Source organism: Lathyrus oleraceus, chromosome 2, assembly GCF_024323335.1.
Source record: "Lathyrus oleraceus cultivar Zhongwan6 chromosome 2, CAAS_Psat_ZW6_1.0, whole genome shotgun sequence".
NCBI classification, from domain to species: domain Eukaryota; kingdom Viridiplantae; phylum Streptophyta; class Magnoliopsida; order Fabales; family Fabaceae; genus Lathyrus; species Lathyrus oleraceus.
The window spans coordinates 273,777,380-273,849,468 of NC_066580.1; the positions used below are offsets into that span (position 1 = coordinate 273,777,380).

Genomic DNA, 72,089 nt, shown 5'->3' on the forward strand with positions numbered 1-72,089 from the left:
TACCATCCTCCTATCTTAATTGCACTCAAGTTCGGGTTAGAACATATCTCACCACTCAGAGATCACCAAGCACAACAGAAAAATTATATCATACAAACAAATATATAAACATCATATATACAAATATATACACATAAAAAAGTAGGCTAAACCTACTGAGGACTACTCCACAACAGAGTCGCCAGCTGAAGCTAGCGGAAATACACCCGAATGTATCGCACGCTGAAACATACAGAAGAGTCCCCATCGATCTTTATTTATCCCCAAAGGGAAGGGAAAATATCGATAAAACTCGGGGGGGAAGAGATATGTTAGGTAAGGAAGTCGGTCATGCAAGGGGAAAATATTAGCACCCCAAGCATTCATGGTACTCCATGGGAACCGTTTGGATTATTCTCTCTCGAATATGTGTGATATCTAAAGATTACTCGCAAAAGAATAGGGAAAGAAGAGAAATAGATAAAATGCTCGGTGAGGATTAGGGCCCTCATGCCTACGTATCCTTATAGTGCAATGAGGAATTCAGAGCTCCGTAGTTCGAAGAACTAATGGTGGGAGATGAAAAGAAGTTATGATCAAATATGGTCTGGACCGAATGATAATGTTCTTTGAGCTCCAACCAGGGTGAAAACTTGAACCTAAGAGTAAACAGGTATGAACCAACAAGTGAGGGCCTACGGCGCTTATATCACTGTATTGGAACAACCAAAAAAGAGAGGAATTATGTGTTTGGGGTTGTTTGCCCAAACAACTCTTGGTTCACAAGGAGGTACAAGATGGAGCAAAAAGGTATAGTGTATTTGGCTCAAATAGTAGGGTATATCACATGGAGTAAATGAAGGTAGAATAGAGTGAATCATGGAGATGAATGGAATGAAGTGACCGGAGTCACATAAATGAATATCTAGTATAAGTGACCGAAGAAGTATTGTTTGAAATCGAAAGGTGAAAGTATATTGGAATCCATAAGATAAATGAGGTTTCTACCATAGAGGGAAACAACTTTTAACCGCGACAGGGTGTTAGCTAAAAAGGAAGGAATTAAGTGTTTGGGATTGTTTGCCCAAACAACTCTAGGTATAAAGACGGACTACATTAGGTGTCCTAAAAGGGTATATATGGAATTCCAAGGAAAGTGTATTTCGATATCAAAGAGACAGTATGTCACTGGGTGAACGATTTATGACCGAAGATAGATAATGGATTCTGAAAGATATGAATGATGCCATAAGGAGAAGGAGGGATAATTAGAAGTATGCTCGCCAAGGATTCGCATCCTCGTTCCTATGTATTCTCATCGTGCAATGAGAAAGTCAGAGCAATCATAGTTTAGAACTACGAGAATAGAGAGAGAGAGGTATATTTGTCTAAGCAACAGGGACTCACAAGACCAACACATCTTCAAGGAAGGATGGTAGTACTGGAATGCAAGGAGTATTGTATCACTTTCTAGGGAATCGACAATTCGAGATCAAATCAAGATAGTATCTTGGATCCAAGAGAAGGATAGACTCTTAATTGAAGAGCAAAGTAGGAATTTACCAATACGTCGACTAGCAGGCCTCCACTATAAGGTAAAGCCAAAAAGAAAGACTGAATTAAGTGTTTGGGGTTGTTTGCCCAAACAACTCTAGAATGAAGAGATGGACTATCATTAGGACGTCCTAAAAGGATAGATAAATGGTCCAATGAGAAGTATGATTGATCTCAAAAAGATGGTAGAGATTGCATGAATGAAGAATGATCGATTGGATAGAGAAGGTAAGTTGATAAATAAGATAGCTCGCGAAGAAACTGAATTCTCCTGCCTACGTACCCTCACTGTGCAATGAGGAAATTAGAGCTTTCGTAGTTCAGCCCACTAGGGCTGAAAACAAATTGATTGGAGGCAAGAATAAATGGATGATTGAGATTGAAATGATTAGAAATGGAATGATTGAGAATTGAATAGAATGGATAGACTTGATAGTTACTGGACGAGAATCAAACTAAAGTCTATGGGTAAAGGTGGATACGATAAGCAACGAGCCAAATGTCTCGCACCCAAAGATATCCAGAATAAGTGTAGGAAAGCTCCAATATACTTCCTTATTTACCACTTAAGGCTCGTGGCATGTGACTCTCGTCTTAAACTTCAAGGGGAGAGATAAGAGTCTTCATAGTTGTTTCTTGTAGTTATGAAGACCTTATCAATCGTTAGATTCGAATTGCACTAAAGTCCATCAATAGCGGTGAATACGATGAGCGTTGGGTCATACGTCCCATACCCAAAGATACTCAGAATAGGGGTAGGAATACTCCAGTCCCACTCCTTCTCCATAACTTAAGGCTTGTATCGTACAACTTGATTCATGATTGATAAGTTATTGATTGTTGTCCTTCCTTTTGTTATTTTTGCTTTTGTTGTGAAGAGAGAGACTTGTCAATTATATGGTCAAAATTGTGCTAAAATCTATGAATAGAGGTGAATACGATGAGCGTTAGGTAATACGTTTCATACCCAAAGATACTCAGAATGGGGGTAGGAATACTCTAGTCTGACTCCTTCTCCACTGCTTAAGGCTCGTGTCACACTCTTCTAACTTTGACTTAACAAGTGTTGAAGATGCCACCTTTGATGTACTTGATTAATCCGCTGCTTGGTATGACTGGGGACGCCTTGATTGAAGATCTAATCTTGAGGCCTTGAGCTCTACAGCTTGGAAGAAAAGTCTTATTAAGTGACCAAGGGTCTTTTGGTCACTCAATTTGGATTGTGGGATTATATAAGTTCAAAGGATTTTAATCACTCAAAATTGCTTTTGATCAATTTAACCATGGGTTTTGTTTTGTTTTTTGGGGTATTAGGTCATTCTAATCAAAGTTAGTAATTATTAGAAACTATCGTAAGGGATCATGCATTAGAAACTGATTGAAAATTCTAAGTTAGAAGTCCTAAGGCAGCATGTACAAATTGGTCAAAATGTTGATTAAAGTTTTATGTTAGGTCCTACAATTTTAAGGAAGAAATTAAATTCTATGTCACACTCTAATCCTAAAGGGATCATGCCATTCTATCACAAAATTACCAAAATAAGCCCATAGGGGAAAAATGGTCAATTGCAAAATATGTTAAATTTTATTCATGACCTAAAGTTGATTCTAACATAATGTGGAAAATTACCCTAATGTTGAGAAATGGTATGATTCTAAATTCAACCAAAATTCTAATTATTCCTAACTAGAAAAATATAAATAAAACCCTAATTAAATTTCTATTTAAAAGTCCTAATTAATTCTAATGAAAATCCTAATTGAATCCTAATATGCTAATTAAATCCTAAAATCAAGATTTATTCCTAATTTTCAATTATCAACCTAATTATCCTAATTGAAATATAAAACAAAAGGGAAATAAAAGTAAATAAATAAAATGGAAAATGGGGTGTAATTGGTAAATGGGATGTGAATTGGAATTCAGGTCAATGGGCTTCCAATTGTGCCCATTGCTGGTTTTTTTGTTAAGCCAAAGCAACTCCAAAAACAAAGGGGTACACGCAGTAGAAACGGAAATGGGCCATCTGAGCCCAATACTCCCACAATCGTTCCAAACAGGGGGTACGAACTGAATGTGCACGGTGAGCTAGCGAAAACACTAATGGGCCTGGAGAAGCCCGTTTTCAATTCCTTTGCAAATAACTGGGGGTGTATTAGTGAAACGTGGTGTATGAAAGTAATTTAGTGGGCCTAAAAGTCTAAGCCTAATTATATCTCTCTGTTGACTTGTCCAAGTCAACAGGTTTGAATTGGTCATTTGCGCGCTCATACTCTCCTCCTCAGTCTCACCGTTCATTTGTCGTGGAACACTGCGCTGGCGGCTGTCACCGGCGACAGTGGTAGCTAAACCTAAGGTATTACCACCAATACATGCGCAAGGTCACGCTGATGATGAAAATGGGACCGGTTTTGGGGATTGATTCCTGGATTTGCCAAATCGAATGACATTTGGGAAGAACCCTATGTCTTTAAGTTCAAGTTAAATGGAATTTGGGATCAGTTAACCTCCTACACCATAGGGCTTTCATTCCCTAGCCTAGATACTACACTCTGGTACGCTAAATGCAAGAAAATATCACAGAAGAGAAATGGACTTACCGGAGAAGACGATCAGAAAGTTCAGCATGTGAGTTCTTGATCTCGTTTTGCACGCTTCTTCTTCCTCTTTCTTCTTCTTCTTCTTCTGAATTTAACAATGGTGAGCAGTGCAGTGGTTAAGCTCAACCGAGATTGAAGCTTCAATGGCTTTTTGGGAGAGAGATAGAGCATTGGTGAGGGTGAGGGAATAGATTGCAGAGTTAGTGAGCTTCAAGCAAAATTGTCCAAGGTCCAAATGATGATGATGGATTTGTTTAAATAGAGATAAGGTTTGGGATGTGGCTAGGCTAGGAATGAGGTTAGGAATCTGTTAGACTCAGGTTTGGAGTTAGTTAATCTTGGCTCATTGAGTTAGTGGTGAACTCAATTAGTTGAACCTTACTCAGTTAGTTATGATTTGGTTAGTTGATTAAGGTTAATGACTGGCTGTTGCAGGTTACACTTAAGTGGAATTGAACTCCAATATGTATGATGACCTGTTGAACAATTTTTTCTCTTATGAGTTGAAACCTTGTGACTTAGTTTGGGAAGTGTCATGTGTGGGTTATTGGTTAATACTACTGCATTGCTTCATTGGTTTCTCATGATGCAATGATGTTCATTGATGTAGTGTGTTGGGTTGTGACTATGGTGAATCCATGTTTTGGCAATGCTGCAAGTCCATTGTGTTGGTTGGTAAGGATTTGATGCAAGATACCGTCCATGATGAATGCACTTGTTGCTACCATATTGTGAATGATGATGAACTGAGCTCATGTCAACCATTTTCCTGCTGTTGATTGTTGCTATTCTATTTTATAGGTTTGCTACAATAAAATGGACTTGGTGATGGATGTAAGATGAATCATGATGAATTGCATGACTACTCTAAGTTTCTCCTGCTGGGATGTCTTCATGGTGTATTGAAACAGTTTGGACTGTTACAAGGTCTGTCTTGGTAAGAGCTCCAAGACCTTGCATTTGTTTAGTTGCTTGTAGAGGCTTGTTTGTAATGTCCATGGTGGACTTGCTCATGGCTCTTGTTGCCTCTTGACTTGTAGCATAATCTTGCTGGTGAAGGAGAGAAAAACAAGAAAGGGGGGTTTGAATTGTTTTGGAAAATAAAACTTTTTCAATAACTTAGACACACGCAGAATAAAAGGTTTGACATTGAATTTTATACTGTTTTGCTTGAAATTCAAAGTTATTTCAGTCCACCCGGCCAAGGTGATTTCTCCTTCAAAACGGTCTAAATCCACTAATCTTGAAAGATTACACAAACAACTGTCTAAGAGAATTAATCCCTTAACCCTCTCAAGTATCCAGACTTCGCATAGTCACTTGAGGAAATATCTTAGTAATAAAATGATTGGTAATGCACAGTGCTTCTAACAATAAGCAAATATTACAAAAATAATAACCAAAGTTTTTCACGTAAGAGCAGTAGCTCGTGAGAGAGTGAAAAGAAGATGATGGCGAGTTTTGTATTCTTGTTTCTCTCAGGTATTTTTCTATAGCGGCATTCCATCCTTTATATAGGAGTTTGAGAGGACCGATGGGTGATGATAGAATCTTGGACATTGAAGAATGATTAATGTCATTACTTTACTTATTTCTTTCCAAAACAGTTTTGGGTGCGCCATAACTTCCTTCTAGAAATAGTTTCTTTTTAAATGCAGATTTCTTCACGGTTATGCTTTCTGAGTCAACGAATCCTCTATCCAGAGTCTTGTTTAGCAATGTTCGTCTTCAGAGGGTACTTCTATCTGATTGAATCAAAGTTTCTCTTTAATCTTGACTTCTTCAAATCGTGTGTCTTCAGAGTCTGGATTCATTCTTCTTTATTAGAGTTTCTGACTTCTTTTGTTTTGCTGGTGCCTGCGTTTGATCAGAGTCAAAACCTTCTGGTTGTGTATCCTCTGAGTAGCATCTAATCGTTGGATTTTGTATCTGATAATTTATTTATCTGGTTGTTTGATCAGAGTCCTGCACACTTAAGAAAATTTTTGTTAGGGTGCCATTTTTGTTTCATCCTTTGTTATCATCAAAATCTTAGAGATACATTGTAGAACCAACTTTGTTCTTACAATCTCCCCCTTTTTGATGATGACAAAACAAGACAGACTAGAGGTGAAACAGTACGAAAAAATCTCAGAGCAGATAAAGAAGGGGACTCCCCCTGAGTTATATCATTAAATTTAACAGAAGTTCTTACCGGACCTTCCTTGGTTTAGTGCCTTAGCTATTTTCCTGCATATCTTTAGTCATTATTTTATTAATATTTATTAATGTTTGCAGTGCCTTGAGAGGTTTTAGTTATGTTTCCATCAGAGTTGTTTTTAGTTCTCCCCCTTTTTGTCAGAATCAAAAAGACATAGCAAAAACGGATATTTATATAGTAGAGAAAAACAGGTACGGATAGGCAGCACAGAAGGCATAGATCAGAAAGTAAGAAAAAACATCAGAAGGAAAAGCAACAAACAAATAGCCTAGGTGCCTAAGGGTTTGGGGGCGGAGGCATCCGTTGGAGTAGCTGAGTCAACATGTTCTGAATGTTGATATTGACGGAATCCTGTTGATCCAGTCTAGCTCGAACCACTTGTTGTTCCTTTTGCAATTCCTCCAGAGTCTTTAAGACCAGAGGGGAAAAACCAGAGTTAGATTTCTCCCCCTGAATCAAAGCATCAGCCTTGGCCTTGACAGCTTCCTCTGCAGCAATACGTGTTGCTTCTTCTGCTTCGACTTTAGCTTTTGCTTCAGCCTCAGAAGCAGTAACAACAGCTTTAGCAATAGCCTTTTCTTCAGCTTCTCTGATCCTCTGTTCTTCTTCCAGGCAAGCTTTCTCTTCTGCCTCCTTCTTGGCCTTTCCTCAGCCTCTCTGGCCAAGCGACCTTGGAGCCTTATACCAGAAACTCTGATGAAGTCGTTACGGACTTGTTCAGAGAGGCCTTTCAGTTTTAAGGCTTTAGAGGTCATCTAACTTATCACTCTGTTCTAGTGGATCTTTACTGTAGAGGGATCATCTCTAATGCCAGAGTTTATAGTCAAAGACTTGATCTTCTCTACTGAAGACTCTACAAAAACTTTTATTGCTTCTTCTAGGGTAGGGAAGGCAGTTTCTGGTTCAATGGCAGAGGCTGGTGAGGATGGAGAAGGTGGATTGGTGTCATCAAGATTTAGAGTGGGAGTGATGGTGGCAACGGATGTTGGTGGTGTGAGAATGGCAAAGGGGGAAAGTGTTGTTTGTTCAGGTTGTGAATTTGGTTGAGGTTAAAATGGTGAGTGGATTGGTTGTTCGGGAGGTGGATTTGGTTGTTGTGCAGGTGGTGGTGTTTGAGGTTGTTCAGATGTAGTTGGATTTTGTTGTTCAGGGGGTAAGGAAGTGACTTCTGGTTCAGGTTCAGTGTGTGATGGTTGTTGAGAGGCCAAAGCATTTGAATTAAGAATTGGATGATGGATTTATTGATGCTGGAGTTTGTTGTATTAAGATCTGGTTCAGGGCAGACTAAGGCCAAGATTTGATGAGCCAACATGTCAAACAAGGCATGGTATGCATGAGGTAGAACCAAGGCCATTTACTTGGAAATGAAGCAACCAAAAGATAACACAACCAAACATGGAAATTGGATGAAGAATCAAGGAAAAAGGCTAGATTAGGTTTTGGATGATAAAAAAAAGGGGTGGTTGACTTTGGTCAAAGTTGACCAAAAAGTCAATTATTGACCAAAGTCAACAATTTGTCAAAATTCAATTTTTTTGTGTGTTTTTCTTGTAAATGGATAATGGATTGATGATTATGGTGAAATTTAGGGCATTAGGGTATTGGGTTGACTTTGGTCAAAGTTGACCAAAAAATTAACTGTTGACCAAAGTCAACAATTGGTCAAAAATATCAAATTTTGTATTTTCTTATGTAGAATCATATGTAATGGTTTAAAATGACATGGAATGAATTGAAATGGTTTGAAAAGTGATTGAAATTGTTTTACAATTGGTTTAATCATGACTTGAATGTTTGACTTTTGGAAAGAAAATAACTTGACTGATAATGTACATGAACAAAGCCATGAGATGAGACCAATAGGTTAGGGCTTGACATAACATCCATGAACCAATAGCATGACTAACAAGTGGCTTGAAACACAGGGGGTTTGGTTGTTCAGATAACCAGGATCAAAGATGTGTCCACAACCAAATGAATAACACCATTGACTTTGAACCAAGACCAATGTTCCAAGAAAGGTTAGGTCAAGCAAATTGACAATGGATGAAGATTGAGGGGTCATGAATGCATAATCAAGCCACCAAGTTCATCTGATTACCATCTCCTGATTAGGGCTTTGGATACCAAGATGAGGCCTGGGGAAGCTGCAAGAGATCCTTCTTTGAGAAATTAGGGTTTTGAAGGCCCTAGGTTATTTGGTCACAACTTTGTTGAATTCAAGCCTCCACCACCATCATTAGGGTTTCACATCCCCCATGCTGATGGTATGATTAGACCATGCCTTTGAGCTTTGATATTCACATAAACCCTAGCTTCATAAGCCCAAGTTTCTTCTGAATCCATGATGAATGATGCATGTAGATGAATTATGAATGTATGTAAGTGATCTCCTGATCAAGTGGTTTGATGAATAGGTGAGAAAGGGGAGGGAAAACTTTAGGGTACAACACATGAGGATCCATATATGATGTCTAGAACCAATGTAAACCATATCTTAATTGATCTCCTTGCATTGAGGGTCTTAAAACCTAGATATGAGCTTGATGGAGCATGGGTGAACACACACATCACCTACAAAAGTAACAAACTATACATAGACATATTTTTGGCATTTTGGTTAGTAAATAACGAAAAAACAAAGTATGATACAATCAAATGTGCTTGGTGACCTCTCCCAAGGCAAACCCAATGAATGAGGAGTAAGGAGGATGCCAAGGTGTGATCCCAAAGCCAATGCATATGATGAGATAGCATGAGGGATCTTAGGGTCAAAATTGGGGTCTTACAGCTGCCCCTATTTAAGGACATTCTGACTAAGGATGTGAAGGTTAAAATCTTCGTATCAACTCAGTAGAATGGACTTAGATAACAACATAGAAACAAATTTTGGTCCCTAAGATACCTCATGATGCATATGATATGAATGTTAACACTAATTTCTGTGGGGAAAATATGGCCACAAAGAAAAAGAATCTGGAGAGACTGAAAGTCCACAAGAGCATAAGGAAAAACTCACTAGGGAGACAAAGATTATGTGGCATAAATGGTTATGTTTAGGCCAGGCTACTGTAAGGCCCCAATTTTGATCCTAAGATCTCTCATGTAATTCCATCATAAGAATTAGCATTGGGATCATACCTTGGCATCCTCCCTACCCCTCCTTCATTGGGTTTGTTTTGGGAGAGATCACCAAGCAATTTGTGATTGTATCATACTTGTATTTTATCATTTCACTAACCAAAATACCAAAAATATGTCTTTTCATTTGTCTAACTCTTTTGTAGGAAGGGCATGATTCCATTGATTCATCAAGATCACATCTAGGGTTTGAGACCCTCATGAACAAAGAGCAAAACCAAGAATTGATTCAAGAATGGTTATTAACATCATATATGAGTCCCAATCTTCTCTACATGTTATATTGATCAAGTTTTCTCCAAGAGTTTGAGGGTGATTTGCCTTGGAAACCCTAGTTTGACTGGGTATCTTGAGTAACTTCTCACACAAGCTATCTCACCAATTGATCAAATTTCTCAAGGGACACTTCAAAATTCATCATCTTATGCATATATGATCTACCATAAGCCAATAAAGTCAAGAGAATTGGAAGTTAGCAAGTTGGTTGGCCAAATGAATTTATCTGATCAAAACTGGGTCTCCATAGATCCTATCTTCTACAATTTTCACCATATGAAAATGATTCCAAGAGAAACGTTACTCTAAATGATATTCCAAACAACTTTCATGTTGATACCTAGATCTAGTTTTGCTTGGAAATTCATTTTCTATGTTGAAACATTATAGGTCATTTTGTCTAAACCCTAATTTGAAAGTCAACTTCCCAAGGCCATAACTTGCTCAATTTTTTTGAGATGAAAGATTTCCAAGTTTCACAATCAAATTCAATGTGTCTAATTCAACGTTAATGTTTGGAGTGGAAGCTAATTCAACTTTTTTGAGCATGTGATATAAGGTTACATTATAGGTCACTTTTGACCTATACCATTGATCAAGTGATTTTTCCAAACTTTAAAAATGCATAACTGTATCATTTAAAATCCAAATAACATGAAAATAGTGACCATTTTGAAGGTCTTTGAAAGAGCTACAACTTTTATGAAGACACATTTCTCATTTGAAGCTCATATAAAAAGTTAAGAAAGGTGGAATGTTGAGACATATGGCTTGACACTTAGAAAAATCTTGATATGTCAAAAATTTCCAAACTTCCACCTCAAATTTCTTCAAGCTCCAAGCTCCAAATGAAAAAGTGTTGAACATGAAAGTTGTGCCTCTTGATCTCACCTTTCCAAAGATCTCAAATTCATTCATTTTGGACAAGGAATGCATAGGTTGCCCATGTCATGAACATGGTGTCATCACTTGGCAAAGATCAAACTTCAAATCCAAATGCACACTTGCCTTGCAATCCAAGTTGAATTCAGACTATCTAACATTCATTTGTGGACTTATGGCAATGATTTTATGGGCCTATGCGCGCCCATGCACCCATGCATCCTCAATGACCAAATTTGGAAAGTGATTTCAAGTGTGTAAATATCAATGACTTCAGCTATAAATAGAGCCTCATATGCTCAGCAATGAACACCCCTTGGTGCCAGCTTTGATCCCCCATCTCTAACCCTCACTTTGCAAAGGATAAACCTGAGAAATTCATTTGAATTTGAGGTTGAATTTCCACTGTTTTGAAATTCAAATCTCCAGGAATCCACAGCCTTGTAAGCATCAAATCCTTCTTCTGCAAGTAAGTGGAGTGAGATCAAGCATAAGCAATATTAAGATTAGTTAAATCTAGACCTCCACCGAACGTATTTTCCAGAAATTTTGATCTCTTCGATAATCTCAAATTCTTGCTCAATTCTATTGATTCTTTGGTCGTCTGAAGTCCTACCAATGTAGGCAAGAAGATTGAGTTTCTTTGAGGCCAAATCGAAGCAAATCAGTTCATGTACCTCAAATTTCAACTCCATGTATCTCTCAATATACTTGGAGTTAGCGTGAATTGAGGTCAGATTCGAGCTCAGTGCCATTTTTACTTTGAAATCATGTCATTGTTTTTAATTTTGGTGATGGTTGATGGTGGACCAGTCTGGTAAGGTCCACTGGAGAAGACGACCGGAGCTACAACTCCGGCGATGTGTTGGCATCTCTGACAGCCATAGGATCCATCTCATTTGTTTTAATCTGGTTCGTTCCTTTTGAATACCATACCTATTGCGTGCCGACTCATGTGCACGGTGGAACGCGTGTTTCTGGCCACTTGATCTGCCACTTCAATTAATGAGGGAGACCAAGTGGTCCACGTTTTTTTTTATATTTGAATTTTCATTTTAATTGCATTTTTTTCAATAATTCATATGAAATTTAATATTGATCCAAAAAAAATGGGACTTTCACCAAAAAAATTCAAATATTTTTCTATTTCATATTCTGAATTAAAATTATTTTTTGGATCATTATTAATTTTTTTCATGAATTAATTGATTTTGCATTTGTTTTTAATTGTTTAAAAATATTTTTAAATGTCCAAAAATTATGAAATTTTTTCTCCAAGGTCCTTCGACCTTGTTTGACCTGTGATAAATCTCATGGCCATTTATTTGGTGTTTTGATGAGATTTTAGGAATTGGACAAACCATATTTAATTTAAATACACTATTTTAGTATTTTAATTTGAATAAATGCCAAATATATTTGTTGACCAATTGTGATGACTTGTTTATGTTTAACTCTTGTTGTTGGGCCTTGGTCAAGCTTGATTTGACTTTGTCAGATTAATATCATTGGATTTAGGGGATTGATGGAATGCACATTCCATCTCCCAAAATGAATGGATGATATTAATTTGGTAAAAGTCCTCCATTTACCAATTTGTGTTTTGATCCATCCCCCTCCCTCATCATCTCATTCCTCTTCTTCATTCATTCATTCCATTTGGCATGTGACATCTCAAAGTCCTAAGGTGGTCATGGTGAGTCCATCAGGATAAATAGATAATGTCATTTCTCTCTCAGCTAAAACTTTGAAACATCTCCTCTGAGCTTCATTCCTAAAGACAACCTCCATGTCATTAACAGGCTGCATTCTCCTAAGTTAGTATTGAGTTATCCTAAACTACGTTAGCTTGAAAGTAGACGAAGATTATGTTAGTAGTTAATTGAACCGCATGTAGTGCTAAAAGAGATAATAATAGTAATAATAATAATAATAATAATAATAATAATAATAAAAATAATAATAAAAGTAAAATAAAAATAAAATAAAAATAAAATATAGAAGTAATAGTTATAATAAGTGAAAATAAAAACTTAAGATCGTGGGTTGCCTCCCACGTAGCGCTTCGTTTACTGTCGGGAGCTCGACATTAATTAAGAATGAGGTTATTATTTCGAAAAAATGGGTAGCTCTTCTAATTTGTAACTCATGCATAAATCCTTGTTTTCTACGCTTTGGTAATGCTTAAGTTGTTGCCCGTTTATGACGAATGTCTCATTGGATTTACCTCTTATTTCTACTGCTCCACTTTGGAAAACTCTTTTGACCTCAAAAGGGCCAGACCGTCTAGAATGAAGTTTTCTTGGAAATAATTTAAGTCGAGAATTAAAGAGAAGGATTGTGTCGCCTTCTTTGAATTATAGCCTTGTTATTCGTTTATCATGCCACTGTTTGGTTTTTTCCTTGTAAATTTGGGCATTTTCATAGGCATCTATTCTAAGTTCTTCTAGTTCATGAATACCTAAGATTATTTTCTCTCCTGTGGCTGTGTAATTCATGTTTAGGGTCTTAATTGCCCAATAAGCTTTATGCTCGAGTTCTACAGGCATGTGACATGGTTTACGATAAACTAGTTTAAATGGAGTGGTTCCTATCAGAGTTTTATAAGTTGTCCTATAAGCCCACAGAGCTTCATGAAGTTTTGCAGACCAACCATTCCTAGAAGTTGCAACATTTTTCTCTAATATTTGCTTAATTTCTCTATTGGAAACCTCAACTTGCCCACTTGTTTGAGGGTGGTAAGGCGTTGTTACTCGGTGTCGGACTCCATATTTGAGCAATAGCATTTCAAAGATGTTTGAAATGAAATGGGAGCCACTGTCGCTAATGACAATCCTTGGTACACCGAATCTAGGAAAACTTACATTCTTGAAAAGTTTGATGACTACTCGTGCATCATTAGTAGGAGAGGCTACTTCCTCAATCTATTTCAATACATAATCGACTGCAACGAGTATGTGCTTATTACCAAAAGAAGATGGGAAGGGCCCATGAAATCTATTCCCCAAACATCAAAGACTTCTACTTCTAAGATACCTTTCAGTGGAATCTCATCACGTCTAGAGATATTTCCAGTGCATTGACATCAGTCGCAATTTATAATTGCGGTGTGGACATCTTTCCAAAGATTAGGCCAAAAGAGACTGATTATAAGATCTTCGCACAAGTCTTTGAGGTGCTTGCATGCCCTCCATAGGGTGCAGAGTGGCAATGAGATATGATATCATTTACTTCCGATTCAGGGACACATCGATGGAAAATATCATCGGCGCCTCTCTTAAAGAGTAGGGGTTCATCCCAATAGTAATGTTTAAGGTCATGGAAGAATTGCTTCTTTTGCTGGTAAGTAAGTCTGGTGGAAGTACTTCAGCTGCTAAGTAGTTGACAAAGTCAGCATACCATGGCAGCGTGGTTTTGGTGCAAATTGATTCCACAACTTCATTAGTTTATGTGTCATTATACATCAAAGAACATTTGACTATTTTGCTTTCACTTTGTAACTAGTCTACAAGTCGATCGTAGGGGAAACGTCATTGATGGGCACTTGTTCGGGTTTTAGGTCCTCAATCCTAGAGAGATGATATGCTACCACATTTTTATTGCTTTTATTATCCTTGATCTCTAAATCAAATTCTTATAAAAGCATAATCAATCTTAAAAGTCTCAGTTTAGCATCCTTCTTACTTAATAGATACCTAATTGTAGCGTGGTCGGTATAGACAATTATATTCGCTCATACTAAGTAGGAACAAAATTTATTCGAAGTGAACACAACATCTAGGAGTTCCTTTTTTGTGGTGGTGTAGTTCATCTGCACGTTGTCTAAGGTTCTACTTGCATAATAAATCGTATGAAGCTTTTTATCCTTTCTTTGTCCCAAGACAGTGCCAACGACATAATCATTAGCGTCACACATTATCTCAAATGGCTTACTCCAATCAGGTGGTTGCATAATGGGTGCGATAATAAGAGACATTTTTCAGATGTTCGAACACTTTTAAGCAGTCTTCATCAAATATGAATTCAACATCTTTCCTTAGTAGGCACGTTAGTGGTTTGATTATTTTAGAGAAATCTTTAATGAATCGTCGGAGGTTGAAAATTTTCTATAATTTCTATTTTTGCTTTATCTACTTCGATCCCTCGGTCGGATATAACATGTCCAAGTACGATTCCTTATCAGATCAGGAAATGACATTTTTCCCAATTTAATATGCGATTGACTTTAACGCGTCTTTCAAGTACCATTTCTAGGTTTGAAAGACATCCTTCAAAACTTTGCCCATAAACAGAGAATTTTTCCATAAACACTTCCATTATGTCATCTATAAAATCAACAAAGATTGACATCATACATCTTTGAAATGTTGTAGGAGCGTTACACAGTCCAAACGACATTCGTCGATAAGTGAACGTGCCAAAAGGACAAGTGAAGGTAGTCTTTTCTTGGTCATCATGATGAATAAGAATTCGGAAGAATTCTGAGTATCCATCTAAATAACAGAAATGAAAATGTTTAGCCATTCGTTGAAGCATTTGATCGATGAAAGGCCATGGAAAATGATCTTTACGAGTGGCTTTATTCAGTTTTCTATAGTCTATGCACATCCTCCATCTAGTTTGAATTTGTTTTGCTATGGATTCACCCTTTTCGTTACTGGAAAATGTAACACCTCCCTTCTTGGCACAACATGTATTGGACTGACCCAATTATTGTCGGATATCAGGTATATAATTCCTGCTTCTAATAGTTTGTGTACCTCCTTTTTGACTACATCACTCAAGATATGATTTATTCTTCTTTGATATTCTCTAGAGGTTTTACAGTCCTCCTCTAGCATAATGTGATACATACGTATAGAGGGACTTATTCCTTTTAGGTCCAAGATGTTATAGCCTAAAGTTGTTGGATACTTTCTTAAGACATGAAGTAATTTTTCGATGTCTAGGAATTCATACCTTAGGTCTTTGGGTAGTGTTTTAAGTTATATAGAAGGTTTCTTTAAGAATGGCATTGGATTGGGCGTTAGTGCTAGACATTCCCTCAGTCTGTCATCTACGTATCATCTTCGAATGTAGGAGGAGCTGGAACCTTTAGTAATTCAGTATACTTAGATGGTTCCCTCTCCATTTCTTTCACACATTCATCGATGACGTCTAAGAAACAACATGAATCTTCTATAGCTTGCGCCTTTAAGAATTGAGCTAAAATAAATTCGACTTTTTCTTCACCAACTTCAAAAGTTAGCTTTCCTTTCATGACATCTATGATGGCTCCAAGTGTGGCTAAAAAGGGTCTTCCTAAAATAATAGGGATGTTGGAATCATCCTTTATATCCATTATTACAAAGTCGGTGGGAATATAGAATTGACCTATACGAACGAGAACATTCTCTAGGCATTAAACTAACACTAGCTCCTAAGTCGCACATAGCTTTGTCTATGATAAACTTTCCGATCACACATGGTATGGAAAATATATCTGGGTCTCTCAGCTTGCTTAAGAGGTGTGTTATTTTGAATAATACCGCTACACTCAGCAGTAAGCATAACAATTTCATTATCCTCAAGATTTTTCTTATTAGATAAGATATCTTTAAGGAATTTAGCCTATGAAGGCATTTACGTAATGGCTTCTATGAATGGTATAGTGATATTAAGCACTTCAGAAGTTCTACAAATTACTTAAATTGTCCTTCATTTTTGGACTTAGCAAGTCTTTGAGGATAAGGTATAGGTGGTTTGTATGGTGGCGAAGGCACATAAGGTGTTTCTTTATCTTCTGACTCTCCATTTTTGTCTTCCTTTCCATCATGGGTTGGTTCGTTTACCTTTTTAGTTCCTTTAACAGAGTTTTGATTCATGGCTGGGTTTTGGAGTCTTGGGTCAAATGGTTCATCTAATTTTGTCCCACTTCGTAGTGTAATAGCATTAGCATGGCCTTTTGGGTTAGGTTGTGGTTGACCAAGAAATGTTCCAACTGGAACTGCTATTGTTACTTGTTGTTGGGCTACATGGAAAATTTGGGTTTCTAACATTTTATTATAGGTAGCCATAGCATCAAGTTTACTTGACAATTGTTTCATCGTTTCACTCGTATGAGCATTTTGATTTGCGAAATCTTTGTTTTTTGAGCTTGAGCAATCATAAAGTTTTCCATCATTATCTCTAGATTTGACTTTCTAGGTGCTTTTGGAACAACAGGGGATCCTTTCTGATAACCAGGTGGAATAGCAGGTGTTAGGTTTCAAGGAAACAAAGCGTTGTTATTTTTCTAAGAAAAGTTCAAATGATTTCTCCAACCAGGATTGTAGGTGTTAGAATATGGGTTTCCTTGAGTGTAATTTACTTGGTTGGTAGGAATACCAGCCAAAAACTGACAATCAGCATTAGTGTGTCCAGGGGTTCCACACAATTCACAACATGGTGTTACTGCATCTCCGATAGCTGCTGTTGTAATGGATAAACTTTTGATCTTTTGAGTAAGTGCATCTATTTTAACATTGATGCGGTCTATGCTATTAACTTCGTACATTCTTCCTTTCGGAGTTAGGTTTTCGGTAGCAGTGCATTCAACTCCCTATTATAAATGATTTTGATCCATGTTCTGTATGAGTTCATATGCTTCATCATATGGTTTTTCCATTAAAGCACCGCCAGCTGCAACACTCAAACTCATTTTAGTGTTATGCAAAAGACCATTGTAGAAAGTATGGATAATCAACCATTGCTTAAGTCCATGGTGTGGACAAAGTTGCATCATGTCCTTGTATCTTTCCCAAGCGTAGAAAAGAGATTTGTTGTCTTTTTACTTAAATCCGTTGATTTGAGCTCTTAGCATAGCCGTCATGCTTGTTGGGAAATATCGGGCTAAAAAGACTTTCTTCAACTCGTCCCATGTGGTTACAGAGTTCGAAGGTAAGACAAGCTCTAGTTCTATCTCTTAAGGAAAAAGGCAAAAGGATTAGTCTAATTGCTTCGGGACTGACACCATTAGCTTTCACTGTGTCTGTGTACTACACAAACGCTGATGAATGTAAGTTTGGATTGTCTATAGGACTACCTGAAAATTGGTTTTGTTGAACGACTGATAACAACGAAGCTTTTAATTCGAAATCGCTTCGGTTGATGGCAGGGGCAACAATATTGTTATATGGTTCCTCCTGTGAAGGAACAACATAATACTTAAGAGACGTATTATTTTGAATAATACCGCTACACTCAACAGTAAGCATAACAATTTCATTATCCTCAAGATTTTTCTTATTAGATAAGATATCTTCAAGGAATTTAGCATATGAAGCCATTTGCCTAATGGCTTCTGTGAATGGTATAGTGATATTAAGCTACTTCAGAAGTTGTATGAATTTCTTAAATTGTCCTTCATTTTTGGACTTAGCAAGTCTTTGAGGATAAGGTATAGGTGGTTTGTATGGTGGAGAAGGCACATAAGGTGTTTCTTTATCTTCTGACTCTCCATTTTTGTCTTCCTTTCCATCATGGGTTGGTTCGTTTACCTTTTCAGTTCCTTTACCAGAGTTTTGATTCATGGCTGGATTTTGGAGTCTTGGGTCAAATGGTTCATCTAATTTTGTCCCACTTCGTAGTGTAATAGCATTAGCATGGCCTTTTGGGTTAGGTTGTGGTTGACCAAGAAATGTTCCAACTGGAACTGCTATTGTTACTTGTTGTTGGGCTACATGGAAAATTTGGGTTTCTAACATTTTATTATGGGTAGCCATAGCATCAAGTTTACTTGACAATTGTTTCATCGTTTCACTCGTATGAGCATTTTGATTTGCGAAATCTTTGTTTTTTGAGCTTGAGCAATCATAAAGTTTTCCATCATTATCTCTAGATTTGACTTTCTAGGTGCTTTTGGAACAACAGGGGATCCTTTCTGATAACCAGGTGGAATAGCAGGTGTTAGGTTTCAAGGAAACAAAGCGTTGTTATTTTTCTAAGAAAAGTTCAGATGATTTCTCCAGCCAGGATTGTAAGTGTTAGAATATGGGTTTCCTTGAGTGTAATTTACTTGGTTGGTAGGAATACCAGCCAAAAACTGACAATCAGCATTAGTGTGTCCAGGGGTTCCACACAATTCACAACTTGGTGTTACTGCATCTCCGATAGCTGCTGGTGTAATGGCTAAACTTTTGAACTTTTGAGTAAGTGCATCTATTTTAAGATTGATGCGGTCTATGCTATTAACTTCGTACATTCTTCCTTTCGGAGTTAGGTTTTCGGTAGCAGTGCATTCAACTCCCTGTTATAAATGATTTTGATCCATGTTCTGTATGAGTTCATATGCTTCATCATATGGTTTTTCCATTAAAGCACCGCCAGCTGCAACACTCAAACTCATTTTAGTGTTATGCAAAAGACCATTGTAGAAAGTATGGATAATCAACCATTGCTTAAGTCCATGGTGTGGACAAAGTTGCATCATGTCCTTGTATCTTTCCCAAGCGTAGAAAAGAGATTTGTTGTCTTTTTACTTAAATCCGTTGATTTGAGCTCTTAGCATCGCCGTCATGCTTGTTGGGAAATATCGGGCTAAAAAGACTTTCTTCAACTCGTCCCATGTGGTTACAGAGTTCGAAGGTAAGACAAGCTCTAGTTCTATCTCTTAAGGAAAAAGGCAAAAGGATTAGTCTAATTGCTTCGGGACTGACACCATTAGCTTTCACTGTGTCTGTGTACTACACAAACGCTGATGAATGTAAGTTTGGATTGTCTATAGGACTACCTGAAAATTGGTTTTGTTGAACGACTGATAACAACGAAGCTTTTAATTCGAAATCGCTTCGGTTGATGGCAGGGGCAACAATATTGTTATATGGTTCCTCCTGTGAAGGAACAACATAATACTTAAGAGACGTATTATTTTGAATAATACCGCTACACTCAACAGTAAGCATAACAATTTCATTATCCTCAAGATTTTTCTTATTAGATAAGATATCTTCAAGGAATTTAGCATATGAAGCCATTTGCCTAATGGCTTCTGTGAATGGTATAGTGATATTAAGCTACTTCAGAAGTTGTATGAATTTCTTAAATTGTCCTTCATTTTTGGACTTAGCAAGTCTTTGAGGATAAGGTATAGGTGGTTTGTATGGTGGAGAAGGCACATAAGGTGTTTCTTTATCTTCTGACTCTCCATTTTTGTCTTCCTTTCCATCATGGGTTGGTTCGTTTACCTTTTCAGTTCCTTTACCAGAGTTTTGATTCATGGCTGGATTTTGGAGTCTTGGGTCAAATGGTTCATCTAATTTTGTCCCACTTCGTAGTGTAATAGCATTAGCATGGCCTTTTGGGTTAGGTTGTGGTTGACCAAGAAATGTTCCAACTGGAACTGCTATTGTTACTTGTTGTTGGGCTACATGGAAAATTTGGGTTTCTAACATTTTATTATGGGTAGCCATAGCATCAAGTTTACTTGACAATTGTTTCATCGTTTCACTCGTATGAGCATTTTGATTTGCGAAATCTTTGTTTTTTAAGCTTGAGCAATCATAAAGTTTTCCATCATTATCTCTAGATTTGACTTTCTAGGTGCTTTTGGAACAACAGGGGATCCTTTCTGATAACCAGGTGGAATAGCAGGTGTTAGGTTTCAAGGAAACAAAGCGTTGTTATTTTTCTAAGAAAAGTTCAGATGATTTCTCCAGCCAGGATTGTAAGTGTTAGAATATGGGTTTCCTTGAGTGTAATTTACTTGGTTGGTAGGAATACCAGCCAAAAACTGACAATCAGCATTAGTGTGTCCAGGGGTTCCACACAATTCACAACTTGGTGTTACTGCATCTCCGATAGCTGCTGGTGTAATGGCTAAACTTTTGATCTTTTGAGTAAGTGCATCTATTTTAACATTGATGCGGTCTATGCTATTAACTTCGTACATTCTTCCTTTCGGAGTTAGGTTTTCGGTAGCAGTGCATTCAACTCCCTGTTATAAATGATTTTGATCCATGTTCTGTATGAGTTCATATGCTTCATCATATGGTTTTTCCATTAAAGCACCGCCAGCTGCAACACTCAAACTCATTTTAGTGTTATGCAAAAGACCATTGTAGAAAGTATGGATAATCAACCATTGCTTAAGTCCTTGGTGTGGACAAAGTTGCATCATGTCCTTGTATCTTTCCCAAGCGTAGAAAAGAGATTTGTTGTCTTTTTACTTAAATCCGTTGATTTGAGCTCTTAGCATAGCCGTCATGCTTGTTGGGAAATATCGGGCTAAAAAGACTTTCTTCAACTCGTCCCATGTGGTTACAGAGTTCGAAGGTAAGACAAGCTCTAGTTCTATCTCTTAAGGAAAAAGGCAAAAGGATTAGTCTAATTGCTTCGGGACTGACACCATTAGCTTTCACTGTGTCTGTGTACTACACAAACGCTGATGAATGTAAGTTTGGATTGTCTATAGGACTACCTGAAAATTGGTTTTGTTGAACGACTGATAACAACGAAGCTTTTAATTCGAAATCGCTTCGGTTGATGGCAGGGGCAACAATATTGTTATATGGTTCCTCCTGTGAAGGAACAACATAATACTTAAGAGACGTATTATTTTGAATAATACCGCTACACTCAACAGTAAGCATAACAATTTCATTATCCTCAAGATTTTTCTTATTAGATAAGATATCTTCAAGGAATTTAGCATATGAAGCCATTTGCCTAATGGCTTCTGTGAATGGTATAGTGATATTAAGCTACTTCAGAAGTTGTATGAATTTCTTAAATTGTCCTTCATTTTTGGACTTAGCAAGTCTTTGAGGATAAGGTATAGGTGGTTTGTATGGTGGAGAAGGCACATAAGGTGTTTCTTTATCTTCTGACTCTCCATTTTTGTCTTCCTTTCCATCATGGGTTGGTTCGTTTACCTTTTCAGTTCCTTTACCAGAGTTTTGATTCATGGCTGGATTTTGGAGTCTTGGGTCAAATGGTTCATCTAATTTTGTCCCACTTCGTAGTGTAATAGCATTAGCATGGCCTTTTGGGTTAGGTTGTGGTTGACCAAGAAATGTTCCAACTGGAACTGCTATTGTTACTTGTTGTTGGGCTACATGGAAAATTTGGGTTTCTAACATTTTATTATGGGTAGCCATAGCATCAAGTTTACTTGACAATTGTTTCATCGTTTCACTCGTATGAGCATTTTGATTTGCGAAATCTTTGTTTTTTGAGCTTGAGCAATCATAAAGTTTTCCATCATTATCTCTAGATTTGACTTTCTAGGTGCTTTTGGAACAACAGGGGATCCTTTCTGATAACCAGGTGGAATAGCAGGTGTTAGGTTTCAAGGAAACAAAGCGTTGTTATTTTTCTAAGAAAAGTTCAGATGATTTCTCCAGCCAGGATTGTAAGTGTTAGAATATGGGTTTCCTTGAGTGTAATTTACTTGGTTGGTAGGAATACCAGCCAAAAACTGACAATCAGCATTAGTGTGTCCAGGGGTTCCACACAATTCACAACTTGGTGTTACTGCATCTCCGATAGCTGCTGGTGTAATGGCTAAACTTTTGATCTTTTGAGTAAGTGCATCTATTTTAACATTGATGCGGTCTATGCTATTAACTTCGTACATTCTTCCTTTCGGAGTTAGGTTTTCGGTAGCAGTGCATTCAACTCCCTGTTATAAATGATTTTGATCCATGTTCTGTATGAGTTCATATGCTTCATCATATGGTTTTTCCATTAAAGCACCGCCAGCTGCAACACTCAAACTCATTTTAGTGTTATGCAAAAGACCATTGTAGAAAGTATGGATAATCAACCATTGCTTAAGTCCTTGGTGTGGACAAAGTTGCATCATGTCCTTGTATCTTTCCCAAGCGTAGAAAAGAGATTTGTTGTCTTTTTACTTAAATCCGTTGATTTGAGCTCTTAGCATAGCCGTCTTGCTTGTTGGGAAATATCGGGCTAAAAAGACTTTCTTCAACTCGTCCCATGTGGTTACAGAGTTCGAAGGTGAGAAAAGCTCTAGTTCTATCTCTTAAGGAAAAAGGCAAAAGGCTTAGTCTAATTGCTTCGGGACTGACACCATTTGCTTTCACTGTGTCTGTGTACTACACAAACGCTGGTGAATGTAAGTTTGGATTGTCTATAGGACTACCTGAAAATTCGTTTTGTTGAACGACTGATAACAGCGAAGCTTTTAATTAGAAATCGCTTCGGTTGATGGCAGGGGCAACAATATTGTTATATGGTTCCTCTTGTGAAGGAACAACATAGTACTTAAGAGACGTATTATTTTGAATAATACCGCTACACTCAACAGTAAGCATAACGATTTCATTATCCTCAAGATTTTTCTTATTAGATAAGATATCTTCAAGGAATTTAGCATATGAAGCCATTTGCCTAATGGCTTCTGTGAATGGTATAGTGATATTAAGCTACTTCAGAAGTTGTATGAATTTCTTAAATTGTCCTTCATTTTTGGACTTAGCAAGTCTTTGAGGATAAGGTATAGGTGGTTTGTATGGTGGAGAAGGCACATAAGGTGTTTCTTTATCTTCTGACTCTCCATTTTTGTCTTCCTTTCCATCATGGGTTGGTTCGTTTACCTTTTTAGTTCCTTTACCAGAGTTTTGATTCATGGCTGGATTTTGGAGTCTTGGGTCAAATGGTTCATCTAATTTTGTCCCACTTCGTAGTGTAATAGCATTAGCATGGCCTTTTGGGTTAGGTTGTGGTTGACCAAGAAATGTTCCAACTGGAACTGCTATTGTTACTTGTTGTTGGGCTACATGGAAAATTTGGGTTTCTAACATTTTATTATGGGTAGCCATAGCATCAAGTTTACTTGACAATTGTTTCAGCGTTTCACTCGTATGAGCATTTTGATTTGCGAAATCTTTGTTTTTTGAGCTTGAGCAATCATAAAGTTTTCCATCATTATCTCTAGATTTGACTTTCTAGGTGCTTTTGGAACAACAGGGGATCCTTTCTGATAACCAGGTGGAATAGCAGGTGTTAGGTTTCAAGGAATTAAAGCGTTGTTATTTTTCTAAGAAAAGTTCAGATGATTTCTCTAGCCAGGATTGTAAGTGTTAGAATATGGGTTTCCTTGAGTGTAATTTACTTGGTTGGTAGGAATACCAGCCAAAAACTGACAATCAACATTAGTGTGTTCAGGGGTTCCACACAATTCACAACTTGGTGTTACTGCATCTCCGATAGCTGCTGGTGTAATGGCTAAACTTTTGATCTTTTGAGTAAGTGCATCTATTTTAACATTGATGCGGTCTATGCTATTAACTTCGTACATTCTTCCTTTCGGAGTTAGGTTTTCGGTAGCAGTGCATTCAACTCCCTGTTATAAATGATTTTGATCCATGTTCTGTATGAGTTCATATGCTTCATCATATGGTTTTTCCATTAAAGCACCGCCAGCTGCAACACTCAAACTCATTTTAGTGTTATGCAAAAGACCATTGTAGAAAGTATGGATAATCAACCATTGCTTAAGTCCATGGTGTGGACAAAGTTGCATCATGTCCTTGTATCTTTCCCAAGCGTAGAAAAGAGATTTGTTGTCTTTTTACTTAAATCCGTTGATTTGAGCTCTTAGCATAGCCGTCTTGCTTGTTGGGAAATATCGGGCTAAAAAGACTTTCTTCAACTCGTCCCATGTGGTTACAGAGTTCGAAGGTGAGACAAGCTCTAGTTCTATATCTTAAGGAAAAAGGCAAAAGGCTTAGTCTAATTGCTTCGGGACTGACACCATTTGCTTTCACTGTGTCTGTGTACTACACAAACGCTGATGAATGTAAGTTTGGATTGTCTATAGGACTACCTGAAAATTGGTTTTGTTGAACGACTGATAACAACGAAGCTTTTAATTCGAAATCGCTTCGGTTGATGGCAGGGGCAACAATATTGTTATATGGTTCCTCCTGTGAAGGAACAACATAGTACTTAAGAGACGTATTATTTTGAATAATACCGCTACACTCAACAGTAAGCATAACGATTTCATTATCCTCAAGATTTTTCTTATTAGATAAGATATCTTCAAGGAATTTAGCATATGAAGCCATTTGCCTAATGGCTTCTGTGAATGGTATAGTGATATTAAGCTACTTCAGAAGTTGTATGAATTTCTTAAATTGTCCTTCATTTTTGGACTTAGCAAGTCTTTGAGGATAAGGTATAGGTGGTTTGTATGGTGGCGAAGGCACATAAGGTGTTTCTTTATCTTCTGACTCTCCATTTTTGTCTTCCTTTCCATCATGGGTTGGTTCGTTTACCATTTAATTCCTTTACCAGAGTTTTGATTCATGGTTGGATTTTGGAGTCTTGGGTCAAATGGTTCAGCTAATTTTGTCCCACTTCGTAGTGTAATAGCATTAGCATGGCCTTTTGGGTTAGGTTGTGGTTAACCAGGAAATGTTCCAACTGGGACTGCTATTGTTACTTGTTGTTGGGCTACATGGAAAATTTGGGTTTCTAACATTTTATTATGGGTAGCCATACCATCAAGTTTACTTGACAATTTTTTCATCGTTTCACTCGTATGAGCATTTTGATTTGCGAAATCTTTGTTTTTTGAGCTTGAGCAATCATAAAGTTTTCCATCATTATCTCTAGATTTGACTTTCTAGGTGCTTTTGGAGCAACAGGGGATCCTTTCTGATAACCAGGTGGAATAACACGTGTTGGGTTTCAAGGAAACAAAGCGTTGTTATTTTTATAAGAAAAGTTCGGATGATTTCTTCAGCCAGGATTGTAAGTGTTGGAATATGGGTTTCCTTGAGTGTAATTTACTTGGTTGGTTGGAATACCAGCCAATAACTGACAATCAGCATTAGTGTGTCCAGGGGTTCCACACAATTCATAACTTGGTGTTACTGCATCTCCGATAGTAGCTGGTGTAATGGCTAAACTTTTGATCTTTTGAGTAAGTGCATCTATTTTAACATTGATGCGGTCTATGCTATTAACTTCGCACATTCTTCCTTTCGGAGTTTGTTTTTCGGTAGCAGTGCATTCAACTCCCTATTATAAATGATTTTGATCCATGTTCTGTATGAGTTCATATGCTTCATCATATGGTTTGTCCATTAGAGCACCGCCAGTTGCAACACTCAAACTCATTTTAGTGTTATGCAATAGACCATTGTAGAAAGTATGGATAATCAACCATTGCTTAAGTCAATGGTGTGGACAAAGTTGCATCATGTTCTTGTATCTTTCCCAAGCGTAGAAAAGAGATTTGTTGTCTTTTCACTTAAATCCGTTGATTTGAGCTCTTAGCATAGCCGTCTTGCTTGGTGGGAAATATCGGGCTAAAAATACTTTCTTCAACTCGTCCCATGTGGTTACAGAGTTCGAAGGTAGAGACAAGCTCTAGTTCTATCTCTTAAGGAAAAAGGCAAAAGACGTAGTCTAATTGCTTCGGGACTGACACCATTTGCTTTCACTTTTTCTACGTACTGCACAAACACTGATGAATGTAAGTTTGGATTGCCTATAAGACTACCTGAAAATTGGTTTTGTTGAACGACTGATAACAGCGAAGGTTTTAATTCGAAATCGCTTCGGTTGATGGAAGGGGCAACAATGTTGTTATGTGGTTCCTCCTGTGAAGGAACAACATAATACTTAACAGACGTATTATTTTGAATAATACCGCTACACTCAGCAGTAATCATAACGATTTTATTATCCTCAAGATTTTTCTTATTAGATAAGATATCTTCAAGGAATTTAGCATATGAAGCCATTTGCCTAATGGCTTCTGTGAATGGTATAGTGATATTAAGCTACTTCAGAAGTTCTACAAATTTCTTAAATTATCCTTCATTTTTGGACTTAGCAAGTCTTTGAGGATAAGGTATAGGTGGTTTGTATGGTGGCGAAGGCACATAAGGTGTTTCTTTATCTTCTGACTCTCAATTTTTGTCTTCCTTTCCATCATGGGTAGGTTCGTTTACCTTTTTAGTTCCTTTACCAGAGTTTTGATACATGGCTGGATTTTGGAGTCTTGGGTCAACTGGTTCATCTAATTTTGTCCCACTTCGTAGTGTAATAGCATTAACATGGCCTTTTGGGTTAGGTTGTGGTTGACCAGGAAATGTTCCAACTGGGACTGCTATTGTTACTTGTTGTTGGGCTACATGGAAAATCTGGGTTTCAAACATTTTATTATGGTTAGCCATAACATCAAGTTTACTTGACAATTGTTTCATCATTTCACTCGTATGAGCATTTTGATTTGCAAAATATGTGTTTTGTTGAGCTTGAGTAGTCATAAAGTTTTCCATCATTATCTCTAGATTTGACTTTCTAGGTGCTTGTGGAGCAACAAGGGCTCCTATCTGATAACCAGGTGGAATAGCAAGTGTTAGGTTTGAAGGAAACAAAGCGTGGTTATTTTTATAAGAAAAGTTCAGATGATTTCTCCAGCCCGGATTGTAAGTGTTGGAATATGGGTTTTCTTGAGTGTAATTTACTTGGTTGGTAGGAATACCAGCCAATAACTGACATCAGCATTAGTGTGCCCAGGGGTTCCACACAATTCACAACTTGGTATTATTGCTGCTCCGATAGCTGTTGTTGTTATGGCTAAGCTTTTGATCTTTTGAGTAAGTGCATCTATTTTAGCATTGATGTGGTCTATGCTATTAACTTCGTAGATTCTTCCTTTCGGAGTTAGTTTTTCGGTAGCGGTGCATTCAAATCCCTATTATAAATGATTTTGATCCATGTTCTATATGAGTTCATATGCTTCATCATATGGTTTGTCCATTAAAGCACCGCCAGCTGCAGCGCTCAAACTCATTTTAGTGTTATGCAAAATACCATTGTAGAAAGTATGGATAATCAACCATTGCTTAAGTCCATGGTATGGACAAAGTCACATCATGTTCTTGTATCTTTCCCAAGCGTAGAAAAGAGATACGTTGTCTTTTTACTTAAATCCGTTGATTTGAGATGTTAGCATAGCCGTCTTGCTTGGTGGGAAATATCGGGCTAAAAAGACTTTCTTCAACTCGTCCCATGTGGTTATAGAGTTCGAAGGTAGATACTGGAGCCAACCTCTAGCTCAATCTCTTAAGGAAAAAGGAAAAAGACGTAGTCTAATTACTTCGGAACTGACACCATTTGCTTTCACTGTGTCTGCGTACTGCACAAACACTGATAAATGTAAGTTTGGATTGTCTATAGGGCTACCTGAAAATTGGTTTTGTTGAACGACTGATAACAGCGAAGGTTTAAATTCAAAATTGTTTCGTTTGATGGCAGGGGCAACAATGTTGTTATGTGGTTCCTCCTGTGAAGGAACAACATAATACTTAAGAGGCGTGTTATTTTGAATAATACCGCTACACTCAACAATAAGAATAACGATTTCATTATCCTCAAGATTTTTCTTTTTAGATAAAATATCTTTAAGGAATTTAGCCTTTGAAGGCATTTGCGTAATGGCTTCTATGAATGGTATAGTGATATTAAGCTACTTCAGAAGTACTACGAATTTCTTAAATTGTCCTTTATTTTTGGACTTAGCAAGTCTTTGAGGATAAGGTTTAGGTGGTTTGTATGGTGGCGAAGGCACATAAGGTGTTTCTTTATCTTTTGACTCTCCATTTTTGTCTACCTTTCCATCATGGGTTGGTTCGTTTACCTTTTTAGTTCCTTTACCAGAGTTTTGTTACATGGCTGGATTTCGGAGTCTTAGGTCAACTGGTTCATCTAATTTTGTCCCACTTCGTAGTGTAATAGCATTAGCATGGCCTTTTGGGTTAGGTTATGGTTGACCAGGAAATGTTCCAACTAGGACTGCTATTGTTACTTGTTGTTGGGCTACATGGAAAATCCGGGTTTCGAACATTTTATTATGGGTAGCCATAATATCATGTTTACTTGACAATAGTTTCATCATTTCACTCGTATGAGCATTTTGATTTGCGAAATATGTGTTTTGTTGAGCTTGAGCAGTCATCAAGTTTTCCATCATTATCTCTAGATTTGACTTTCTAGGTGCTTGTGGAGCAACAAGGGCTCCTTTCTAATAACCAGGTGGAATAGCAGGTGTTAGGTTTGAAGGAAACAAAGCGTGGTTATTTTTAGAAGAAAAGTTAGGATGATTTCTCCAGCCAGGATTGTAAATGTTGGAATATGGGTTTCCTTGAGTGTAATTTACTTGGTTGGTAGGAATACCAGCCAATAACTGACAATCAGCATTAGTGTGCCCAGGGGTTCCACACAATTCACAACTTGTTATTACTACGGCTCCGATAGCTGTTGGTGTTATGGCTAAGCTTTTGATCTTTTGAGTAAGTGCATCTATTTTAGCATTGATGCGGTCTATGCTATTAACTTCGTACATTCTCCCTTTCGGAGTTAGTTTTTGGGTAGCGGTGCATTCAACTCCCTATTATAAATGATTTTGATCCATGTTCTTTATGAGTTCATATGCTTCATCATATGGTTTGTCCATTAGAGCATCGCCAGCTGCAACGCTCACACTCATTTTAGTGTTATGCAAAATACCATTGTAGAAAGTATGGATAATCAACCATTCGTTAAGTCCATGGTGTGGACAAAGTCGCATCATGTCCTTGTATCTTTCCCAAGCGTAGAAAAGAGATTCGTTGTCTTTTTACAAAAATCTGTTGATTTGAGCTCTTAGCATAGCCGTCTTGCTTGGTGGGAAATATCGGGCTAAAAAGACTTTCTTGAACTCGTCCCACGTGGTTACAGAGTTCGAAGGTAGATACTGGAGCAAACCTCTAGCTCTATCTCTTAAGGAGAAAGGCAAAAGAAGTAGTCTAATTACTTCAGAACTGACACCAATTGCTTTCACTGTGTCTGTGTACTGCACAAACACTGATAAATGTAAGTTTGGATTGTCTATAGGACTACCTGGAAATTGGTTTTGTTGAACGACGGATAACAGCGAAGGTTTTTATTCAAAATCATTTCGGTTGATAACAACATAATACTTAAGAGGCGTGTTATTTTGAATAATACTGCTACACTCAGCAGTAAGAATAACGATTTCATTATTCTCAAGATTTTTCTTATTAAATAAGATATCTTTAAGGAATTTAGCATATGAAGGCATTTGCGTAATGTCTTTTGTAAATTGTATAGTGATATTAAGCTACTTCAGAAGTTCTACGAATTTCTTATATTGTCCTTCATTTTTGGACTTAGCAAGTCTTTGAGGATAAGGTATAGGTGGTTTGTATGGTGGCGAAGGCACATAAGGTGTTTCTTTCTCTTCTGACTCTCCATTTTTGTCTACCTTTCCATCATGGGTTGGTTCGTTTACCTTTTTAGTTCCTTCACTAGAGTTAGATACATGGCTGGATTTTGGAGTCTTGGGTCAACTGGTTCATCTAATTTTGTCCCACTTCGTAGTGTAATAGCATTAGCATGGCCTTTTGGGTTAGGTTATGGTTGACCAGGAAATGTTCCAACTGGGACTGCTATTGTTACTTGTTGTTGGGCTACATGGAAAATTTGGGTTTCTAACATTTTATTATGGGTAGCCATAGCATCAAGTTTACTTGACAATTGCTTCATCATTTCACTCGTATGAGCATTTTGATTTGCGAAATATGTGTTTTGTTGAGCTTGAGCAGTCATAAAGTTTTCCATCATTATCTCTAGATTTGACTTTCTAGGTGCTTGTGGAGCAACAAGAGCTCCTTTCTAATAACCAGGTGGAATAGCAGGTGTTAGGTTTGAAGGAAACAAAACGTGGTTATTTTTATAAGAAAAGTTCGGATGATTTCTCCAGCCAGGATTGTAAGTGTTTGAATATGGGTTTCCTTGAGTGTAATTTATTTGGTTCCACACAATAACTGACAATCAGCATTAGTGTGCTCAGGGGTTCCACATAATTCACAACTTGTTGTTACTACGGCTCCGATAGCTGTTGGTGTTATGGATAAGCTTTTGATCTTTTGAGTAAGTGCGTCTATTTTAGCATTGATGCGATCTATGCTATTAACTTTGTACATTCTGCATTTCATAGTTAGTTTTTCGGTAGCGGTGCATTCAACTCCCTATTATAAATGATTTTGTTCCATGTTCTTTATGAGTTCATATGCTTCATCACATGGTTTGTCCATTAGAGCATCGCCTGCTGCAACGCTCACACTCATTTTAGTGTTATGCAAAATACCATTGTAGAAAGTATGGATAATCAACCATTCGTTAAGTCCATGGTGTGGACAAAGTCGCATCATGTCCTTGTATCTTTCCCAAGCGTAGAAAAGAGATTTGTTGTCTTTTTACTAAAATCCGTTGATTTGAGCTCTTAGCATAGCCATCTTGCTTGGTGGGAAATATCGGGCTAAAAAGACTTTCTTCTACTCGTCCCATATGGTTACAAAGTTCGAAGGTAGATACTGGAGCCAACCTCTAGCTCTATCTCTTAAGGAAAAATGCAAAAGACGTAGTCTAATAGCTTCGGGACTGACACCATTTGCTTTCACTATGTTTTTGTACTGCACAAACACTGATAAATGAAAGTTTGGATTGTCTATAGGACTACCTGAAAATTGGTTTTGTTGAACGACTGATAACAACAAAGGTTTTAATTCGAAATCGTTTCGGTTGGTGGCAGGGGAATCAATGTTGTTTTGTGGTTCCTCCTGTGAAGGAACAACGTAATACTTAAGAGGCGTGTTATTTTGAATAACACCGCTACACTCAGAAGTAAGAATAAAGACTTCATTATTCTCAAGATATTTCTTATTAGATAAGATATCTTTAAGAAATTTAGCATGTGAAGGCATTTGCGTAATGGCTTCTGTGAATGGTATAGTGATATTAAGCTACTTCAGAAGTTCTACGAATTTCTTAAATTATCCTTCATTTTTGGACTTAGCAAGTCTTTGAGGATAAGGTATAGGTGGTTTGTATGGTGGCGAAGGCACATAAGGTGTTTCTTTATCTTCTGACTCTCCATTTTTGTCTACCTTTCCATCATGGGTTGGTTCGTTTACCTTTTTAGTTCCTTTACCAGAGTTTTGATACATGGCTGGATTTTGGAGTCTTGGGTCAATTGGTTCATCTAATTTTGTCCCACTTCGAAGTGTAATAGCATTAGCATGACCTTTTAGGTTAGGTTGTGGTTGACTAGGAAATGTTCCAACTGGGACTGCTATTGTTACTTGTTATTGGGCTACATGGAAAATCTGGGTTTCTAACATTTTATTATGGGTAGCCATAGCATCAAGTTTACTTGACAATTGTTTCATCATTTCACTCGTATGAGCATTTTGATTTGCGAAATCTTTGTTTTGTTGAGCTAGAGGAGTCATGAAGTTTTCCATCATTATCTCTAGATTTGACTTTCTAGGTGCTTGTGGAGCAACAGGGGCTCCATTCCGATAACTAGGTGGAATAGCAGGTGTTAGGTTTGAAGGAAACAAAGCGTTGTTATTTTTATAAGAAAAGTTCGGATGATTTCTCCAGCCAGGATTGTAAGTGTTGGAATATGGGTTCCCTTGAGTGTAATTTACTTGGTTGGTAGGAATACCAGCCAATAACTGACAATCAGCATTAGTGTGCCCAGGGGTTCCACACAATTCACAACTTGTTGTCACTACGGCTCCGATAGCTGTTGGTGTCTGGCTAAGCTTTTGATCTTTTGAGTAAGTGCATCTATTTTAGCATTGATGCGGTCTATGCTATTAACTTCGTACATTCTGCCTTTCGGAGTTAGTTTTTCGGTAGTGGTGCATTCAACTCCCTATTATAAATGATTTTGATCCATGTTCTTTATGAGTTCATATGCTTCATCATATGGTTTGTCCATTAGAGCATCGCCTGCTGCAACGCTCACACTCATTTTAGTGTTATGCAAAATACCATTGTAGAAAGTATGGATAATCAACCATTCGTTAAGTCCATGGTGTGGACAAAGTCGCATCATGTCCTTGTATCTTTCCCAAGCGTAGAAAAGAGATTTGTTGTCTTTTTACTAAAATCCGTTGATTTGAGCTCTTAGCATAGCCATCTTGCTTGGTGGGAAATATCGGGCTAAAAAGACTTTCTTCAACTCGTCCCATATGGTTACAAAGTTCGAAGGTAGACACTGGAGCCAACCTCTAGCTCTATCTCTTAAGGAAAAAGGAAAAAGACGTAGTCTAATAGCTTCGGGACTGACACCATTTGCTTTCACTATGTTTGTGTACTGCACAAACACTGATAAATGAAAGTTTGGATTGTCTATAGGACTACCTGAAAATTGGTTTTGTTGAACGACTAATAACAGCAAAGGTTTTAATTCGTAATCGTTTCGGCTGGTGGCAGGGGAATCAATGTTGTTTTGTGGTTCCTCCTGTGAAGGAACAACGTAATACTTAAGAGGCTTGTTATTTTGAATAACACCGCTACACTCAGAAGTAAGAATAACGACTTCATTATTCTCAAGATATTTCTTATTAGATAAGATATCTTTAAGAAATTTAGCATATGAAGGCATTTGCGTAATGGCTTCTGTGAATGGTATAGTGATATTAAGGTACTTCAGAAGTTCTACGAATTTCTTAAATTGTCCTTCATTTTTGGACTTAGCAAGTCTTTGAGGATAAGGTATAGGTGGTTTGTATGGTGGCGAAGGCACATAAGGTGTTTCTTTATCTTCTGACTCTCCATTTTTGTCTACCTTTCCATCATCGGTTGGTTCGTTTACCTTTTTAGTTCCTTTACCAGAGTTTTGATACATGGCATGATTTTGGAGTCTTGGGTCAACTGGTTCATCTAATTTTGTCCCACTTTGAAGTGTAATAGCATTAGCATGGCCTTTTAGGTTAGGTTGTGGTTGACTAGGAAATGTTCCAACTGGGACTGCTATTGTTACTTTTTATTGGGCTACATGGAAAATCTGGGTTTCTAACATTTTATTATGGGTAGCCATATCATCAAGTTTACTTGACAATTGTTTCATCATTTCGCTCGTATGAGCATTTTGATTTGCGAAATCTTTGTTTTGTTGAGCTAGAGCAGTCATGAAGTTTTCCATCATTATCTCTAGATTTGACTTTCTAGGTGCTTGTGGAGCAACAGGGGCTCCATTCCGATAACTAGGTGGAATAGCAGGTGTTAGGTTTGAAGGAAACAAAGCGTTGTTATTTTTATAAGAAAAGTTCGGATGATTTCTCCAGCCAGGATTGTAAGTGTTGGAATATGGGTTCCCTTGAGTGTAATTTACTTGGTTGGTAGGAATACCAGCCAATAACTGACAATCAGCATTAGTGTGCCCAGGGGTTCCACACAATTCACAACTTGTTGTCACTACGGCTCCGATAGCTGTTGGTGTTTGGCTAAGCTTTTGATCTTTTGAGTAAGTGCATCTATTTTAGCATTGATGCGGTCTATGCTATTAACTTCGTACATTCTGCCTTTCGGAGTTAGTTTTTCGGTAGCGGTGCATTCAACTCCCTATTATAAATGATTTTGATCCATGTTCTTTATGAGTTCATATGCTTCATCATATGGTTTGTCCATTAGAGCGTCGCCTGCTGCAACGCTCACACTTATTTTAGTGTTATGCAAAATACCATTGTAGAAAGTATGGATAATCAACCATTCGTTAAGTCCATGGTGTGGACAAAGTCGCATCATGTCCTTGTATCTTTCCCAAGCGTAGAAAAGAGATTCGTTGTCTTTTTACTTAAATCTGTTGATTTGAGCTCTTAGCATAGCCGTCTTGCTTGGTGGGAAATATCAGGCTAAAAAGTCTTTCTACAACTCGTCCCATGTGGTTACAAAGTTCGAAGGTAGATACTGGAGCCAACCTCTAGCTCTATCTCTTAAGGAAAAATGCAAAAGACGTAGTCTAATAGCTTCGGGACTGACACCATTTGCTTTCACTATGTTTGTGTACTGCACAAACACTGATAAATGAAAGTTTGGATTGTCTATAGGACTACCTGAAAATTGGTTTTGTTGAACGACTAATAACAGCGAAGGTTTTAATTCGAAATTGTTTCGGTTGGTGGCAGGGGCAACAATGTTGTTATGTGGTTCCTCCTGTGAAGGAACAACAGAATACTTAAGAGGCGTGTTATTTTGAATAATACCTCTACACTCAGCAGTAAGAATAACGATTTCATTATTCTCAAGATTTTTCTTATTAGATAAGATATCTTTAAGGAATTTAGAATATGAAGGCATTTGCGTAATGGCTTCTGTGAATGGTATAGTCGTATTAAGCAACTTCAGAAGTTCTACGAATTTCTTAAATTGTCCTTCATTTTTGGACTTAGCAAGTCTTTGAGGATAAGGTATAGGTGGTTTGTATGGTAGCGAAGGCACATAAGGTGTTTCTTTATTTTCTGACTCTCCATTTTTGTCTACCTTTCCATCATGGGTTGGTTCGCTTACCTTTTTAGTTCCTTTACGAGAGTTTTGATACATGGCTGGATTTTGGAGTCTTGGGTCAACTGGTTTATCTGAATTTTTCCCACTTCGTAGTGTATAAGCATTAGCATGGCCTTTTGGGTTAGGTTGTGGTTGACCAGGAAATGTTCCAACTGGGACTGCTATTGTTACTTGTTGTTGGGCTACATGGAAAATCTGGGTTTCTAACATTTTATTATGGGTAGCCATAGCATCAAGTTTACTTGACAATTGTTTCATCATTTCACTCGTATGAGCATTTTGATTTGCGAAATCTTTGTTTTGTTGAGCTTGATCAGTCATGAATTTTTCCATCATTATATCTAGATTTGACTTTCTAGGTGCTTGTCAAGCAACAGGGGCTCCATTCCGATGACTAGGTGGAGTAGCAGGTGTTAGGTTTGAAGGAAACAAAGCGTTGTTATTTTTATAAGAAAAGTTCGGATGATTTCTCCAGCCAGGATTGTAAGTGTTGGAATACGGGTTCCCTTGAGTGTAATATACTTGGTTGGTAGGAATACCAGCCAATAACTGACAATTAGCATTAGTGTGCCCAGGGTTTCCACATAATTCACAACTTGTTGTTACTACGGCTCCGATAGTTGTTGGTGTTATGGCTAAGATTTTGATCTTTTGAGTAAGTGCATCTATTTTACCATTGATGCGGTTTATGCCATTAACTTCGTACATTCTGCCTTTCGGAGTTAGTTTTTCGGTAGCGGTGCATTCAACTCCCTATTATAAATGATTTTGATCCATGTTCTTTATGAGTTCATATGCTTCATCACATGGTTTGTCCATTAGAGCATCGCCAGCTGCAACGCTCACACTCATTTTAAGGTTATGCAAAATACAATTGTAGAAAGTATGGATAATCAACCATTCGTTAAGTCCATGGTGTGGACAAACTCGCATCATGTCCTTGTATATTTCCCAAGCGTAGAAAAGAGATTCGTTGTCTTTTTACAAAAATCTGTTGATTTGAGCTCTTAGCATAGCCGTCTTGCTTGGTGGGAAATATCGGGCTAAAAAGACTTTCTTCAACTCGTCCCATGTGGTTACAAAGTTCTAAGGTAGATACTGGAGCTAACCTCTAGCTCTATCTCTTAAGGAAAAAGGCAAAAGACGTAGTCTAATAACTTCGGGACTGACACCATTTGCTTTCACTATGTTTATGTACTGCACAAACACTGATAAATGTATGTTTGGATTCTCTATAGGACTACCTGAAAATTGGTTTTGTTGAACGACTAATAACAGCGAAGGTTTTAATTCAAAATCGTTTCGGTTGGTGGCAGGGGCAACAATGTTGTTTTGTGGTTCCCCCTGTGGAGGAACAACATAATACTTAAGAGGCGTGTTATTTTGAATAATACCTCTACACTCAGCAGTAAGAATAACGATTTCATTATTCTCAAGATTTTTCTTATTAGATAAGATATCTTTAAGGAATTTAGAATATGAAGGCATTTGTGTAATGGCTTCTGTGAATGGTATAGTCGTATTAAGCAACTTCAGAAGTTCTACGAATTTCTTAAATTGTCCTTCATTTTTGGACTTAGCAAGTCTTTGAGGATAAGGTATAGGTGGTTTGTATGGTGGCGAAGGCACATAAGGTGTTTCTTTATCTTCTGACTCTCCATTTTTGTCTACCTTTCCATCATGGGTTGGTTCGCTTACCTTTTTAGTTCCTTTACCAGAGTTTTGATACATGGCTGGATTTTGGAGTCTTGGGTCAACTGGTTTATCTAATTTTTTCCCACTTCGTAGTGTATAAGCATTAGCATGGCCTTTTGGGTTAGGTTGTGGTTGACCAGGAAATGTTCCAACTGGGACTGCTATTGTTACTTGTTGTTGGGCTACATGGAAAATCTGGGTTTCTAACATTTTATTATGGGTAGCCATAGCATCAAGTTTACTTGACAATTGTTTCATCATTTCACTCGTATGAGCATTTTGATTTGCGAAATCTTTGTTTTGTTGAGCTTGATCAGTCATGAATTTTTCCATCATTATATCTAGATTTGACTTTCTAGGTGCTTGTCGAGCAACAGGGGCTCCATTCCGATGACTAGGTGGAGTAGCAGGTGTTAGGATTGAAGGAAACAAAGCGTTGTTATTTTTATAAGAAAAGTTCGAATGATTTCTCCAGCCAGGATTGTAAGTGTTGGAATACGGGTTCCCTTGAGTGTAATATACTTGGTTGGTAGGAATACCAGCCAATAACTGACAATTAGCATTAGTGTGCCCAGGGTTTCCATATAATTCACAACTTGTTGTTACTACGGCTCCGATAGCTGTTGGTGTTATGGCTAAGATTTTGATCTTTTGAGTAAGTGCATCTATTTTAGCATTGATGCGGTCTATGCTATTAACTTCGTACATTCCGCCTTTCGGAGTTAGTTTTTCGGTAGCGGTGCATTCAACTCCCGATTATAAATGATTTTCATCCATGTTCTTTATGAGTTCATATGCTTCATCACATGGTTTGTCCATTAGAGCATCGCCAGCTGCAACGCTCACACTCATTTTAAGGTTATGCAAAATACCATTGTTGAAAGTATGGATAATCAATCTTTCGTTAAGTCCATGGTGTGGACAAACTTGCATAATGTCCTTGTATCTTTCCCAAGCGTAGAAAAGAGATTCGTTGTCTTTTTACTAAAATCCGTTGATTTGAGCTCTTAGCATAGCCGTCTTGCTTGGTGGGAAATATCGGGCTAAAAAGACTTTCTTCAACTCGTCCCATGTGGTTACAAACTTCTAAGGTAGATACTGGAGCTAACCTCTAGCTCTATCTCTTAAGGAAAAAGGCAAAAGACGTAGTCTAATAACTTCGGGACTGACACCATTTGCTTTCACTATGTTTGTGTACTGCACAAACGCTGATAAATGTAAGTTTGGATTCTCTATAGGATTACCTGAAAATTGGTTTTGTTAAACGACCAATAACAGCGAAGGTTTTAATTCGAAATCGTTTCGGTTGGTGGCAGGGGCAACAATGTTGTTTTGGGGTTCCTCCTGTGAAGGAACAACATAATACTTAAGAGGCGTGTTATTTTGAATAATACCGCTACACCCAGAAGTAAGAATAACGATTTCATTATTCTCAAGATTTTTCTTATTAGATAAGATATCTTTAAGGAATTTAGCATATGAAGGCATTTGCGTAATGGCTTCTGTGAATGGTATAATGATATTAAGCTACTTCAGAAGTTCTACGAATTTCTTAAATTGTCCTTCATTTTTGGACTTAGCAAGTCTTTGAGTATAAGGTATAGGTTGTTTGTATGGTGGCGAAGGCACATAAGGTGTTTCTTTATCTTCTGACTCTCCATTTTTGTCTACCTTTCCATCATGGGTTGGTTCGCTTACCTTTTTAGTTCCTTTACCAGAGTTTTGATACATGGTTGGATTTTGGAGTCTTGGGTCAACTGGTTCATCTAATTTTGTCCCACTCCGTAGTGTAATAGCATTAGCATGGCCTTTTGGGTTAGGTTGTGGTTGACCAGGAAATGTTCCAACTGGGACTACTATTGTTACTTGTTGTTGGGCTACATGGAAAATCTGGGTTTCTAACATTTTATTATGGGTAGCCATAGCATCAAGTTTACTTGACAATTTTTTCATCATTTCACTCGTATGAGCATTTTGATTTGCGAAATCTTTATTTTGTTGAGCTTGAGCAGTCATGAAGTTTTCCATCACTATCTCTAGATTTGACTTTCTAGGTGCTTGTGGAGCAACAGGGGCTCCATTCCGATAACTAGGTGGAATAGCAGGTGTTAGGTTTGAAGGAAACAAAGCGTTGTTATTTTTATAAGAAAAGTTCGGATGATTTCTCCAGCCAGGATTGTAAGTGTTGGAATACGGGTTCCCTTGAGTGTAATTTACTTGGTTGGTAGGAATACCAGCCAATAATTGACAATTAGCATTAGTGTGCCCAGGGTTTCCACATAATTCACAACTTGTTGTTACTACGGCTCCGATAGCTGTTGGTGTTATGGCTAAGATTTTGATCTTTTGAGTAAGTGCATCTATTTTACCATTGATGCGGTTTATGCCATTAACTTCGTACATTCTGCCTTTCGGAGTTAGTTTTTCGGTAGCGGTGCATTCAACTCCCAATTATAAATGATTTTGATCCATGTTCTTTATGAGTTCATATGCTTCATCACATGGTTTGTCCATTAGAGCATCGCCAGCTGCAACGCTCACACTCATTTTAAGGTTATGCAAAATACCATTGTAGAAAGTATGGATAATCAACCATTCGTTAAGTCCATGGTGTGGACAAACTCGCATCATGTCCTTGTATTTTTCCCAAGCGTAGAAAAGAGATCCGTTGTCTTTTTACTAAAATACGTTTATTTGAGCTCTTATCATAGCCGTCTTGCTTGGTGGGAAATATCGGGCTAAAAAGACTTTCTTCAACTCGTCCCATGTGGTTACAAAGTTCGAAGGTAGATACTGGAGCTAACCTCTAGCTCTATCTCTTAAGGAAAAAGGCAAAAGACGTAGTCTAATAACTTCGGGACTGACACCATTTGCTTTCACTATGTTTGTGTACTGCACAAACATTGATAAATGTAAGTTTGGATTCTCTATAGGACTACCTGAAAATTGGTTTTGTTGAACGACTAATAACAGCGAAGGTTTTAATTCGAAATCGTTTTGGTTGGTGGCAGGGGCAACAATGTTGTTTTGTGGTTCCTCCTGTGAAGGAACAACATAATACTTAAGAGGCGTGTTATTTTGAATAATACTGCTACACTCAGAAGTAAGAATAACGATTTCATTATTCTCAAGATTTTTCTTATTAGACAAGATATCTTTAAGGAATTTAGCATATGAAGGCATTTGCATAATGGCTTATGTGAATGGTATAGTGATATTAAGCTACTTCAGAAGTTCTACGAATTTCTTAAATTGTCCTTCATTTTTGGACTTAGCAAGTCTTTGAGGATAAGGTATAGGTGGTTTGTATGGTGGCGAAGGCACATAAGGTGTTTCTTTATCTTCTGACTCTCCATTTTTGTCTACCTTTCCATCATGGGTTGGTTCGCTTACCTTTTTAGTTCCTTTACCAGAGTTTTGATACATGGCTGGATTTTGGAGTCTTGGGTCAACTGGTTCATCTAATTTTGTCCCACTTAGTAGTGTAATAGCATTAGCATGGCCTTTTGGGTTAGGTTGTGGTTGACCAGGAAATGTTCCAACTGGGACTGCTATTGTTACTTGTTGTTGGGCTACATGAAAAATCTGGGTTTCTAACATTTTATTATGGGTAGCCATAGCATCAAGTTTACTTGACAATTGTTTCATCATTATGAGCATTTTGATTTGCGAAATCTTTATTTTGTTGAGCTTGAGCAGTCATGAAGTTTTCCATCATTATCTCTAGATTTGACTTTCTAGGTGCTTGTGGAGCAACAGGGGCTCCATTCCGATAACTAGGTGGAATAGCAGGTGTTAGGTTTGAAGGAAACAAAGCGTTGTTATTTTTATAAGAAAAGATCGGAGGATTCCTCCAGCCAGGATTGTAAGTGTTGGAATACGGGTTCCCTTGAGTGTAATTTACTTGGTTGGTAGGAATACCAGCCAATAACTGACAATTAGCATTAGTGTGCCCAGGGTTTCCACATAATTCACAACTTGTTGTTACTACGGCTCCGATAGTTGTTGGTGTTATGGCTAAGATTTTATCTTTTGAGTAAGTGCATCTATTTTAGCATTGATGCGGTCTATTCTATTAACTTCGTACATTCTGCCTTTCCGAGTTAGTTTTTCGGTAGCGGTGCATTCAACTCCCAATTATAAATGATTTTGATCCATGTTCTTTATGAGTTCATATGCTTCATCACATGGTTTGTCCATTAGAGCATCGCCAGCTGCAACGCTCACACTTATTTTAAGGTTATGCAAAATACCATTGTAGAAAGTATGGATAATCAACCATTCGTTAAGTCCAAGGTGTGGACAAACTCGCATCATGTCCTTGTATTTTTCCCATGCGTAGAAAAGAGATTCGTTGTCTTTTTACTAAAATATGTTGATTTGAGCTCTTATCATAGCCCTCTTGCTTGGTGGGAAATATCGGGCTAAAAAGACTTTCTTCAACTCGTCCCATGTGGTTACAAAGTTCGAAGGTAGATACTGGAGCTAACCTCTAGCTCTATCTCTTAAGGAAAAAGGCAAAAGATGTAGTCTAATAACTTCGGGACTGACACCATTTGCTTTCACTATGTTTGTGTACTGCACAAACATTGATAAATGTAGGTTTGGATTCTCTATAGGACTACCTGAAAATTGGTTTTGTTCAACGACTAATAACAGCGAAGGTTTTAATTCGAAATCGTTTCGGTTGGTGGCAGGGGCAACAATGTTGTTTTGTGGTTCCTCCTGTGAAGGAACAACATAATACTTAAGAGGCGTGTTATTTTGAATAATACCGCTACACTCAGAAGTATGAATAACGATTTGATTATTCTCAAGATTTTTCTTATTAGATAAGATATCTTTAAGGAATTTAGCATATGAAGGCATTTGCGTAATGGCTTCTGTGAATGGTATAGTGATATTAAGCTACTTTAAAAGTTCTACGAATTTCTTAAATTGTCCTTCATTTTTGGACTCAGCAAGTCTTTAAGGATAAGGTATAGGTGGTTTGTATTGTGGCGAAGGCACATAAGGTGTTTCTTTATCTTCTGACTCTCCATTTCTGTCTACCTTTCCATCATGGGTTGGTTCGTTTACCTTTTTAGTTCCTTTACCAGAGTTTTGATACATGGCTGGGTTTTGGAGTCTTGGGTCAACTCGTTCATCTAATTTTGTCCCACTTCGTAGTGTAATAGCATTAGCATGGCCTTTTGGGTTAGGTTGTGGTTGACCAGGAAATGTTCCAACTGAGACTGCTATTGTTACTTGTTGTTGGGCTACTTGGAAAATCTGGGTTTCTAACATTTTATTATGGGTAGCCGTAGCATCAAGTTTACTTGACAATTCTTTCATCATTTCACTCGTATGAGCATTTTGATTTGCGAAATCTTTGTTTTGTTGAGCTTGAGCAGTCATGAAGCTTTCCATCATTATCTCTAGATTTGACTCTCTAGGTGCTTCTGGAGCAACAGGGGCTCCTTTCCGATAACTAGGTGGAGTAGCAGGTGTTAGGTTTGAAGGACACAAAGCGTTGTTATTTTTATAAGAAAAGTTCGGATGATTTCTCCAGCCAAGGTTGTAAGTGTTGGAATATGGGTTCCCTTGAGTGTAATTTACTTGGTTGGTAGGAATACCAGCCAATAACTGACAATCAACATTAGTGTGCCCAGGGGTTCCACACAATTCACAACTTGTTGTTACTACGGCTCCGATAGCTGTTGGTGTTATGGCTAAGCTTTTGATCTTTTGAGTAAGTGCATCTATTTTAGCATTGATGCGGTCTATGCTATTAACTTCGTACATTCTGCCTTTCGAAGTTAGTTTTTCGGTAGCGGTGCATTCAACTCCCTATTATAAATGATTTTGATCCATGTTCTTTATGAGTTCATATGCTTCATCATATGGTTTGTCCATTAGAGCATCGCCAGCTGCAACACTCACACTCATTTTAGTGTTATGCAAAATACCATTGTAGAAAGTATGGATAATCAACCATTCGTTAAGTCCATGGTGTGGACAAAGTCGCATCATGTCCTTGTATCTTTCCCAAGCGTAGAAAAGAGATTTGTTGTCTTTTTACTAAAATCCGTTGATTTGAGCTCTTAGCATAGCCATCTTGCTTGGTGGGAAATATCGGGCTAAAAAGACTTTCTTCAACTCGTCCCATATGGTTACAAAGTTCGAAGGTAGATACAGGAGCCAACCTCTAGCTCTATCTCTTAAGGAAAAAGGAAAAAGACGTAGTCTAATAGCTTCGGGACTGACACCATTTGCTTTCACTATGTTTGTGTACTGCACAAACACTGATAAATGTAAGTTTGGATTCTCTATAGGACTACCTGAAAATTGGTTTTGTTGAATGACTAATAAAAGTGAAGGTTTTAATTCGAAATCGTTTCGGTTGGTGGCAGGGGCAACAATGTTGGTTTGTGGTTCCTCCTGTGAAGGACCAACATAATACTTAAGAGGCGTGTTATTTTGAATAATACCGCTACACTCAGAAGTAAGAATAACGATTTAATTATTCTCAAGATTTTTCTTATTAGATAAGATATCTTTAAGGAATTTAGCATATGAAGGCATTTGCGTAATGGCTTCTGTGAATGGTATAGTGATATTAAGCTACTTCAGAAGTTCTACGAATTTCTTAAATTGTCGTTCATTTTTGGACTTAGCAAGTCTTTGAGGATAAGGTTTAGGTGGTTTGTATGGTGGCGAAGGCACATAAGGTGTTTCTTTATCTTCTGACTCTCCATTTTTGTCTACCTTTTCATCATGGGTTGGTTCGCTTACCTTTTTAGTTTTTTTACCAGAGTTTTGATACATGGCTGGATTTTGGAGTCTTGGGTCAACTGGTTCATCTAATTTTGTCCTACTTCGTAGTGTAATAGCATTAACATGGCCTTTTGGGTTAGGTTGTGGTTGACCAGGAAATGTTCCAACTGGGACTGTTATTGTTACTTGTTGTTGGGCTACATGGAAAATCTGGGTTTCTAACATTTTATTGTGGGTAGCCATAGCATCAAGTTTACTTGACAATTGTTTCATCATTTCACTCGTATGAGCATTTTGATTTGCGAAATCTTTGTTTTGTTGAGCTTGAGCAGTCATGAAGTTTTCCATCATTATCTCTAGATTTGACTTTCTAGGTGTTTGTGGAGCAACAGGGGCTCCATTCCGATAACTAGGTGGAATAGCAGGTGTTAGGTTTGAAGGAAACAAAGTTTTGTTATTTTTATAAGAAAAGTTTGGATGATTTCTCCAGCCAAGATTGTAAGTGTTGGAATACGGGTTCCCTTGAGTGTAATTTACTTGGTTGGTAGGAATACCAGCCAATAACTGACAATTAGCATTAGTGTGCCCAGGGGTTCCACATAATTCACAACTTGTTGTTACTACGGCTCCGATAGCTGTTGGTGTTATGGCTAAGATTTTGATCTTTTGAGTAAGTGCTTCTATTTTAGCATTGATGCGGTCTATGCTATTAACTTCGTACATTCTGCCTTTCGGAGTTAGTTTTTCGGTAGCGGTGCATTCAACTCCCTATTATAAATGATTTTGATCCATGTTCTTTATGAGTTCATATGCTTCATCACATGGTTTGTCCATTAGAGCATCGCCAGCTGCAACGCTCACACTCATTTTAAGGTTATGCAAAATACCATTGTAGAAAGTATGGATAATCAACCATTCGTTAAGTCCATGGTGTGGACAAACTCGCATCATGTCCTTGTATCTTTCCCAAGCGTAGAAAAGAGATTCGTTGTCTTTTTACTAAAATCTGTTGATTTGAGCTCTTAGCATAGTCGTCTTGCTTGGTGGGAAATATCGGGCTAAAAAGACTTTCTTCAACTCGTCCCATGTTGTTACAAAGTTCGAAGGTAGATACTGGAGCTAACCTCTAGCTCTATCTCTTAAGGAAAAAGGCAAAAGACGTAGTCTAATAACTTCGGGACTGACACCATTTGCTTTCACTATGTTTGTGTACTGCACAAACACTGATAAATGTAAGTTTGGATTCTCTATAGGACTACCTGAAAATTGGTTTTGTTGAACGACTTATAACAGCGAACGTTTTAATTCCAAATCGTTTTGGTTGATGGCAGGGGCAACAATGTTGTTATGTGGTTCCTCCTGTGAAGGAACAACATAATACTTAAGAGGCGTGTTATTTTGAATAATACCGCTACACTCAGAAGTAAGAATAACGATTTCATTATTCTCAAGATTTTTCTTATTAGATAAGATATCTTTAAGGAATTTAGCATATGAAGGCATTTGCGTAATGGCTTCTGTGAATGGTATAGTGATATTAAGCTACTTCATAAGTTCTACGAATTTCTTAAATTGTCCTTCATTTTTGGACTTAGCAAGTCTTTGAGGATAAGGTATAGGTGGTTTGTATGGTGACGAAGGCACATAAGGTGTTTCTTTATCTTCTGACTCTCCATTTTTGTCTATCTTTCCATCATGGGTTGGTTCGCTTACCTTTTTAGTTCCTTTACCAGAGTTTTGATACATGGCTGGATTTTGGAGTCTTGGGTCAACTGGTTCATCTAATTTTGTCCCACTTCGTAGTGTAATAGCATTAGCATGGCCTTTTGGGTTAGGTTGTGGTTGACCAGGAAATGTTCCAACTGGGACTGCTATTGTTACTTGTTGTTGGGCTACATGGAAAATCTGGGTTTCTAACATTTTATTATGGGTAGCCATAGCATCAAGTTTACTTGACAATTGTTTCATCATTTCACTCGTATGAGCATTTTGATTTGCGAAATCTTTGTTTTGTTGAGCTTGAGCAGTCATGAAGCTTTCCATCATTATCTCTAGATTTGACTTTCTAGGTGCTTGTGGAGCAACAGGGGCTCCTTTCCGATAACTAGGTGGAGTAGCAGGTGTTAGGTTTAAAGGACACAAAGCGTTGTTATTTTTATAAGAAAAGTTCGGATGATTTCTCCAGCCAAGGTTGTAAGTGTTGGAATATGGGTTCCCTTGAGTGTAATTTACTTGGTTGGTAGGAATACCATCCAATAACTGACAATCAGCATTAGTGTGCCCAGGGGTTCCACACAATTCACAACTTGTTGTTACTACGGCTCCGATAGCTGTTGGTGTTATGGCTAAGCTTTTGATCTTTTGAGTAAGTGCATCTATTTTAGCATTGATGCGGTCTATGCTATTAGCTTCGTACATTCTGCCTTTCGAAGTTGGTTTTTCGGTAGCGGTGCATTCAACTCCCTATTATAAATGATTTTGATCCATGTTCTTTATGAGTTCATATGCTTCATCATATGGTTTGTCCATTAGAGCATCGCCAGCTGCAACACTCACACTCATTTTAGTGTTATGCAAAATACCATTGTAGAAAGTATGGATAATCAACCATTCGTTAAGTCCATGGTGTGGACAAAGTCGCATCATGTCCTTGTATCTTTCCCAAGAGTAGAAAAGAGATTCGTTGTCTTTTTACTAAAATCCGTTGATTTGAGCTCTTAGTATAGCCGTCTTGCTTGGTGGGAAATATCGGGCTAAAAAGACTTTCTTCAACTCGTCCCATGTGGTTACAAAGTTCGAAGGTAGATACTGGAGCTAACCTCTAGCTCTATCTCTTAAGGAAAAAGGCAAAAGACGTAGTCTAATAACTTCGGGACTGACACCATTTGCTTTCACTATGTTTGTGTACTGCACAAACACTGATAAATGTAAGTTTGGATTCTCTATAGGACTACCTGAAAATTGGTTTTGTTGAATGACTAATAAAAGCGAAGGTTTTAATTCGAAATCGTTTCGGTTGGTGGCTGGGGCAACAATGTTGTTTTGTGGTTCCTCCTGTGAAGGAACAACATAATACTTAAGAGGCGTGTTATTTTGAATAATACCGCTACACTCAGAAGTAAGAATAACGATTTCATTATTCTCAAGATTTTTCTTATTAGATAAGATATTTTTAAGGAATTTAGCATATGAAGGCATTTGCGTAATGGCTTCTGTGAATGGTATAGTGATATTAAGCTACTTCAGAAGTTCTACGAACTTCATAAATTGTCGTTCATTTTTGGACTTAGCAAGTCTTTGAGGATAAGGTTTAGGTGGTTTGTATGGTGGCGAAGGCACATAAGGTGTTTCTTTATCTTCTGACTCTCTATTTTTGTCTACCTTTTCATCATGGGTTGGTTCGCTTACCTTTTTAGTTTTTTTACCAGAGTTTTGATACATGGCTGGATTTTGGAGTCTTGGGTCAATTGGTTCATCTAATTTTGTCCTACTTCGTAGTGTAATAGCATTAGCATGGCCTTTTGGGTTAGGTTGTGGTTGACTAGGAAATGTTCCAACTGGGACTGCTATTGTTACTTGTTGTTGGGCTACATGGAAAATCTGGGTTTCTAACATTTTATTATGGGTAGCCATAGCATCAAGTTTACTTGACAATTGTTTCATCATTTCACTCGTATGAGCATTTTGATTTGCAAAATCTTTGTTTTGTTGAGCTTGAGCAGTCATGAAGTTTTCCATCATTATCTCTAGATTTGACTTTCTAGGTGCTTGTGGAGCAACAGGGGCTCCATTCCGATAACTAGGTGGAATAGGAGGTGTTAGGTTTGAAGGAAACAAAGTGTTGTTATTTTTATAAGAAAAGTTCGGATGATTTCTCCAGCCAGGATTGTAAGTATTGGAATACGGGTTCCCTTGAGTGTAATTTACTTGGTTGGTAGGAAGACCAGCCAATAACTGACAATTAGCATTAGTGTGCCCAGGGGTTCCACATAATTCACAACTTGTTGTTACTACGGCTCCGATAGTTGTTGGTGTTATGGCTAAGATTTTGATCTTTTGAGTAAGTGCATCTATTTTAGCATTGATGCGGTCTATGCTATTAACTTCGTACATTCTGCCTTTCGGAGTTAGTTTTTCGGTAGCGGTGCATTCAACTCCCTATTATAAATGATTTTGATCCATGTTCTTTATGAGTTCATATGCTTCATCACATGGTTTGTCCATTAGAGCATCGCCAGCTGCAACGCTCACACTCATTTTAAGGTTATGCAAAATACCATTGTAGAAAGTATGGATAATCAACCATTCGTTAAGTCCATGGTGTGGACAAACTCGCATCATGTCCTTGTATCTTTCCCAAGCGTAGAAAAGAGATTCGTTGTCTTTTTACTAAAATCCGTTGATTTGAGCTCTTAGCATAGTCGTCTTGCTTGGTGGGAAATATCGGGCTAAAAAGACTTTCTTCAACTCGTCCCATGTTGTTACAAAGTTCGAAGGTAGATACTGGAGCTAACCTCTAGCTCTATCTCTTAAGGAAAAAGGCAAAAGACGTAGTCTAATAACTTCGGGACTGACACCATTTGCTTTCACTATGTTTGTGTACTGCACAAACACTGATAAATGTAAGTTTGGATTCTCTACAGGACTACCTGAAAATTGGTTTTGTTGAACGACTTATAACAGAGAACGTTTTAATTCGAAATCGTTTTGGTTGATGGCAGGGGCAACAATGTTGTTATGTGGTTCCTCCTGTGAAGGAACAACATAATACTTAAGAGGCGTGTTATTTTGAATAATACCGCTACACTCAGAAGTAAGAATAACGATTTCATTATTCTCAAGATTTTTCTTATTAGATAAGATATCTTTAAGGAATTTAGCATATGAAGGCATTTGCGTAATGGCTTCTGTGAATGGTATAGTGATATTAAGCTACTTCATAAGTTCTACGAATTTCTTAAATTCTCCTTCATTTTTGGACTTAGCAAGTCTTTGAGGATAAGGTATAGGTGGTTTGTAAGGTGGCGAAGGCACATAAGGTGTTTCTTTATCTTCTGACTCTCCATTTTTGTCTACCTTTCCATCATGGGTTGGTTCGCTTACCTGTTTAGTTCCTTTACCAGAGTTTTGATACATCGATGGATTTTGGAGTCTTGGGTCAACTGGTTCATCTAATTTTGTCCCACTTCGTAGTGTAATAGCATTAGCATGGCCTTTTGGGTTAGGTTGTGGTTGACCAGGAAATGTTCCAACTGGGACTGCTATTGTTACTTGTTGTTGGGCTACATGGAAAATCTGGGTTTCTAACATTTTATTATGGGTAACCATAACATCAATTTTACTTGACAATTGTTTCATCATTTCACTCGTATGAGCATTTTGATTTGCGAAATCTTTGTTTTGTTGAGCTTGAGTAGTCATAAAGTTTTCCATTATTATCTCTAGATTTGACTTTCAAGGTGCTTGTGGAGCAACAGGGGCTCCTTTCCGATAACCAGGTGGAATAGTGTAACACCCCAAAATTTGCCCTCCTTATTCATGCATTCATTTAGCATTTCATATTGCATTTCATCATGTCAATCAGAATTAGATCCAAGAAACTTTATTTAAAAAAAAAATAACGAAAAAAAAAAAATAACGAAAAAAAATAAATAATAATAATAATAATTTTTTACAAAAAAAATAAATAAATAAAAATAATAATAAAAAAAAATAAATAAAATATAATAAAAAAACTTGGACTTGGACCTCTCTCATTTGAGCCCACAAAGCCATCAAAATCAGGTTATAAAAGAGGGAGATCAGACAGAAAAAGGGAGAGAAGCAAAATACTCTGAGGTTTCCTTGAAACAAAACCCTTGACAAAACCTGGAGAGAAACCTGATAGAGAACTCAGAGCAACCCCTAGGCAGCTCTGAAAAATTCAATCTGACTCACACTTTCATCTCACGCAAACCCTAACATTGCCTTGCAAACCCAGTCGTGCCATTTGATTTCAACCGGTCTCTCCCATCAGGTTTTCCTCATTCCCATGATTTTATGCTCTTAATTTGGATCATCTGAATGTATGAGGTATGATGGATGAATTTCATTATGTTTTTGCCCACGGGTTTAATTATGCATGAATGGGTGAAACCTATGCCTTGAATGTTTAATCACATGATTTCTGAAATGTATGCCACAGGGTTTGAGGTTTCTGAAACCATACTGTTATCCATGAAAAAAATGCTTATCGTGTTTCACTAACCCTTTTGTTGAGTTTTTGTGAGGGCTCACAGACTCTTGCAGAGATGGTTTGCGTGGTTTTCCCACTTTATTTGTGGGATACCCCCTGGAGGTTCATTCCGATTACCTGTACTGACTCACCTTTCTTTGATGGCATTAGCTTGGGAGATCCCTGGGTTTCTTACTCCTTTAATTGCTGTTACTTCGGATCTTTATCCGTGTGGTACTTTTACGTCTTTTCCGCATTTTATCACTTTCTTAGCTGGAAGACCTCGATAGGAGGCATTTGTTTTCTTTTGTTTATTTACTTCTGAGCCCCTTGTTGGCACAATTACTTTATACATGTTTGTTTTATATGTGTTCGTATCCCTGCAGGTAGCGCGGTTCCTTCGTCAAGGAATGCCTTTTTGCCCTTGAGCATCACAAACCCTAAAACCCAAAGCAACACGTTAACTCCTACTACTACAGGCGAGTAAGTCTCCAAAGGTCGAGCATCCGGTAGATTGCGTAGTGACGTCATTCGTCCAAAACCCAATCCATAACCCCGTAGTTAGCCGAACTACGGCTTGCTCTGATTCTCATTCCATATGAGATACGTAGGCATAAGACGCGATGTCTTAGCGAGCACACATCCCCCCAACCCATAGGTCAGCCGAGCTACGAAGACTCTGATTCTCATATTCAGATGAGATACGTATGCAGTGGATGCGACATCCGCGCGAGTCATTTTCATTTAACCCTTTTTTTTTTGGTAAACAACACAAGATAAACTCACACCCTTTAGACAAGAACTACAAAAATGGATCCCGTAGAGTACTACGGATGCGTAGGGGTGCTAATACCTTCCCTTCGCATAACCGACTCCTGAACCCAAGATTTGGTTGCAAGACCCCGTCTTGTCCTTTCCTTTTTCAGGTTTACTTCGAGCGTTTCCTTTCCCTCCTTTGGGATGATTAACGCACGGTGGTGACACTTCTGTCATTTTCTTTCGCCGGTTGTTTTTTCGCGCACTGTATTTTTCAGATTGCGACAGCTGGCGACTCTACTGGGGACTGAAAGAAGTTGACCTCTTGCTCGTCCATCTTCCCTAAGCGAGTCCCTCCTAGCTTGTGTGATTTCTTGTTTATTGGGTGTTCATGCTTTTGTACCTTTATTTGCTTACCTGCTTGCATGCATCTGTTGTATCTGTTGGATTTGTTTGTTTGTTTGTTGGGATGGGGTGTTCTATGAGAGATAAGCCCATTACCCAGGCTTGAGTGTACACACAGGTTTTAGAGTGGATAATAATGAGGCTTCCGTGGCGTGTTGCTACGTTAAGTCGTTCGTGAAGAACCACACCCATACGAGGTTCCTTTTGGATATATTATGTCTTACGGGTGTTCCGTAACGGCAGGATGTTCCTCTAGAAATCGTCGACTCTGGTGACCATTTCCCGAGAACTCAATCGAGGCCTCTCCTCCTAGACGTGATTATGTTAGCTCTGGTGGGCGCATTCTCGCTGCTCAATCCGAGGATCCCGAGACTGGGAACTTGCTATTAGGATGTCCTGTTGAGGGGAGTCAATGGAGGTCTTTTGTCCCGTAATAATACCAAACCTTCAGTGGTAAACGTATTATTCGCGACTAAAGGGCTGAAGCTGACGAACTTCTGTTCTTAGAACCTACCAGTGAGGGGCGGGCTAAATTCAGGAAACCTTAACCTCCAACCAACCCGGTTTTCTGGAGCAGAGTTTTGGTCTTGTATTATATTCCTCAGTGAATTTCTCTCCAGGCAGTGCAACCTGACAGATGTTCAAGCGGATCCATCAATTCTGATTGACATGCATTTGCATTGCATAACATCATCTGCATATTTGCATCCAACATCTCATGCTTATTCATTTGCAGGGTATTCCCTTTCAAAACGGGGGTGCCTTAAAACTGAACAAGTAGTGCATCGCATACCATGCATATTAACCCTTGTCTGTTTTGCAGGTGTCACCGCAGTGTCTAATGTTTGTTCCCTGTACCAGGCAGTTATTGGTCCCAAGCGAGTCCACAGGTACCCGCCAAAGGAAAATCGTCCACAGCTAGCGATAGACCAAGTACAGAAAGAGCTGGCTGATATGCGTGAAAGGATGGATCAGTTCATGACATTGATGACTGGTATGGCAGAAGGCCAGGAAAAGCTGAGGGAATTGGTTGAGCAACCGAGACCCGATCCGGAGGTGGAGATACCAAATGCTGAGGGAAACCCTGGTAACCCTGGGAACGCTGATAACCCTGTGAACACTGGTAACGCGGGTAACACAAATGCTGATGGAAACCCGGGTAATGTTGGCAACACAGGGAATGTTGGAAATGGTATTGGCGGAAGGTACAATGTGAATCAAGGAATTCGGATTAACGGGCGCCCCGTTATTGAAGATTATCAGTATGATCAATTTTCTTTGCACGACGAAGCCCTCGAGACCACTCGCTGTATGGATGAGCTTGGTGAGAAGCTCAAATCTTTGGAGTCTCAAAATTCCTTAGGCTTTGATGTCACAAATCTTGGTCTGGTTCAGGGAGTAAGGATTCCTCATAAGTTCAAACCCCCTACTTTTGAGAAATACAACGGGGCTTCTTGCCCACGCACTCATCTCCAATCTTATCTGGGAAGGTTGGGAGCTCACACGGAAGATGAAAAGCTGTGGATGTACTATTTTGAAGACAGCCTAACTGGAGCTTCTCGTGAATGGTATTCTCATTTGTCTCGTACTACCATCAAGAGCTGGAAAGACTTGGCAGAGGATTTTGTCAAGCAATATCAATACAACTTGGACATGGCTCCAAATTGGACCTTGTTGCAAGGTCTGTCTCAGACTACCAAGGAAACCTTTAGAGAGTATGTTCAGCGTTGGAGACAGATTGCTGCGTCCATCCAACCCCCTATGTCTGAAAGGGAGATGGCGGACATGTTCATGAACACTCTTCAAGGCAATTATATTAAGAGATTGGCTGCTTGCCCGTCAATCAACTTTGCAGAGATAGTAATTGCTGGAGAAAGAATCGAGAGTCTGTTGAAGATGGGCCGAATTCAAGACAATAGTGCTTCCAACTCCTCAGGTCCCAAGAGACCGTTTGCCGGTAACGGTCAGCGAAGAAAAGAAGGCGAGGCAAGCTTTGTGTATGCCGGCAGAGGCAGGGGTAGAGGACGCCCTAATTATTATCAAGATCAAGTGGCCGCAGACACTATTCCAACACCTGTTCCTCAACCGCAATATTATCCGCAATAACAACCCAGGTACAACAATCAACAACAAGGAGGTAATCCGGGTCAGCAGAGACACTATCCACAACGTCCAAGGCAGACAGACCGGGTCATCGAGCCAATCCCAATGCCTTATTCAGTATTACTTCCCAAGCTGATTGACATGAATCTGGTTACATTGAGAACTCTGGCCCCACCAATCGATCCCAATAATTTGCCTAGAGGTTATGATGTCAACGCCAGATGTGCTTTTCACTCCAACGCACCTGGCCATACTACAGATAATTGCAAGGCTCTCCAGTTAAAGGTACAAGATTTGAGAGATGCCCAGGCTATCAATTTTGCTCTAGTGCCTAATGTTATCTAGAACCCGATGCTGGCTCACGGCGGGCAGAGGATTAATGCTGTTGATAGTGGGGAAACTTTGAATTTGGTTTCTGATGTGACTAAGGTGAAGACTTCGCTATCGGTGGTTAAAGACCGACTTCTGAAAGGACAGATTTTCCCGGGCTGTGGGGAAGAATGCAGAAATTGTCAAGCTGCCGAAAACGGATGTGACAGTTTAAGAAGGGGTATTTAGCCACTGATAGATGAAGGTTGTCTTCAGTTCGATCAGGCCCGTCTAGTGAAGAATGATGTATCGACGGTGACGTTTTATTTCACTCCTGAAGAAATATATGTTCCCGAGAGACTCGCTTCGACAATAATATATTTCCCAGAAAGTACAGAACCAGCAGCGGTGAACATCGAAAGTTCAGCACCAGTTGCAATTTACTCTGACAGCCCTCAACCGACTTTGGTTGGTCCGATCACCATCACAATACCAGGACCCGTTCCGTATGAGAAAGACAGTGTTATCCCGTGGCATTATGGGGCTGATTTCTACTGCCATGGGCAGAAAGTTAACGAAGAAGACATTGACATTGGTAGCTCCGCTGTAGACAATGTTGGAGGGGTTGGTGGCTTCACTCGCAGGGGATGCCTATTTGCACCATCAACATTACGCGTGACTACTGAAGCCGAGGCAGCTGCCAAGGCTAAAGGGAAACAGATGGCCGCCGAAGAGGTTACTACTGAGGAAGATCCTCCTAAGACCGCATTCGAGAAGGAAGTGGATGAGTTTATGAGGATTATCAAGAAAAGTGACTACAAGGTAGTCGACCAGCTAAATCAGACACCCTCAAAGATCTCCATTCTCTCACTATTGCTGTGCTCTGAGGCGCACAGAGCAGCCTTGTTGAAAGTACTGAATATGGCCTATGTTCCACCGGAGATAACTGTTAACCAGTTGGAGTCGGTAGTTTCCAATGTAAACGCTAGCCTGGGGCTAGGTTTCACCGATAATGACCTGACATCTGAGGGCAGGAATCACAACAAAGCCTTGCATATCACAATGGAGTGCAAAGGGGTGATGCTTTCCCATGTTTTGGTTAATACAGGCTCTTCTCTGAATGTTCTTCCAAAGAAAGCCTTAACGAAGTTGGATTACGATGACACCATCCTAAGGCCAAGTAACTTAGTTGTGAGGGCTTTTGATGGCTCTAAGAGAGCTGTCTTTGGCGAAGTTGAGTTTCCAGTTAAGATTGGACCGCAGGTGTTCAAGAGCACCTTTTATGTGATGGATATCCAGCCTGCCTACACCTATCTGCTAGGTCGGCCTTGGATTCATGTTGCCGGTGCTGTTACTTCTACCCTCCATCAGAAGCTCAGATATGAACTAGAAGGTCAGGTCGTCACTGTCTGTGGTGAAGAGGATATTTTTGTTAGCCACCTGTCTACATTTAAGTATGTAGAGATGGACGGCGAGATGCACGAGATGCTGTGTCAGGGCTTCGAAGCCATACACATCAATGAGGTCGCGCCCGAAGCTGTTTTTTCACCTGAGTTTGAGAAGGTCGGGACTTCTATCTCTTCATACAAGCAAGTTGTCGAAGTGGTTAAAGCTGGTAATGCCCAAGGCTGGGGCAAATTTGTGGAGCCAGTCATCAAAGAAGACAAGTTTGGATTGGGGTATGCTCCGGGATCTCAGAAAAATGAAACTGGTACTCTCTCCAGCGGGGGTTTGGTTTCTCCCCACATCGTCAATGTTGCAGATGAAGACAAGGCTGACAGCGACTGTGACTTAGATAGCTGGATTCGCCCGTGTGTCCTGGGAGAAAAGCTCAATAATTGGTCGTCTGAAAAAGTCGTCCGGTTTACTCTACTAAAAGAGTGATTTTTATTGTTTTCCTTTATTACATGCATAATAAAGTCTTACACTTTGCCCAAGGTGTAACGGCTCATTTGTAGGGCCATCCATTTAGTTACATTTTGCAATTATTTTTATCATCAATAAAGGACGGCTTTTGCAAACAATTTTGTGTTCTCTTTCTTTCAATTTTTTTTACTTTTACAAAAAAAATGGCAATGTTTCTTTTTTCGTTTTTTCTTTCTTTCCAAAAAAAAATCTCTCATTCTAAGGTAAAGCATGATCCTCCATCATGTAGAGCGGACCACCCGGATCTCACTACTAACGACACTGCTATGGCCAAGTATGACTTCGACAATCCTATCTATTAAGCCGAAGAAGGGGTTGAGGAAGATTGTGAATTGCCTGAAGGGTTAGCCAGATTGTTGAAACAGGAGGACCGAGCTATTACACCTTATCAGGAGGTGATTGAGACCGTCAACATCGGTACCGCAGACGACAAGAAAGAGATCAAGATCGGGGCAAGTCTACAGGCCGAGAGGAAAGACCGTTGATCATGTACTTGACTGTGTTAGAAAGGTCAATGGGTTGTGTGCTCGGTCAGCATGACGAGTCAGGTCGAAAAGAGCATGCAATATACTACCTTAGAAAAAGTTTACCGACTGTGAACAAAGATACTCATTGCTCGAGAAAACTTGCCGCGCTTTGGCATGGGCTGCTCGCCGACTAAGACAGTATATGTTGACTCACACGACTCTATTGATATCAAAAATGGATCCAGTCAAGTATATTTTTGAAAAGCCAGCACTTACCGGAAAGGTTACTAGGTGACAAATGATACTGACAGAGTATGACATCCAATACACTTCACAAAAAGCCATCAAGGGAAGTGTCTTGTCAGACTATCTTGCAGAGCAACCGATTGATGATTACCAACCTATGAGGTTTGACTTTCCTGATGAGGACATCATGTTTCTCAAATCGAAAGATTGAGAGGAATCACTCCCGGAGGAGGGGCCTGACCCTGAATCCAAATGGGTTATGATGTTTGATGGGGCGGTCCACGTCAATGGTCGCGGAGTTGGTGTAGTGTTGATCACACCGGAAGGGGGTTCATATGCCATTTGGTGCCAGAATAACTTTTCCCTGCACCAACAATGAAGCCGAATACGAAGCTTGTATCCTAAGACTTGAGGAAGCCGTCAATATACAGATTAAAACCCTGGATGTATACGGGGATTCAGCTTTGGTCATCGATCAAACCAACGGGAAATGGTATACACCTCAGCCTCATATGGCTCCTTACAGAGACTACACGAGAAGATTGTTGACTTTCTTTTGAAGAAAACCAATTTGCTGATGCTTTGGTTACCTTGTCTTCGATGATTAAGGTGCTATGTTGGAACTACGTACCCAGAATTGACGTATCTCGGTCAGAGACGAATGAAGAAAGCATTTGGTCAGAAAGTGCGCCCTCAGGGGTATCAAGTCGGTGAATTGGTACTCAAAAGATTTCTTCCTCCCAACACAGATCAAAGGGGCAAATGGACACCGAGCTATGAGGGTCCGTACGTGGTTAAAAGGATTTTCTATGGCGGAGCTTTGATGCTAACAACCATGGATGGCGAAGGATTCCCGTCCCCTGTCAACTCAGACGCAGTTAAAAAAAATACTTCGCATAAAATAGACCCACTGGACGATAAAAAGAATAGTCCAGGCAAAAAAAGGGCATCCCAACGAACCAAAAAAAAAAGAATAAAGAGGTTCGGGCAAAAATTAGGGATATAAAAAAAGAGTACACCCGGTGAGTCGAAAACCCAAAAGGGCGGCTCAGGCAAAAATGGGTATCCCGGTGGATTGAAAACCCGAAAAGGGGGCGATCCAGGCAAAAGTTAGGGAATAAGCGAATGACTGTGATCTGAGTTCATCAGTGTTATATCACCGTTTCATTCAATTTGTCAATCTTCGAAGGTTAAAGATCGACTAATAATCCACTTCAGGAAGCAAGATGAGAAGAGCGTCTTGAGGACATACGAGCCATAGCAGAGTCGAAACTCGGTGGGACCCCGTATCCCCATTGCCATTAGGATAGTTCTCTTTTTATAGCGATCACCTCTTTTCAGGGATCAGCTTCCTGATACCCTCGCCTATTCCTGGCACAAATTTTCTCCCCAGTAAGAGTCGAATAATTCAGTTAAAGAGCCTCTTTATTTTTCATTTATTAGTTTGTTTGCAAAAAAATGTCCGAATTTTTGATAAAACATATTGCATATGAACATAATGGTGGCTTTTGCAGATGATTTGCACAGGAAAACATTTAAAATTGCTTTGAATGTGCTTAATCCCGGACGGTGAATTGAAACAAATAAAATATTTTTGGCATTTTTCAATATTAAAATAAAACTTGAATTAAAATAATAAAGAAAGGTCAAACTTCAAACTCACTTCAAATCAACTTTGAAACGTCTAAGTGAATTATCCCAAGTTCAACAAGGTCAAACAAAGTTTGGCAAAAAAAAATTCAGCATTTTTAGAAGTCAGAAACTATTTTAAATCAATTAAAAATGCAGAAAAATAACCTAATTGAACTAAAATCACAAATAAATCTCAAATCAATTCATAAATTGATGAGAATATTTTTCATAGATCTATCATTATTCAAAGAGGTTGGAAAAGTATTTTTGTATTTTTTTGATATCAAAAACTATTTTAAATGAATTAAAAATAACCAGAAAAGAGAAAATTACTAAAAAATATTAAATGCTAAAATAAAAAATATTAAAAATCATTTTTAGAAAGTAGAAATTAAGAGGAGAAGAATGAAATTGGTCCCATAATTTTTGGACCAATAATGAGAGAGATATGAATTTTTGAAATAAAATGGAATTGAAATAATAAAAGGAAAATGAAATCAGAAAATAGAAAAAGACAAAAAGCGTGAGCCATTGGATGAACATTCATTAATTGACGTGGATCATCACATGGCCTAGAAGCGCGCATTCACCATACACCTTGGTCAACTGAAACACACCAAGCCTTTAAACAAGTCATAACAATGGACGTGTGTGATTGAATCTGAAAAAGGCAATGGACGGATCTGATTGAATCTGGAGACCAAACGGTGACCAGCGCCACCGTCTTCTCCGCCCTACTTCCGGCCAAGTCAAAATTTGCAGAAACTAAAATGGTAACCAAATGGCACGATCCAGGCATCAACCGAAAGATGGGGTGATGTACATCACCCCTGTACCACTCAATTCCATTCTAGATCTCTATATTGAGAGAAATCAGAAGTGGAAATTATGTGGTGTTCATATGAACTTCATGGTTTTCAAAATTTAAAAGCATAGCAATGTTGCCTCTATGCAGAGGACTTCAGATCACACAACAACAATGAAAATAGAGCACTATACAAGCTGATTCGAAGCAATTAACAGTTGAAGTAAACCTTTGATTTGCAAGGCTTTGAGTCACAATCTTTGGATGCTTTTGCTTACAGTAGGCTCTATGAATCAAGGAGAGAAGGTTTAGGAACTTTGATATCTGAAGATTCATCAATGAAATCAAAATTCAGATCTGAATAATTTGAAGAAAAATGGATTAGTTCCTTTAGTGGTGGCTAGGATTTCAGTTCAGCATCAATTGGGGCGCCTTAAGGTTGAGAAATTATGAAGCCAAGGCATTGTATTTATAGGAGAAGCAATGCTGAATGCATGAACCAAAGCTTGCATGAATGGAAAGGGCCTTCATGCATGGGCCTGTACAGGCGCATGAAGGGCCCAAATCCACTTGGAATTGGAAGCTAATGCATGATGAAATAAAAATGGACGTGCAGATTGGACTGTATTAGCTCATGCATGGCAACTGAAATGATTTTCCAAAAATGCACTATTACATTTAAGTCTTCGAAAATGCCATGTCCATACTTGAAATGAAACCTTATGAGTAATGGTTGGAAAGCTTATTGCATAAGGAACAAATGTTATGTTGATCAAAACTCCATTTGAGCCTTGGAAATTAATGAAAATTGAACTTGAAGTGTAGGGTGCAAAACATGCATATGTGAGATTTTCAAAATTGGCCAAAGTTCAAGCCCTTATGTCTCAATGATACAAGATATTCAACATGAAAGTTGTAGATATTTTCAAGGCACTCAATTGGGACCTAAATTTTGCATCATTTGGGTTTTTTATGAAGAAGTTATGGGCACTTGAAGTTGGACTTTTTCACATTTCAATGCATTTGGTCCAAAGTGACCTATAATGTTTTGCATTATCACATGTATTTATTTTGAGATTTTGGAATTTTTCAAAACATAACATTTTAGTTAGACATATTAATCTTTCCAATGCATTTGGTCTCACTTCAAAATCATAAACAATGAAGGAGTTATATCCTTGGGAAGTTGACGTAAAATTAGGGTTTCAGTCAAAATGACCTATAATGTCTTGGAATGGATGACGACCTTCCAAGCTTCTAATAAATTTGTGATGAACATGAAAGTTGTTCATATGGTTCTTAAGAACATTTTTTCTCTTGGGGTCATCTCCATTTGACAAACACATAAAACGTTAGGTCTCTGTGTATTTCAGAATAGTCAGATGAAGTGACTGATCAACTTCTCAAGTCCAAACTTCATATCTTGATGAATTGATGATTGAGGACACTCAAATAAGTTCAAATATGCATGAAATGATGAATTAAGGAACTTCCCTTGATTATATTTGATCATGGGTTGAGGTTGCTTCATGAGCAAGGCACAGTTGATGAACAGATGGATTAGGGTTTCCTTAGGAAACAAGCCTCAAGTCCTTTGATTTGCTTTGATCAAAATGATAAATTGAGATACTTGGGAGGAATATTTTAAGTATGAGAGATTTGGGAACCATTTCCATGCTTGCTTTCATCTTCTCTTGGCCATATCCATGCACATAGGGTCTCCTAGAAGCTTTAGACCTTGTAACTGCTTAAGCTACGAACAAGAGATGTTAGTGACATATTTTTGTGCTTTTGGTTAGTAAATAAGATGAGAAAATCAATAATATACAATTCAAGTATGCTTGGTGATCTCAAACCACTCACAAGAGATCCCACCCCAAAGGTAAGGAGCCAAGATGCTTATAAAGCTTGAGGCAATGCAATATGCAATGTTATGATGCCATGAGGGATCTTAGGGTCAAAATTGGGGTCTTACACCAGCCAATAACTGATAATCATCATTAGTGTGCCCAGGGGTTCCACACAATTCACAACTTGGTGTTATTGCAGCTCCAATAGCTGCTGGTGTTATGGCTAAGCTTTTGATCTTTTAAGTAAGTGCATCTATTTTAGCATTGATGCGGTCTATGCTATTAAATTCGTACATTCTACCTTTCGGAGTTAGTTTTCGGTAGCAGTGCATTCAACTCCCTATTATAAATGAGTTCATATGCTTCATCATATGGTTTGTCCATTAAAGCACCGCCTGCTGCAACGCTCAAACTCAGTTTAGTGTTATGCAAAAGACCATTGTAGAAAGTATGGATAATCAACTATTGCTTAAGTCCATGGTGTGGACAAAGTCGCATCATATCCTGGTATCTTTCCCAAACATAGAAAAGAGATTCGTTGTCTTTTTACTTAAATCCGTTGACTTGAGCTCTTAGCATAGACGTCTTGCTTGGTGGGAAATATCGGGCTAAAAAGACTTTCATCAACTCGTCCCATGTGGTTACAGAGTTCGAAGGTAGAGACTTGAGCCAAGCTCTAGCTCTATCTCTTAAGAAAAATGCAAAAGACGTAGTTTAATTGCTTCGGGACTGACACCATTTGCTTTCACTGTCTATCTGTACTACACAAACATTGATAAATGTAAGTTTGGAATGTCTATAGGACTACCTGAAATTTGGTTTTGTTGAACGACTGATAACTGTGAAGGTTTTAATTCGAAATCGTTTCGGTTGATGGCAGGGGCAACAATGTTGTTATGTGGTTCCTCTAGTGAAGGAACAATATAATACTTAAGAGGCGTGTTATGTTGAATAATACCGCTGTAAGACCCTAATTTTGACCCTAAGATCCCTCATGGCATCATAAGATTGCCTTTGCATCTTGTCTCAAGGATCATAGCATCTTGGTTCCTTACCTTTGGGTGGGAACTTTTGGAGAGTTGGTTTGAGACCACGAAGCATGCTTGAATTGTATATTATTGCTTTTCTCATTTTATTCACTAACCAAAAGCACAAAAATATGTCACTAACATCTTTTGTTTGTAGCTTGAGCAGTCACAAGATCCAAAGCTTCAAGGAGATTCTATGCTCATTGATAGGGCTAGGAGGAGATGAAAGAAATCATGGAAATGGTTCCCAAAGCTCTCATCCTTCAAATATGCCTCCCAAGTATCTCAATTCATCATTTTGATCAAAGCAAATCAAGGGGTTTGAGGCTTGTTTCCCAAGGAAACCCTAATTCATATGTTCATCAACTATGCCTTGCCCATGAAGCAACCTCAACCCATGATCAAATAAAATCAAGGGAAGTTCTTCCATTCATAATTCATGTATTTGACCTTATTTGAGTTCCCTCAATCATCAATTCATCAAGATATGAGGTTTGGACTTGAGAAGTTGATCAGTCAATTCATCTGACTATTTTGAAGTACACTGAGATCTAACTTTTTATGTGTTTGTCAAATGGAGACGACCCCAAGAGTAAATATGTTCTTAAGAACCATATGAACAACTTTCATGTTCATTAAAAATTGCTTTGAATCTTGGAAGGTCATGATCCATTTCAAGACATTATAGGTCATTTTGACTGAAACCCTAATTTTGGGTCAACTTCCCAAGGACATAACTCATTCATTTTTCATGATTTTTAGGTGGGATAAAATGAATTGGAAATATTAAAATGTCTAATTCAATTTTTATGTTGACAAAAATTTCAAAATCCTAAAAGAAATACATGTGATAATGCAAAACATTATAGGTCACTTTGGACCAAAAGCATTGAAATGTGAAAAAAGTCCAACTTCAAATGCCCATAACTTCTTCATCAAAAATCCAAATGATGCAAAATTGAAGTCCAAATTGATTTTATTGAAAAGATCTACAACTTTGATGTTGAAGGTTTTGTAATTTGGAGCTTGCATCACTGAAACAGAAGTGCTTAAAGTTTGGCCATTTTTGAAATTCTCACATGTACATGTTTTGCACCCTACACTTCACGATCAATTTTCACCAATTTCCAAATGTTAAATGAAGTTTTGGTCAACATAACAAATGTTCCTCATGCAAAAAGCTTTCCAGCCATTACTCATAAGGGTATGTTTCAATTATGGAAAAGCCATTTTCGAAAGCATGAACATATTGGTGCATTTTTGGAAATCAATTAAAATTGCATTGCATGATTTGATTATACACCATCTGCACGTCCAAATTACATCTGCTGATGATTAGCTTGCAAATCCAAGTGGAGTTAGGCCCTTCATGCGCCTGTACAGGCCCATGCATGGGGGCCCTTTCCATCCATGCAATGCTTTGATCATGCTTTCAGCCATGCCTTTTGCTATAAATAAGTGCCTTATGCTCCTCATTTCAATAACCTGAAGGCGCCTTACATGATGCACGATTGATTCCTCACCCATAATCAAAGGAACTCACCATTTTCTCTCAATTTTTTCAGATCTAAACTTCAATTTCATTGATTGATTTTAGATCTAAAGTTCCTAAGCCTTGCCTACCTTAATCCATAGATCACGCTGCAAGCTTAATCACCAAGAAATCATGCTCTCAAGCTCTACAAATCAGAGGTTTACTTCAGATTTTATTTTCTTCGAATCCACTTATATATTGCTTGTTTCTTGTTGTTGTTGTGTTGTCTGAAGTCCCCTTCATAGAGGCAATCTTTTTTAGCTTTGAATTTTCAAAATCCAACAAGTTTCAGTTGAACTCCATAAAATTCAACCTCTGATTTCTCTCTCAATAGGAATCTAGAGTGGATTTGGTTGGCACAGGGGTGATGTACATCACCCCAGCTTTCATTCGGTACCTGTATCGTGGCTTTTCATGAACTTTTATTTCTCTGCAATTTTTGCCTTCGCCGGAAGTTGGCCGGAGAAGACGGTGGTGCATACCACCGTCCAGTCTCCAGATTAAATCTGAGCCATGCGTTTCTATTTCCAGATTTGATCATAGCCGTCCAATGATATGACTTATTTAATGGCAGCATGTGATTCATTTGACTGAAGTGTATGGTAGGCGCGCATGTGTGAACCAAGCGACTTGCCAGCTTAATTAATGAACTCTGCATCCAACGCTCCATGTTTTTTTGCAATTTTTAAATTCTGATTTTAATTTTCTTTATTTTCTTTTAATTCCATTTCATTTAAAAATTCATATCTCCTTCATTATTGGTCCAAAAAATGTGAGACCAATTTCATTTTTCTTCTTTTAATTTCTAGTTTCTAAAAATAATTTTATCATTTGATATTTTTTAGGAATTTTCTCTTTTCTGGTTATTTTTAATTCATTTAAAATAGTTTTTGATATTCAAAAAATACAAAAATATTTTTCCAACCTCTTTGAATGATGATAGATCTATGAAAAATATTTTGATCAATTTATTAATTGATTCGAGATTTATTTGAGATTTTAATTCAATTAGGTTATTTTTATGCATTTTTAATTGATTAAAAATAGTTTCTGACTTCTAAAAATGCTGAAATTTTTTGTCAAACTTTGTTTGACCTTGTTGAACTTAGGATAATTCACTTGGACTTTTCAAAGTTGATTTGAAGTGAATTTGAAGTTTGACCTTTCTTTATTATTTTAATTCAAGTATTATTTTACTTTTGAAAAATACCAAAAATATTGTATTTGTTTCTTGACTTCTAATCTCCATTTTGCCTCTGTTTACTATTGTTTGACCTTGATCTCCTCTATCTTTGGTCAATGTTTGTTGATTACTTCATCCCATTTCCATTAATGCACTTTAAATATTTATCTTCTTCTTCTTCTTCTTCTTTTTCTTTTTTGATCAATGAGTTAAAGATTGGTGGTTAGCCTTGATCTATGGGAGGTTTAACCTTCCTTGATTCAAATCTAATTCATCTTGATCATGGATCAAGTGAATGGCTTTGCATTAAGGATAGGTTGCTTCCTAATCAAGCAAAGAACCTAAATCAATACAAGATCATTTCTCATCTTCTTCTTTGGCATGGCAAGTTGTAGGAGCTTGATTCACTAATCAAGATCTCTAACTTGTATTGTTGCCTACATTATTATTAGCCGACCTCAGATAGTTGTGACTTCTACATAAGTCCAATTAGGATTGCTTAACATAGCGCTAAATTTCCTTATGGCATACTAACTCTAACACTAACCATTAACCATTAACATTTAATTCTTGCACTTTACATTTATGCAATTTACTATTCTTGTACATATTACTCATTTGCTTTTGCCCTTTGCTCATTTAAGCACATGTTTATGTTAATGCAATTTGCCTTTTGCTCACTTGAGCACATAATTGTGTATATATTATTGTGCTTGTCTTTTTGTTTTGATTGTTGTGGACCAAATGCAAAAAATGGACAAAAAGGACTTAGATTCTAGGACATTCCCTATGCAAAATGGAGTAAAAAATGCCTCAATGTTGAAGATGGATTAGAAGGACCAAATCTCTAAACTTACTCTTGTCCATTCTTGATTTACTTCATGGAACTTTTTTATGTGTGTTCTTTTGTGCTAGGGGATTCCTATTTGTGCCAAATTGAAGAACCTTTGTCATGTGTCTCCAAAGTGAGAGATACAAGAGCCATTGGAAGATTCCTAAGAGCTTTGCTTGATTGATTGATTGATTGAGTATACATACTTGCTTGCTTATTCCAAAGGATGAGAGCTACTTGGATCATCAATATGATCTCAAGAGAGGAACTCCATTTGTGGTCTTGTTTCTTCTCCTTCATCTCTTGTATGATTAGGACTTTAGCCATTCTTCTTCTCCCCTTCACTCTAACCCAAGCCAAAACTTTTGTGCAAACATTAACATTTGTTTTCAAATATTAGAAACCTAAGCATTATGCTTTTCATTTTCAAACTTTCTTTTCATAACACTTATTTTGAATTGAATCCTTAAGTCAACTTTGATCATATTTTGTTAATACTTTTCATTGGTAAACATAACTCATTCAAATATTTTTGTGGTTTCAATGGCCACTTCTTATCAAAAAGCTTTCATAACCTTTGGCTATTAGGTTTGAGTTATCCTTGAGGTAGATATAATACTCACCTATCTTCTTAGTGATGGACAATGAGTCTTCCATGTTTATTATAGGGTTAACCCCTCACTAGTATGTTGAAGCTATCCTCACATGGTGGATTTGTGGTTTTAGGTTGAGTTTTCTCCCTTGGATAACAAAAGACCTTAAGGATTTTGGACCAATCAATTCACCAACTTTTTTTGAGATTTTTACCCCGAACTACGAGGTTTTGATCCTAATCTTTTTTAAGATGGTACGTAGGCAATGGGTTTATCCATTCATACACAAAATTGTAAATAACTTGTATATTCCCTTCTCATCTCCCCAATCATGTTTGCACAAATAATTTTCACAAAATACCAACCTTACAACAAGTGTGAAAAGGGCTCCGTATGAGTACCTAGGATGTTTTGGGTGCTTAAAACCTTCCCATTACATAACCAACCCCCTTACCCAAATCTCTTACATTTTTATTAGTTTCTGATTTGATAAAACTTCTCGTTGACTTGTGTGGAGTTATTCCTTAGCAAGTTGACTTGCAAGCCCATTCACTTGGTGGAGGTCATGTTGGGATCAATAATGTCACACGAGTAGTCGTGGTTAGGCATTACTCTTTCCAATATAGACCTTAGAAGCCAAGGACCTTAGTTTACCAAGCCCATCTTGGCCTATTCTTAGGACATAGTGCGAAAGTCGTTCAAGTGTAAGATTTGATACGATTGTTACGCGACACTACACTCATAAGAGTCTCTCTTGAGAATATTTTTGGAATACGAGTAGTCGTTTATCCGATAATATCCGAAAGATGGGATGATGACTATGGGAACCTCTTGTAGAACATGTTTGGCAGGTTTAAACCCTAGTACAATCCCTTTGGGTGGTTCTTAACCGAGACTCCATGCTCGTGACTTGCGACAAACCCTTGATTCATGGTTGATCCGTTCTTGTGTCCTTAATATCAATGGAACTTGGGTGTTAATAAGGTGTAAACCATAATTCACCAAAATGGATGATTGATATTAACGATGACATGATCCATCCCATGACCTTTGTTTGGTGTACTTTGCTTGATCCTTGAGTGTGATTGTTGCATTCATGCATTCATGCACCCATTTGCATCCATATCATCAAAAATGACAAAATTTTCAAGGAACTTAAGAGGTCTATTTGCAAATTTTCAGACATGGAAAGACAAAGAAGGAATACCAAGAAGTACAGTTTCAGACAACCCGACTTGAAGGAGCTAAGGAATTTGACATCCTATGTATTAGATCCCTTGGATTTCAAGGCTCGTCATGGGAAGCTTCTGCCTATTCTGGCTACTCAAGTGGACGAAGGATAGATGAGTGTATTGGTGCAGTTCTATGATCCCTTGTACCGTTGCTTCACATTTCCAGATTTCCAGCTCTTGCTTACGCTTGAGGAGTATGCTTATCTTGTGGGCATACATATCCTAGATCAGTTTCCATTCAGTGGCTTAGAGAGGGTTCCTACTTCTCAAGAGATTGCTGATATGTTGCATATAGATGAATCTCTGGTTGGTGCTCATATGACTACCAAAGATGGAATTCATGGTCTCCCTTCTGAGTTCCTCATTGCTCAAGCTACTTTGTATGGGAAGGCCATGAGTGAGGACGCCTTTGAGGCCATATTTGTACTTCTCATCTATGGGCTAGTGTTATTCCCCAACATCGACAAGTTTGTGGATGTGAATGCTATTAGGATTTTCTCTACTCTTAATCCCGTTCCGACTCTGTTGGGTGAGACTTATTTCTCTTTTCATATGAGGAATGCAAAGGGTGGTGGTACCATTGTGTGTTGCTTGCCTCTGTTGTACAAGTGGTTTATTTTTCACTTGCCGCAGACAGTCGCCTTCAAGGAGAACAAAGGATGTCTACGGTGGTCCACGAGACTTATGTCTCTCACTAATGATGATATCTTTTGGTACAACCGTGTATATGATGGTATGCAGATTATCGACTCTTGTGGTGAATTTTCCAATGTGCCTCTTCTTGGTACATGTGGTGGGATTAACTACAACCCTATTTTGGCACGTTGTCTGCTTGGGTTCCCTCTAAAGGATAAACCTAATAACATTCTGTTAGAGGGTGTATTTTTTCAGGAGGGTAAAGATCACCAAGGCTTAAAGGGCAGGATGGTTCGCGCTTGGCCCAAGATCCATAGGAAGAGAAGAAAAGAGCTTGGTCCGAAGAACTGTATTGCTTTGGAACCTTACACTTCTTGGGTTAGGAGGAGAGCTTCCGAGTACCTTATACCTTATGAGTATCCAAGACCTATGCCTTTGGTTGTAGCTGGGCCTTCAACCCTCCCTGACCAAGGAGTAGAGGGGTTGAGAGACGAAGACCGTTCACGTGCTTGGATCCGTGAACGAGAGGAGTTACTTCAGCAGCTTAGAGAGAAGGATGCTTTGATAGAGTTTCTGGAGCATCGGGTTATTGATGAGCCTGATGATGCATTGACTTCTCTTCTTCCTCAGTCTTCCAAGTTTTGGAAAAGGAAGTACGATCGACTCGCCAAAGAGAAGGCAGATATGGAGGCAGCCTATGATAGGGAGGTGAAGAGGCTTCGTGCAGCGTATCTTCCAGTCTCTAGAGCTTTAGATGATTGTTTATAGGGTTCCATAGGATGTTCATTTTCCTTCTCTCTTGTATTTTATTTGGTTACCAAGACTGTACTTCTTTGGTGTAAAACTATTTTCCAGATATTATTGATGCGATATTGCCATATATGTCTAAATAATTAATATTTTCAATATTTGCAAATAGGACTTTAAAGTTCCTCTGATTAAAAAATAAATCATATGCACAAGCATTGCATGCATCATGTGCATAAGTAGGTTAGGCTCCAGGCTTCTTGTTCAATGGTCTAACTTTGTGTTCTTAATTTATTTTGAAGACAAACTGACTCACCGGTACTACACTCAAGCCAACACTTCAAGACTGATGGATCATCTAGAGAAAGAGAACTGTGAACTCTAGGAGGAAGTGGCCAGATTGACTGCCCTGATGGAGTCTTTCATGGCCGCCCAGAGCCAGTCATCTCCGACACCTTTAACTCCTCCCCAGAGGACAGTCATCTCTGAGATTGCCTCTTCAACAGTGCCTGCGGCCAGCGCCCATTTTGCACCAACAGCTATGCTAGCCGGGTTTCCCTAGGGGATGCCCGCCAACTTCGTTCCTGAGGGTCTCGCCCCCACATTTGCTTCTCTACCGGCATCTAGCCCGGTCCTCGCCGTTCCACCTCCTGTCGTACATACTATGCCGAGAGTATACAACACCATCTACCACTCTGAGCCGTCTGAGGGCCCACATGTCTATGAAAAGATGGATGTCATGAATAATCAGTTCCTTGAGCTCCACAAGGAACTCAAAACTCTCAGAGGAAAGGACCTCTTTAGCAAGTCTGCTGCTGAACTCTGCCTAGTTCCAAATGTTAAGATCCCTGTAAAATTCAAAGTACATGACTTTGAAAAATACTTGCCCTCTCAGCCACCTGGTTATGTACGCAAGGAAGATGTCGACTCAGACCGACAACGATCACCTTCTTATTCACTATTTCCAGAACAGTTTGTCTGGTGCTGCCCTGAGATGGTATATGGGCTTGGACAGCGTGAAGATCTCATCTTTCAATGATCTTGGCGAAGCTTTCGTCAAGCAATACAAGTATAATGTGGATATGGCTCCCGATAGGGATCAATTGAGAGCCATGTCCCAGAAGGACAAAGAAACTTTCAAAGAGTACGCCCAAAGGTGGCGAGAGTTAGCAACACAGATTGTGCCTCCGCTGGAAGAGAAGGAAATGACCAAGATCTTCCTGAAGACCTTGAGCTCATTTTATTATGAGCGGATGATTGCCAGTGCTCCTTCTGACTTCACCGAAATGGTGAACATGGGGATGCGTTTGGAGGAAGGAGTCAGGGAAGGGCGCCTGACCAGAGAAGAAGGCTCTTCTGCCAAATGATATGGGGCGTTTGGAAAGAAGAAAGATGGTGAGGCACATGCTGTGACCTCCCATGTTAAACCAAGAAGACCCTTAGTAAGGAGGAAGACCGTGCGTCCTGCCGGTAATCAGCATCAGGTGGCTCACATAGCACCTGATTTCAGAGATAATCAGCACTATCAGCACAATAATAACAAGCAACAGCAACCTCAACAATATCAACAACAACAGCACCGTCCTCAACAGCAGGCCTACCAGCCTCGAAACAACAATCAGACTAGTACCAGCTATGAGAGGAAGAGGGTCACCTTCGATCATATTCCGATGACCTACGCAAAGCTATATCCCGCTTTGATAGAGAGGAAGCTGATTACTCCACGAGACCCACCAGCTATACATACCAACCCTCAGTGGTGGTATAAGCCCGAGCTACATTGTGTTTATCATTCTGGTGCCCCCGGACATGACATGGAAAACTGTTACCCGCTGAAGACCAAGGTTCAAGACCTTGTGAGAAGTGGTATCTTGTGTTTCGAGGACGTAAGTCCCAATGTGAAGAAAAACCCATTGCCCGAGCATGGGAAATCCTCTGTCAACATGGTCCAGGGTTGCCCTTGTAAATATAAGGTCAAATATGTCAGCCATATTCGACAATCTTTGGTCGAGATGCATAGACTGTTGTGTGAATACAGTCACTACGAGCACGACCATGACAGATGTCGTGTCTGCACTGTCAATCAAAGGGGATGTCGCCAAGTCCGTAAAGACATCCAAGAAATGCTGGATGAAGGTGTAATTGAAATACTTCAGAATCGCGATGTTGATGATGATGAAGTCAATGTGATATCTCCAGTATTCAGGATCCCAGAGCCTGTTGTCATTCGATATGATGGCAACAAACAGAAGGCTTCTCCCTCTTTGATAATTAAACCAGCTGGCCCTGTGCCATATTCTTCTGATAAAGCTATCCCTTATCATTACAATGTTGTGGCATTGGAAGATGGGAAGGAGGTGCCCCTGCCCTCTACTTCTGTTGTTAATATTGTCGATGTCAGCGGCCTGACCTGTAGCAGTCGTGTTTTCTCGGCTCCGCCGAAACCCCAGGCTGACATCAGAAGGGCTGATGTTGCTGATTGTGTTGTGCGCCCGGTTGGGAATGTTGTTATTGCTCCGAATCCGGAACTTGTTGTCAATAAACCTGCTCTGTTGTAAGAACTCCTGTCTCTGCTGGCCAGAGTGGCACTGCGAAAGAAGATTGTGATGAGATGCTAAGGCTCATCAAGAGGAGTGAATACAACATTGTAGATCAGCTTCTACAAACACCGTCAAAGATCTTTGTGTTATCTTTGTTGATGAACTCAGAACCACACCGTGAAGCTCTGCAGAAGGTGTTGGATGTGGCGTATGTAGATCATGACCATGACGTCACAATAGAACAATTTGATAGTATTGTTGCAAACATTACTGCTTGTAACAATGTGAGTTTTTGTGATGCTGATCTCCCTGAAGAGGGAAGAGACCATAATTTGGCACTTCACATATCTATGAGCTGTAAGGATAATGCCATGTCTAATGTGCTGGTAGACACTGGATCATCACTGAATGTGTTGCCAAAATCCACTCTGGCTAGATTGTCATACCAGGGGCCTCCCATGAGGCAGAGTGGAGTGGTGGTGAAAGATTTTGATGGATCCCGCAAAACGGTGATTGGAGAGGTTGAACTCCCAGTCAAGATTGGACCAAGTGATTTCCAAATCACTTTTCAGGTCATGGATATCCACCAATCATATAGTTGTTTTTTGGGAAGACCATGGATTCACAAGGCAGGCGCCGTGACATCCACCCTACACCAGAAACTGAAATTTGTCAAGAACAAGAAGCTGGTGGTGGTAGGGGGAGAGAAGGCTCTTCTGGTTAGCCATTTGTCTTACTTTTCATACATAGATGTTGAGGATGAAGTTGGAACACCGTTCCAAGCTTTATCTATTGCTGAGCCTACTAAGAAAGGAACTTTTTTATTTGTGTCCTACAATGATGCTAAGTTGGCCATTAAGCATGGCACAACTACCGATTTAGGACAAATGATCAAGCTGGAAGACAACAAATCCCGGGCTGGCGTAGGGTATTCTTCTGGCGCTTTCAATAAGCATGGGCAGTTTTAGAGTGGTGGGTTCATCCACGCCGTCCAAGACGAAGAAGCTGCTGCTATTGTGGAAGAGGATGCAGAGGAAGATCCTGGCAACTTTGTCATCCCTGGAGGGGTCTGCAATAACTGGGTCACTGTTGATGTTCCAACATTCGTCCATAAGTCAACATAATGTTCATTTTGTTCAAAAAACTCTCCTCCCATGCCAAAAGGAGGAGTGATGACATTGTTGGCTCATAAATACAATGATATTTTCATTCAATAAATGCATGTTAAATCTTTGTTTTTCCAATTATTTTCACTTTTCACTTTTTTGCATGAAATTGGTGATCAGATAAAACCTTAAAATAGAATAAAATCAATCTTTTCATCTACATAATGATTTGCCTTGTTCGAATTCTAAAATCTCTTTATATCCCAAATCATTATGCAGGTTGATCAAACCCATTGAACATAATGATCCAACACCATCTCCCAACTTTGAATTCCCTGTATTTGAGGCGGAAGAAGATGATGTTGAAGAGATTCCTGACGAGATTACTCGTCTACTTGAGTACGAAGAGAAGATCATTCAGCCACATCTTGAGAATCTGGAAATAGTCAACTTGGGGTCTTAGGATTGTGTGCGAGAAGTGAAGATTGGGGTACTCCT

General features: G+C 38.6%; 4 protein-coding genes across 4 annotated transcripts; all 4 read right to left on the minus strand.

Annotated features, from left to right (window-relative positions):
* Positions 1-12,990: 12,990 nt before the first annotated feature.
* Positions 12,991-15,974, minus strand: LOC127122875 (uncharacterized). Its single transcript, XM_051053150.1, has 3 exons — positions 15,694-15,974; positions 13,602-13,692; positions 12,991-13,557 (listed from the first exon to the last, which is right to left on the minus strand). Exons 1-3 carry the CDS (start codon positions 15,972-15,974, stop codon positions 12,991-12,993), a joined length of 939 nt encoding a protein of 312 aa, XP_050909107.1.
* A 23,168-nt stretch (positions 15,975-39,142) lies between these two features.
* LOC127122876 (uncharacterized) lies at positions 39,143-39,874 on the minus strand. Its single transcript, XM_051053152.1, has 2 exons — positions 39,496-39,874; positions 39,143-39,219 (listed from the first exon to the last, which is right to left on the minus strand). Exons 1-2 carry the CDS (start codon positions 39,872-39,874, stop codon positions 39,143-39,145), a joined length of 456 nt encoding a protein of 151 aa, XP_050909109.1.
* A 6,039-nt stretch (positions 39,875-45,913) lies between these two features.
* On the minus strand, positions 45,914-46,645 carry LOC127122877 (uncharacterized). Its single transcript, XM_051053153.1, has 2 exons — positions 46,267-46,645; positions 45,914-45,990 (listed from the first exon to the last, which is right to left on the minus strand). The coding sequence occupies exons 1-2, from the start codon at positions 46,643-46,645 to the stop codon at positions 45,914-45,916; spliced, it is 456 nt and encodes a 151-aa protein (XP_050909110.1).
* Positions 46,646-48,379: 1,734 nt separating this feature from the next.
* LOC127122878 (uncharacterized) lies at positions 48,380-48,880 on the minus strand. Its single transcript, XM_051053154.1, has one exon. The coding sequence runs from the start codon at positions 48,878-48,880 to the stop codon at positions 48,380-48,382; it is 501 nt and encodes a 166-aa protein (XP_050909111.1).
* Between the last annotated feature and the right edge of the window lie 23,209 nt (positions 48,881-72,089).

Excerpts from the sequence above, each read along its gene's own strand:
- LOC127122878 (XM_051053154.1), bottom strand. The coding sequence starts at position 48,880 with ATGGAAAACTTTATGACTACTCAAGCTCAACAAAACAAAGATTTCGCA.
- LOC127122877 (XM_051053153.1), bottom strand. The coding sequence starts at position 46,645 with ATGCCTTCATATGCTAAATTCCTTAAAAATATCTTATCTAATAAGAAA. Across the intron at positions 45,991-46,266 it reads CTTAAGAGATAGAGCTAGAG|CTGGCGATGCTCTAATGGAC; the intron begins GTTAGCTCCAGT and ends TGAGTGTTGCAG.
- LOC127122876 (XM_051053152.1), bottom strand. The coding sequence starts at position 39,874 with ATGCCTTCATATGCTAAATTCCTTAAAGATATCTTGTCTAATAAGAAA. Across the intron at positions 39,220-39,495 it reads CTTAAGAGATAGAGCTAGAG|CTGGCGATGCTCTAATGGAC; the intron begins GTTAGCTCCAGT and ends TGAGCGTTGCAG.
- LOC127122875 (XM_051053150.1), bottom strand. The coding sequence starts at position 15,974 with ATGGATATAAAGGATGATTCCAACATCCCTATTATTTTAGGAAGACCC. Across the intron at positions 13,693-15,693 it reads CCTACATTCGAAGATGATAC|ACGTGATGAGATTCCACTGA; the intron begins GTAGATGACAGA and ends AAATATCTCTAG. Across the intron at positions 13,558-13,601 it reads GCCCTTCCCATCTTCTTTTG|ATTGAGGAAGTAGCCTCTCC; the intron begins GTAATAAGCACA and ends GTATTGAAATAG.